The sequence below is a fragment of the Amblyomma maculatum genome, chromosome 11 (genome assembly GCF_055883805.1).
Source record: "Amblyomma maculatum isolate TAMU_Amacu chromosome 11, ASM5588380v1, whole genome shotgun sequence".
Lineage (NCBI taxonomy): Eukaryota > Metazoa > Arthropoda > Arachnida > Ixodida > Ixodidae > Amblyomma > Amblyomma maculatum.
In genome coordinates this window covers 34,654,072-34,726,160 of record NC_139354.1, presented here as the reverse complement: position 1 = coordinate 34,726,160, position 72,089 = coordinate 34,654,072, and the positions used below count along the sequence as shown (strand labels likewise).

The 72,089-nt window shown below is 47.1% G+C and overlaps 2 protein-coding genes across 2 annotated transcripts in view; both read right to left on the bottom strand.

Moving 5' to 3' along the window:
• Positions 1 to 5,638, bottom strand: part of LOC146173448 (uncharacterized) — a 9,205-nt gene extending 3,567 nt beyond the window's left edge. Inside the window, exons 1-2 of the mRNA XM_084585198.1 lie at positions 5,612 to 5,638; positions 2,447 to 2,603 (exon numbers count right to left, since the gene is read on the bottom strand). Coding sequence (XP_084441324.1) covers positions 2,447 to 2,603; positions 5,612 to 5,638 — 184 coding nt within the window. The remainder of the gene's footprint in view (positions 1 to 2,446; positions 2,604 to 5,611) is intronic.
• Positions 5,639 to 40,468: 34,830 nt separating this feature from the next.
• Positions 40,469 to 43,779, bottom strand: LOC146173447 (uncharacterized). Its single transcript, XM_084583651.1, has 3 exons — positions 43,598 to 43,779; positions 43,043 to 43,120; positions 40,469 to 41,239 (listed from the first exon to the last, which is right to left on the bottom strand). The coding sequence occupies exons 1-3, from the start codon at positions 43,751 to 43,753 to the stop codon at positions 40,469 to 40,471; spliced, it is 1,005 nt and encodes a 334-aa protein (XP_084439777.1). The 5' UTR covers positions 43,754 to 43,779.
• Between the last annotated feature and the right edge of the window lie 28,310 nt (positions 43,780 to 72,089).

Below are 72,089 nucleotides of genomic sequence, written 5' to 3'. Positions count from 1 at the left end.
TTCCAGTACAGTTACGGTTGGGAAGTAGTTCTGCAGGCCATAAAATTTCCATTCAACGTCCAGTGGAGGTCCTTAACGTCTGCTGGAGGTCAAATGATCTTACAGTGGGCGTTGGTGAGGACAAATGGAAGTTGTCTTTTAAAGAGTGATAAGGGTTTTGCAATAATAAAGATATTACTTTCAAGAAAAAGAGGGCTTTTTCAATGTAGAAATTACCCTTCATGTCATGCATCCAAGGTTACTACAGTAACATCAATGTTCTATTTTTCCTTTTTCAAATTTCCTGATTTCCGAACAAACCACAGTTCACCACCATCTCAAAACCCGAGCCACGAGCTACACGATTGCAGCGGGAGAAAGCAATTTGCAGTTTGAAATCTAAATATTTCTCACATGATAACGCCGAAAATACATCTGTTTTTAACAGGCAGGCGTCCACATTGCGGCAAAGACCAAACTCAAGAAACATTGCAAATAAAGAAAACTTTGTTGGAAGCGCTTAGATCTCTCTTGAGTGCGCTATAAGGCGAAAGCCTTTCGTACGACTCTTTGCCCTCTTTTGCTGCCTGTTCACTCACTTAGTTCTCTTCTTCCTTTTTTTTTTTTTAATCCTTTTACTGTTTTCTCTTTTGGTTGTTTTTCCTCCTCGTTTTCGCTGTTTTCACTTTTTTCCTGTTTTACTACTTTATTTTTTTTTCTTGGCTAACTATTTGCGATGTTGTAACGCAATGACGAGGTCCGACGTAAAAGCACTGCAACATTTTTTGCAGTTTTTTTTTTCCACAACGTTTACGTATTTGCACAATTTCAACGTGCGCGGCAGTTTTGACGTCTGCTCACTATATCAACATCCATGGCTATTTCGACTTCGAATTGATTTAACTTTTTTGGCTATAATAAATAACTAATTACTCCGCGTCAACAGAGGTTTGCAATTAGAGACGTTATTTCACCCTCTACCTAACGCAACCACTCGTTAACTCATTAATCACGTCACTCTTTAACAGGGACGGTTTAACTCCCTCTGCGGACGGACGCTTTCTGCGCACATGGATGAGCCTGTAAGGGCTTTCGCCTTAAAATTATTCAAGCAGTCCGCACTGTCCATCTTACCTCCTGATCTAAGAAACAGAATTAATTGCCATAACCGCCGGGGTCACACAACAAGCGTTTGAAGTTGAAGTTTGAAGTTTTATTGTACGTAAAAGGTTAACAAAACACGAATACAGAAGGAGGTCCAAAAGTCAAGGACTGTGGACGGGACTTTCTATAATGAATATTGTAAAGAAATATATATAGAGCAGTTTCAAAATTTATACAATATTTCGCATCAGTGGGATGGGGTGAACGAAACGTGAATTTATTACAGGCCCTATTGTTGTAATGAAAACGGTTACAAACCTAATCACATAATGAAAACATAAGAAACAATTCATAAAAAGATATTAAGGATAACACTGGAACAGTTTACCTTGAAAAATACAATTAGTGTGATAACAAAAACTGACGAAGAGCGGATTTAAAAGCATGAATAGTTAATGATTGTTTCATAGATACTGGCAAAGAATTCCAAAGAGTGGTACCAGAGAATCGGACTGTTTGTTTCCGCTAATTAGTGTTTGGTTCAGGCAGCTAGGAGTTATTGTTGTTGGCGAAAAGTGTCTCGGTACGACGCGGTATTTGATCAGTGGTGGTTAGTGAGAATGGAAGCAGCTCTCTAACAGATTTATACATTAAGATACATAAACTGTACCTAGTTGATTATTTTGTTCACTGAAAGAATACTGTGTGATTGAAGCAAACGAAGGGCATTTTCTGAGCAGTGACTATACAAGTAATAATGCGTATAGATTGATTTTGAGGGAAGATAAATGCGAAGGGTACGTGTTTCCCCAAGATGAAATGCAGTACTGAATGTGAGTGTGGATGAATGAGTAATATAGAGAAATGAACGTGGGAGTATCAAAATACGGCCGAACTGTAATTAGTACTCTAGTGCCATAAGCCATTTTGCGAGAAATAGATGTGGTGTGAGTCCGAAATTTTAGATGTTTCTCAAGTTCCACACCTAAAAATGACACATGATCAGAAGCAATGATAGAGTTTGAGCCGATGTTAATAGCCAATGTCGTACATGAAATAGGATGTTTTCATGTACGGATAGGAAATAGGAAGGCATCCTTCAGTTTATATTTGACTGATACTTCAAAACGGCAAAAAAGCTCCGATAGCAATTCTTGTAATAAACTTGTTTGTTACAATATACTGGCGGCTGTATTCGCCCTAAATGGTCGACGTCTTTCGTCCAGGAGCCCGCTGGACGATATTGCCGTCTACTTACTTTGCGTACCAGTATCGCATATCAGCTTCTAGCTGAGTAATGTATTTACCTACACATAAATTTATTTCTTAAAGGAATAAGGCCTCAGTGAATAACGCTGCTCACCAGTTTTATCTTCTAAAGTTCCGCTGTCGGATAGTTCGGCGCGAGAAATCTCCAAGGTGCTCGGCACAAGCCCCGCGCCAGCGAGCCACCTGGACATGGTCTCGATCATCTCTCTGTCAGACATCCCTTCAGTCTGAGGAATGAACTTCTTCAGTAACTGAAATTAATACGAATACCAATTCACATCCATTATGAAAAATAAGAAAGGTAAACTATTCCCACGAAAGTTATTGAGTACCCCAAAATAATTTGTTAGTTTAAGCTCATGTCCCCCAGTGATTGAGTTAAGTTGCGCTTTTAAGGGTACAACACAACAATAATGAACCCCATTTGCAGGCTTCTTGAAATCAGTAGTCATTTATTTCTGCTCCTATTATCCCACGGATACTCATTAGCAATCGTAAACAAATGCATTATGCAGACACCACCCAGTATAGGCACACAGTCAAAATTTATCCGAACCGTAAGAGCCTGCCAGCGTGGCTGGCCTAGGGGCTGCCAGCGTGGCCTAGGGGCTGCCTGTTTAACTTCAGGTGCAACGGCGCTGTAATGCTGGATTCCTATATCACCCACACATCGCAATGACAAATTTCGTGTAGGCAGCGCCTGCCAAATTTGCCATGTCATGTACTCTTGTGACGTCAGAAAAATCGGCAGCCATTCAAATGTGATTAACCTTTCGATGGAGGCGAAAAGCAAGGCACCCGTGTGCTGTGCGATGTCAGTGCACGTTAGAGAACCCCAGGTGTTCTACATTTCCGGAGTCCTCCACTACGGCGTCTCTCATAGCCTGAGTCGCTTTGGGATGTTAAACCCCACAAATCAACCAGAGTGCGATTAACCCGCCGGGATGGCGCCGTGGTTATGGCGTTCGACTACTGTTCCCGAGGACGCGGGATCGAATCCCGGCCTCAACGACCGCTTTACTATGGAGGCGAAAAGCAAGGCACTATGTGCGGGGCGATGTCAGTGCGCGTTAGAGAATCCCAGGTGGTCGAAGTTTCCAGAGTCCTCCACTGAGACGTCTCTCATAACCTGAGTTGCTTCAGGACATTAAACCACACAACCCAAACCAAACCATTCGGAGCACGATCATTTTACCTGCCAACTAGCACCTGGCACGTACAGCAACGTATGTGACTTTGCACTTACATTGCCGACCCAGGCAACGCCTCTACAACACCGGCTGATGCAGGATATTCTGGACAACTGGGGCTTTTCCTCTATAATATTATTACTTGATGACACCATTGCTTCTCAATCGCGTGAAATTTTATCGCCTATTTCTGCCGGTAAGTACTTGAGTGTTAAGCTTAAACACTGGCTGCCGTGTCGGTGCGTAGGCTTTAGCTGTGCTCGTCAGCGCTGTCTGTCGACGCCATTACGTCGCTTATCTATCTTTCGTTTGTGCGTGCCAACGACGTACCTTTTTCTCGACCTGAGTCATCATTTCAGACTGCTGTTTTTTCAAGCCTCTGCACCCTCTCCTTTGTTCCTGAGCTTCGATTCTTCCTGCACTTCTTCCTTCCGCACACGCACTGAACTTTGAACTCGGCTAGAATGCTAAAGAACATACCTACAACCATATGTAGAAGTACTAGGCAAACAATTTTTGTATCGCTATACTGTTAACAACACCATTCTACAGATGTCTCTGATTTCAGAGAATCTAAGGAGGCGTATCTAAAATATTATATATTAGAAAGTTGGAAACAGCAGGAATGAATATCTCTAAAGGAACAGAATCCCTAAATATATTCACTCTGTGCCATATATTGTCATATATTCACTCTGTGCATAATATATTCACTGTGTACACAGTTTGTTCACAGCGCGTGTACACTCTATCCTTATTCGCACTAGCATAAGCTGCGCCTGTTCATCCGGCATGTTTCTTTCTTATCCCTTCCTACTTTCGTTGACCCTTCTTCGGTCAATTCGCGTAGGAGGTGCGCTTCACTTCATCTGTCAATATTCTGATTTTTTTTCTTCCCTCCTTGTGGAAAGCTTTTGAGAACTGTCACCTTGCAGCTGTATCTTTATTACGACCCCTTAGATTGCCTGATTCCTTTAAAGAAAGGCGTGTCAGCATTGAACCTGTATGGACTCATCCACTCCACATTGTAGGTTTTCCTGCTGCTGCCGCTCTTTATTTTTTTTTCAGGCCATATGATCTTCGGTTACAGGCTCAGAAATATATACGGAAGAACATCTTTCACTCCTTTCCCTACTTCTTTCTCCCCTACCCTCCTCTCCCTGGCTTTCCTTCTTCGGAAACAAAAGCGTATCGAAGCCCACACAAGTAAGGATGGCGCTGCCCAGTTGAAGGCAAGTTCATTTGTCGAAACGTTGGCTCGGCTTGCGAACTGAGGCTCCTCCTCTACCCTTTTTCAGTGTTCTTTCAGACTGTATAGCCTCAATATTTCCCCCGTTCTACGCTACATCGCAAAAAAAATTCAAGTACACTTTGGCGACTATAGTGATAAAAGGCGAAAGCCTGAGTGCAGCGCCAAGTTTGCGCCTGTACTCAGGTGCAAGCATTTCGGGGAGATGACATCAGCTCATTAGCGACGAAATCGCACTCCCTGTATATTCGCAGTTGTTCTGCGTTTACACTTGTTCTGTTGATTTTACCGGGTGCGCTGAATAAATATTTAAATACTATTATTGTTTACGCAGATGTTACCAATTAGTAAATATATTTATATTTTTCATTGATTATTAATTATTTATTTATTAATGAATTATTTAAGCAGTCATTGAGTAGTAATAAGTGATCATTGATTGGCTACGTTTACTGTTGTGTGGTCGATTTTACCGGGTGCGCGGCATTAAGTAGTACTAAATAATTACTCAACTAACTCATTAGTAATTATTACATAATTATTCAGTAACTAGCATTTGTTTATTCATCCTAAATTAATTAGTCAGTATTTAGTAATTGATAATTGATTGATATAAGGCCATTTAGGGCACGCATATTCGCGCATACTGTGGTGGGGCTCTCTGATTGGTCGAGACCTCCATGACGTCATCCCGTCTCGACCAATCAGAGCCGCCGCAAAGGGTGACACTTTTGCTGACGACAACGATGAGGCACTTACATCCGCATTTCAATGCTCGCACCACAATTTTAGCCCCAATATTACGTTGAATAAGACCTACCTCCGAGTATTTGGTCCAGCGGTCCATTTTGGCTAATTGCTTCCAGACAGTACTCCCTTGATGCGCTGCGCAGCTGCCAATCAAGCACTCGCCTCTCCTCTTCAAGAGTCTTGCAATGTTCTTCAAGCCCTTTGCCTGATCTGCCAACCAGTGAAGGCAGAAGAAGCTGTAAACTCTGTCAAACTGGCCGAATTCAGAAATGAATGGCTCGACGTCACCCTCTAAGTTAAGTTCATGAAAGCTGATGCTGGGGTGAGCGGAGTGACTTCGAGCGTAATCGATCATCTCTGGAGAACAGTCGACGCCCACTAACTTGTGGCAGGGCTGGCACCGGGGCAGGAGGCCGTCACGAGTGAAATCGCCCGTGCCGCATCCGACGTCCAAGTACTGTTGGGTTGTGTCCTGCGGTACCCTGAAGGCAGGCTGGAATACATCCAACAACTTTCTGTTGTAAACGGCTTGGAGACAGTTTTTTCTGGCGTAGAGTTCAGGGTGTATCCGCAGCGGGGATGACACGCCGCTCCGAGAAAGAGATCTTGTGCGAACGATATGCTCCTTGGCAAGACGATAAATCTTAGTGGGTTGTGAACTCAGCATGGTAGCTTGCTTTTTTGGTGAACGATTTTTCAGGACCTCAGGCAATAAGCAGGTGTGGATAATCACTTTCCTGGTTTTTTTCTTGGTCCGTAGCTGCTTCTAGTTCCTTAAAAAGTGACAAGGGTGCACTTCAGTTTTCTTACGTGTCTGTATGCAAAACCATTTCGAGTTAGGTGCCAATATTTCAGTTGATTTGGTTCTGTGTTTCGTTGCTTATTACCGTACCATTACCAGTCCTTATCGCTATCTCGATGTCAGATGTCAGAATAGCCAAGGATGTCAATATAGTTTGCAGAAGTCAGAATAACCACGGACATCTCAATTTCTCAATATAGGTCAAAATGATGCAAAAAACCTGCAAAATGTTGGAATAATTTAATGTCAGCCCTCGTCATTGCCTACAACATAAAAATAGTCAGTAAAAAAAGAAAATAGTAATAAAAGAGAAGAAAGAGTAAAAACTTTAAAAATATAGAAAACAACCAATCAGAAATAAATATGAACAGCAAAAAAGAGAAAAAATAAACTAAAAAAGCATGAAACGCGTGGAAATGCGGCAATTTAGTGCAAAGAGTCGCAGGAAATGGTTTTGCCTTACTGAAGAGAGACCTAAGTACCTTGGATGAATTGCTTTACCGTCAATGATGGACTAAAGTTCCAATTAGCTGAGTTATGAGTCTTACGATATGCTTTACTATTATTATCATGGCTTCATAACTAAAACTAATTGTGTCTACACAACTTCGCTATGAATTATGTTACCATTAACGATACTCTATTGATTGCCTGTTTATCGTTAGTTATTCTCGTTCTTAATGTCGTTACCACACAGACACACACCCTATCCACATATCTTATCCATATAATCTGTCCACACATCTTGTGGATGCTGCCGACGGGCCACGAAACGCATTCGCCTTATGACTGAGGTCTGCATGAGAGTAGAAAAGTGGGTGGCGGGTTAGCCGTGCAAGTAATCATTGCTGGATAGACACATGAAGTACCTCTGGTTTAGTGGTCATTGTTAATAATGACTGCATCATACGACGACAAAACCCGGGAGTAAAACGTTCGCCGAGAAAAAAGCAATTTAAACATGAATGTCTAGCAGTGTACCATAGTAGGATTCCAATGCCTTAGATAACAGAAAGGGCGTACGCCTGGTGCAGCTGCTTCTGCATCTCCACCTACCACCAACCTTATAAACATCATGCGACGATATGTTAGCAACCTTTATCCAAACATCCGCCCAGTGTAATTATCATGCCAACTTTGCAGTCATCAGTATTTTGACTAGATGCGCTTTGTTTTTGAGAACATAGAACTAGTAGCTGCTTACACAGGCTGGAGTGATTGAGCCGCGGAAAATGTAACGTTTCTTTCCGGGCTATTCGATGCAGATACAGGCACGCTGTTCATTGGCAATTCAGGCGCATTCTTATGGCTTTTTCTATCTATGTCAGGTGGTCGCTTACGGCTGATACGTGATTAAGGTAGTAGCTTAAAGACTGTTGCGATTAAGAATTTGTTGCACATGAAGGGAAACAGTAAGGGAATTCGTAATTAAGAAAGCAGAACATATATCTACGCTAACGAAGAACCGCGGATGGAAAATATAAGCGCCTTAGGTGTCTCTCATAGTTTTCTATAATTACTAAGTTTAGGATAAGTATTTTCTCCGCAATTTATCTGCCCGTGGCCGCATAAGCAATCTATTGAAATTCCTTGTGTATTGCTTTTTGTACTTTATAAAATCCAAGAGCTGCAATTTTGAACGCTCTGTATAAAAAACGATCAGTTGCGACATTTTGCGACGGGCTTTCAGAAAAATGATGACACATCTTCTGCACTACATTTGAGACAAAAACAAGGTGCGATTTGAGTGTTTAGGAAATCGCCAATGCTGCTGCAAATAATATTGGGCAAGGCTAGACAAACTGCTCCACGGTAAAGACTCAAAACTGTCACATTTCTGCAGTTCCGAGATAAAGCACAGCAAGACCGCTAAAAACTATCTTCTTTAGGCAAACTTACCTATAACCTGGTCATAGAAGTGTCTGCAGCTTGCAGTTTCTAACAGCTCTATATGTGACCAGCCTTTATATGCGTATTAGCACATGGTGAACTGAACCACAAAACAATGATGGCCGAAGACACAGCGCGCAGCTGTTTATCATACAGCACAAAATGCATCAGACTATGACAGCTCCCAGTGACATGCGTGACAAGAAAAATGTAGCATTTTTAATGCAATACCCGCCTTCCCGCTTTGTTGCTTTCATACAGTGATCCTCCTGCATGTGCACTGATTAGCATTTTTCAATCCGCCATCCTGTTCGATCAGTGAACCAATCAGTGAGGATGAAAATAAATGCCTGGAACTAGCATCATTGTAATGCAGTCGCCTTAGAAAAACATTGATGTGGGTTCGTTGGTATATATTCAGTATGTAAATAGTGCAAGCAACAATGAACAAGACAACACTCTAAGAAAAAAGAACAGGGGTAGTGAGGTTAGTCCTTTTGGGTACAAACTGCCGGGGAATAAACATCTAGTCCCCAAAGGACGAACTGTTGGATGCTCAAAAAGAGACTAAGAGTTGATTCTCAAAAATGATACTTAGGAGAGCAAATATTACGGCTCAAGGTTAACTGTTCATTCATATGAAAGAACCTCAAAGGAGTATCCATTAAACCACAAAGATAAAATTTTTATCCACAGCCTGGTCATCCAAGCTGGCCGCGGACATACTAGCTCCGGTCGAATGCGGTTCAATCCCGCTCCATGAATGTGTGTAGGAACGTAAAACAAGAAAGTTCAATTTCAGTTTGGAAACGTTCTATTTATTTCATTTACATTCTTGGCCCAGTCCGCAATCTAGAGGAGATTGAGACTGGACATAAAGAAAAAAGAAGGAAGGGAAGGAAGAACAGGGGTACAGTACATTGCCTGTTATGAAGACAAAGGATGTTAACAATGCAGAAATCCTACAATAAAACACTAACAATAGAAAACAAAATAAAGATCACACCAGTAAGTAGCAAGCCTTTTGATGCCAGAAGCACAGGACAAGTGGAATTACGAAAAAAAAATCAATGACGCTCAGGATATAGTATACAGTCACAATCCTCAATAAAAAAAAAAAAGATCTGAAGTTGCGTATAGCTTGTAACAATATCGGCGATAAGCCGAAGTACACAATCTACCCTGCAAGACCATGTGGCTGATCTAATGAGAATCGACCTTCGTTGCACAGTACACATAGTTTTCTTTCGAAGTTCTTGACATTGTCGGGAAAGCACCAGAGTGCAGGGCAGGCAGCTGCACTTCGATGCAGTTTCAGCTATAAATGAATATATATATATATATATATATATGTAGAGGTAATCGGGAAAGTGCGATGCACTGACCACAGGATGGTGAGGTCCCGAATTAGCCTAAATCTGAGGAAGGATGCAACAGATTAGTAATAAAGAAACCCATCAACGAATAAGCGGTGAGGGGGAGGGCAGAATTCAGAATCTCACTACAGAATAGATATTCAGCTCTAACCGAGGATGGCGACATTACCCTAGAAGCAATGAACAATAATTTCAGAGATATCATTACTGAGTGTGCGGTAGAAGTAGGAGGTAGGATAATTAGAGAGGATACCGGTAAGCTGTCTAAAGAGACGAAAGATTTGATGAACAAACGGCAGAGTATGAAAGCTTCCAATCGAACAGACCAGATCAAATTGGCCGAGATATCAAAGCTAATCAATAAGCGCAAGGTGGCTGATATAAGGAAGTATAACATCGAGAAAATTGAACATGCTGTAAAGAACGGGGGAAGCCTTAAAGCGGTAAAGAAGAAATTCGGCATAGGCAAAAACCAGATGTATGCGATAAGGGACAAGGCGGGCAACGTCATCACGAATATAGACAAGATAGTCAAAGTAGCCGAGGAGTTCTATACAGATCTCTACAGCAGCCAAAGTAGCCAGGATCATTCATAAGAAAGGGGACTCTAAGGACCTTAAAAATTACAGACCAATCAGCTTACTGTCTGTTACTTATAAGGTATTTACCAAGGTAATCGCTAATAGAATCAGGGCAACCTTAGACTGCAATCAAGCAAAGGATCAAGCAGGTTTTCGGAAACGGTACTCTACTATCGATCCTATCCATACCATCAATCAGGTGATAGAAAAATGCTCGGAATATAATCAGCCTTTATACATAGCATTCATTGATTACGAAAAAGCATTTGACTCAGTTGAAACATTGGCGGTGATGCAGGCATTGCGAAATCAGGGGGTAGACGAGCCATACGTGAAAGCGCTGGAAGATATATATAGTGGCTGCACAGCAACCATAGTTCTGCATAAAGAAAGTAACAAAATTCCCATAAAGAAAGCTGTTAGGCAAGGAGACGCAATCTCCTATACTATTCACAGCTTGCTTAGAGGAGGTATTCAGAGACTTGGAATGGGAGCAGTTAGGAATAAGGTTAGATGGAGAATACCTCAGTAGTCTGCGATTTGGTGATGACATTGCCTTGATAAGCAACTCGGGGGATGAACTGTAAATAATGATTGATGACCTCGACAGGAAAAGTAGAAAGGTAGGCTTGAAAATCAATATGCAGAAGATTAAGAAAATGTTCAACAGCCTCGGGAAGGAACAGCAGTTTACATTAGGTAGCGAAATACTGGAAATAGTAGGCGAATATGTCTACTTAGGACAGGTAGTAACCGCAGATCCGGACCATGAAAAGGAAATAACAAGAAGAATAAGATTCGGATGGAGCGCATTTGGCAAGCATTCGCAGATTATGAATAGCAGCTTACCGGTATCGCTCAAGAGGAAAGTATACAACAGTTGCATGTTACCTGTACTCACCTATGGGGCTGAAACGTGGAGGCTAACCAAGAGAGTTCTACTTAAGTTGAAGACAACCCAGAGGGCTATGGAACGAAAAAGGGGGGGGGGAGGGGGGGGGCAACATTAAGAGATAGGAAGCGTGCAGAGTGGGTCAGAGAAATAACTCAAGTTACCGACATTCTAGTGGAAATTAAGAAGAAGAAATGGGCATGGGCAGGACATGTAGTGCGAAGAGAGGATAACCGATGGTCGCTTATAGTAACAAACTAGATTCCAGGAGAAGGAAAGCGTAGCAGGGGGCGGCAGAAAGTTAGGTGGGGGGATGAGGTTAAGACGTTCGCGGGCGTCAAATGGATGCAGCTAGCACAGAACCGGGTTAAGTGGAGAAATATGGGAGAGGCCTTCGCCCTGCAGTGGGTGTAGTCAGGCTGATGATGATGATATATATATATATATATATATATATATATATATATATATGCCTTTAGAAAAGGAAGTATTCCCACTATACAAACCTTATCGAGACATGACGAGAGATATACCGGTGGCGTGATAGGCGAATTTTTCAAGGTTGGAATACTGTGACAAATCAAAAACATTGGCAGCGGTTTTGCTCCGGTTAAAACTAGTTGACTTGCGAATGCAACAGCTGCATGGCTACGCTTAGGATAGCTTAAGCTACGCGCTGAGCTGCGGCCAGGCTCTCCTTCTCCATAGTTGGTCTATTCTGGCCGCGCGCTCCTAGCTACATATACACCACACACACACATCTCTTCTCTGCACAACCAACGGAGAGGGTGATGGGCAGCTGGTGCTGGCTGGGGTTATGACGTAACTTCTCCGGCAGCGGCGGAGGGCGCGGCGAAGCGCGTCCGCGACGGCCGCTCCAATACAGCAGCTGCGGCCTGTGATGTCACGCGGCTCCTCGCGCATGCGCAGCTTGGCCCACGCTGTGCCACGCGAAATAGCTCGACGGCTAGCGCAGTGTTTCTTTCGCAACATAAAAAAGCCATAAACAGGAGACCTTCCAGCGTCGCGACAAAGGTGCTAATGACAATGCGTCTTTCATGAGTGTTACGCTCTATAAACGACTATAGTCACCGAGAATAAAACGTCATATACATAGTTTTTGAACCATGCGCACAATTGGCATTGGTCGCTGCACAGAAACAGGGGAAAACATCGACGTTCTCTATTCGGCCCGAACAAATGCCAGCAAAAAGCTTCATGTAGCCATGTGGTTCACCGTTACGAGTGCACGCCAGCCCCTTCACAGATGCATGTTTCTCATATGAATGAGCGTCCGATTGAAGTAGTGCACGGCTATTGCGCTTGTATAATCTACCACGCAGCAATGCAAAGTTCTTACCAAAGATAATAAGCATGCAGTATACCTACCTCAATTAGGTAGACATGATTCGAGGGTGAAGTAGCTGCACCTCCATGACGCGCCGATATCGCTTATCCAACGCGCAAAACAAAATGGCGGGGCCACAGAAACAAGCGAACCGTCGAGTGAAAAAACACGCCAAGATCGCCAAGGAGCCGTGGCTGCAACTGCTTCGCAAACTAGACAGGAGAGCTGTCCCGAAGCGTCTCGTCGCGGTAGATGATGGGCAGGTCATAGGACTTTTCTGACCGGCAGTGACTGCATGCTGTTATGATAGGGCTTCTAGCCTTGGTTTCCGCGGCTCCTGCAGCGGTCGACGAATAGAGCCGAGTGGGTGCCGGCGAGCGCCTGATACCCCTCAACACCGGGCAAGTCTGGCTAAGCGGGCCAGAGAGCCCGACGACTCCGCCCACTCGCCAACGCCATAGAGGTGCGCTCTCCTCTCCCCATGAAACACGTGCTCTGCACCCGAAACGCACGCTGATAGAGGCGGGGAGCGCAGAAGGTCAATTGAACAGTCGTATTCCCGTTCCTCCTTACGTTAGTCATGTTCGAGTCAGGACTAAACATTAGTCCGTCAAATTTGCGCGCGGCATGCTTCTCGCCGCAGTTGCTCCTCTTGCGGTGTAACGGCCCCAAACTGTACGTGTCTCCCACCTTCAGCCGGTTCATTTCTTAGAAGGAAAGGGGACAAGAAAAAGCGCTCGTCCAGAGTCCCTTTCTTCTATCTTTTGTTATTTGCGCTTTTTATAGCAGTCGCCTTGTCTGTCGCACTGTTTTCGTACCACGGGCGAAATGCCGAGGACATGTTCTACGCAATATACCATGATCGTATCGGTATTGAGGTAAATCCCTACGCATCAACAGCCCGCATGTGTACCCAGTTATGGGTTGAACTATGGTAAACAGCTGATGAGTAGTGCACCTCCCTCATTTTCAAGCAACAGCTTTAAGACAGAAAACAGGCGTCATTGGAAGGAACTTCTGACTGATCCATGCACACAGCATGGGGGTTACTCTTGAAATAATGCGCCAGAGGGGACAGACGCTGAGTAGCCTTCTAGCCCCTACTTGCCAGCCCTAACAGACAGAGCTGTGACCCCCGACCCACGGTGCGAGAAGTCGCCACTGCGGCGGCTTCGAGCTAGAGGAGACAAACACCGAGTTATGTACTCAAACAGGCTTTATTTTTCCTGTGTACACTGCAAAATGCACCACTCAGCGCAATCGCCGTACCGAGCAAACGTTCCGCTTGCATCCGCGGGGGTGAAACGGAGCCACCGAATGGGAAGCACACGCAAGGAGGTGAGAGTAGTGTTCTGCTCAGCTGGCGTGGCTTCGCGCTCACGGTCAGCTGCGGTAAGTGCGTATGAGGACGAGGCGACTAAGGTGACGGCGCCGGTATCTCCGTCGACAAAAAACAACCGCGCGCGTGCACGATGAACCACCCAAAGACCCCAGAGAGTCGCGAGAGGCTCGCTCGTCTCGGGCTGTGGAGAGGTCTCCTGGTTATGCCGAGATGAAAGAGGGAACTTCGCGGCAGCGTCACTGCGGGGACTGGGAGGCAGATGGAGGGGAGGGGGGGGGGGGGGGTCCTCAGTAAAAGCTCGCGCATAAATTCGCGTCATAATGACACGCGGCCGTTATATGGGACAGGGAATTCATATTTTAGTTGGTTTGGTTGACATTTGGAGAGCACATGCGTAGTAGTGCATTTGGAGTTTATTCTGAACTTGAATTCGCTTTGAAGATAGCTTCCTTTGCATATATCATTGCTAGCGTACTATGTCTTGTTTTCTGACTTGATTATCTAGTCTAATTTTTTTATTCCCCAGTTCCGCTCTTTTGCTCCGTTTCTGTTTTTCAAGCGTCATTATTTTTTTCTCCGTGTGTCTTTCTGACAAGCGTTCGTGTGCGAAATAACACTGCTACAGATACTATTTGTTTAAGGGTATATACCCAACGTAAACTGTTCAACGAAGGAAGAAAACATGTTCAAACATTTTGCAATGTCACTGACCCCCCTAGTTGATTTCGTTATTTGCAGTCTACTTTTTTAGTTTCAATGCAATATTTCATTGTCTCGATCTCATTTCATGTGTCCAATGTATCGTGTGCAGGAGTTGGCCTGCATCGCCAGCTCGACAGTCCTTTTTACACATTTCTATATTTGATTGCGAGCTGTCTTCATTTCATATGCTAATTTTATTCTATTTACTAATCTGAGTAGGCCGCCCTGTGCCAAGGGGGAACAACCTGCTTAGCATCCCTAGCGACAAAGTTGGTAACCCGCAACCGAGTGATCATCCACAAGCGAATGCCTTATATAGCAGCTGTGCGAAGAGAATTCGTACGAACATATATTCCTGCAATAAAAAAATGGAGCTGTTAGATTAGTGATCAGCTTTTGGAAATTTTGTTTTAGCGGACGAGCAAGGCTTGGTGAGCCGCTTCATTAGCACCTATAGTGAACGCTGGCCTAGTGGTTCTTCTTGCCCATTTACTCATTTTCTTCCTTCATTTTATAACTCTTCAACCCCTTTTCTCGTGTGCAGGGAAGCAAACCGGTTTCTTTAGCCGGTTAAGCTCCCCACTTTTTCTTCTTCTTCTCCTTGTTTTTTTTTTCCTCCTTTTTTGTCTCACTCCTAATTGCGCCCTTCTAGGCAATCTAAGTTAATTTTTCAAGACGCAATGCTAACACGAAATTCATATTCAGTGTTTGTTCATAATCTCATTCTATCTCTTGGCAACTCTCTTTGCGTTTTCTGGAGCTTCTAATGAATTACTTGCAAGGAAATTGAACATTTGCGCTGCTTTAAGTAATACACAGGAAATTGTGATATACTGCGTTCTTCCTTCAGTTGTTGCATGAAAAATTAGTGTGCACGAAATGGTCATGTTAACCCGCGACCGCCAATCAGATTAATGAACTTTCTCTTGCTTGTTTCGTACTCATCAGGTGGGTTACGGCGATGAAGGAAACGGTCGATATAATTTCCCCGAGACATGAAGAAACCACTATTCTAAACACTTTTTAAAATTCATTATTATTTAGCTTTTGAAGCAAGCTGGATTTAGCTTGCAATGATTTTAATCAACCAAGCAGTGATAATACTCCAGTGTTCTTCACTCGCCGCGAGATCTTCCACGTCAAGTTCTTTATTCGACTGTAGAAACGAAAGAGGATAGATATCTTACTGCAGTTAAAATAAACACATTATCCTAATTGAATTATTAACTACCGTATCACCATTAAAGAGAAGAAATTTCGAAACAGAAAAATTGTTTTTCTAAACTGTTTATTACTGAGCGACAGGCGGCTAGTCGGGTTTTCAATGCATCTTCAGGTTCGGATGTATGAAACTGGACATGCTACGATCAAGACTAATACCTCTCTCTCGCGAACATAAGGACGCATCACGTATCATTAAAAAAGTGGTCAAGCGTTTGCTACTTGCCGGCACACACTGTAGTTGACAGTACCTATTAGGCAGTGCGACAAAAAACTTCGTAGGCTAGTCAGTTTACGTTTGCCTGATATCAGTCGATTATTATAGGCGCCTCATAATTTTCTTTCAGTAGAAATCTCCCGCCAAGCTGCTGGAAGAGATTAAGGAGCTGCAAATAGACACGTCATTCTATTACAGCAGTTGTTTTTTGTCTCACGTGGTGTTAATTTCGCATAACCTTAGAATTTCAACAATAGCCTACCTTCAACTGTGCGCTGGCGGCACACGTTGTTTGTTCTAGAGTGTTTTACTCAGGATGATTAGCAACGATAAAACACGTTCAGCTTAAATGTATAAAAAAAGGATAGAATATGAGCTTGTGCAGAGTGTTCCATTTGAGATTTATGATTCCTGTGCACAATAGTCACCATTAAGCTGTGTCAACCGAAACCATTTTAATGCAGAACAAAGTTTAACTTCCTTGTGGATAATGAAACCTGACAAATGCCATGCATTTCAAGGCAGAAAGCTGGTATAGTTGCTGTGTCATCATTAATAAAAAGACTAGCGCATGTAACTAAGGCACAGACGTACAAGAAGACAGGACGAGCGCTAAACATCAGCTGAGGTTTTACTTATGCAAAAGGTACATAAAAGCACTTCGGTGGTGCATGCGCACACTAGGTCAAAACCAGATAAGCAAAACTTATCAAAATATGGCAAACTGTTCTTGAGGTACACTTCTTTTTTGGGCAAGGCGATTGAAGGTGCACTGACGCATTTATCACCTTCCCTGCTAATGTGATATGCCTCGCATATCTCACGGCCTAAGCTTGTGCTTCCCCTACCAAGCATACACGTGGCATCAAACGCCGGCACGCACCCGAAACGCTTACAATGGTTGGCCAAATGGCCGCCTCCAGCCAAAGTATCCATCAACGTACGGTTCTCTCGTAGTATATATCATCTAGGTAGCGTCCACACTGCCCCACGTCCGCAGGAGGGCAGTGAGGTGTGGACGTTTTCTCCACTGCCCCCGAAATGCTGGTGCGCACGTGCAAAGCCGTCAATGAGAACAAGAAGCCGGGCTGCACAATAATACACGAACGCAATTTTGTACCTTGGACTGAATAAAGCTAAAACCATAGAGTAAACTACTATGTGCAAAAGTCATTTCTTTATTTTCAAGCCGAACCGAAGCGTAGCCATGCAGGTATCTCTCGCGTAACTCCGGGTTTAGTCTCAAGATAAACCACAGGTAATTGCTTTCATCAATCCTTTACACCTCTCAATGCCTCGTCAAAATATGACGGCCCGCGTGCTCCTGCGTAGGCTCCGGACCTTACGTGGTGGCTGGGCGCTGGGAATCCTCGCTGGACTTGCGAACCAGACACTTGGGGCAGTGATCTCTCCCCCAATACAATCGATTTGCGCTCAAGTACGTTACTCAAAATTCGCCACAAAATTCTAATCACATCCTCACCCTTCCTTCTGGCGAGCTTCTTTTTTACACTTCCTTGTTCTCTCTTCTGCACTTACTGAAAATAATAAAAAACGTCTGTATGGCCCTAACACTGCAGTTTTAAAAACGACGGCAAAGTTACAACAGAGTGAAGGTATGGGTGACCTTGGCGCCCCCCTTAAAGAAATAGAGGGTGCGGTCACTCCCTATGCTCTCCCTCTGCGCATGCCTAAGCTAGTGGCATATGCAGTAGCTGTGGTTCGCAGTATGATTGTACGACGTTTCATCATGCTTTGTCCCTCCCTCATGATAATCTAAACATTATAAAGCTGCCAAGCGCCGCTTGTACTGTAAGGTGTCTAACACTATGACACAAACTGCCACTGCAGCGTGCCCCGAGGATACGCCATATGCAACGGAGGGGAACGAGAAATGCAAAGCGCAAACGCGAAATATTTTGCGCGACACAGAAGTAGCTGGCGATTTTACCGCCCTAGATAATTTTCAGTAGATGCAGTGACTGTCATGTTGTTTAGATATGCCAACTGTTCATAACCTATAATAAGAGAGTAATTACTCATTGACATCTACCCCAGCGCAGCCATACTGATACAAAGGAAAGCTATACAGCTTCTTCAGAAACTTCCTGTTAAAGAAAAATTCGTCCTGATCCGGGAATCGAAACCGGGACCACCGCGTTTCCGGGGCAGTCACTCTGCCGACTGAGCTAACCAGGACGGTCAGCAGATCAGACGGTAGCGCGAGAGCGAGTTGATCTATAACTAAAAGAAAACCTGCTTCAGAGCAGAGAGGAAAAGAATAACCATATCCCACATCCAGGATCCAACCCAAGAATAGGGGCATGCTCATGTCTACAGTTATCAAGTACGCGAAATATCCCTTCAATTGGCTTCCGCGCTAAAGCTGTCCACTTATTTCTAAGCACAAGCCCCTCAACTCTCCTATTCAAGTGCCACTTTTACAGGTACCCAACTATAGAACAAGTATTTATGGAGCAAATTTCCGTTCTCGCATCGCGAAATGTTCACGATGCAGTAACACTTGTCATCCTGCAGACCCGCACTCGACAACATGCTACGAGATAGCTTCCGCAAGCTACACAGGAGCAGTTGCACATCATTCATTTGACATCCGAAAAGGAAAATTTGGTTCGCATGCGCCGACGATTATCTTCTGCACTGAGCTGTTCGGCGATTCCCCATTTTGAAATTCTAACTTGAAAAACTCTCAACATAAAATTTTGAAAATTGGTGCTGTGCACGAAGCACAAACGCACGCTAATCACCAATATCTTGGTATGCCTACAATCTAGCCTGCTAACAGTGTTGAGTCGCTGAAAAGAACGACCGAAAGGACGAACAGACTTTCGAGAAGTCGATCGTTCGTGCCGGACGCGGAAGTGACGCACACCTTTTCGCAAACAACAATATATAAAATTTTGAAAATTGACGCTCTGCACGAAGCACAAACGCACGCTAATCACCAATGTCTTGATACACCTACAATCCAGCCTGCTAACAGTGTTGAGTCGCCGAAAAGAACGACCGAAAGGACGGACAGACTTTCGAGAAGTCGATCGTATGTGCCGGACGCGAAAATGACGCACACCTTTTAGTAAACAAGAATAATATTGGGGTACACGCGTAAATCTTTCTTCAAAATGTCTCGCAGGGCCACCCTCGTTAACAGGCGGAACTCCATTGTTGAGTCAAAATGCCCGCGAGATTCAGTCGTAAAAACCACGCCGACCAGCAAAAGAGCGATTATTGAGGTAATAAGCACCGTTTGTGATTCGTAACTTGACATTGCTGATAGTATTAAGACCAGCGACTTCAAGTTTTGAGAACGCAGCCTGAAATATAAATGTGATTTTTCGCGCTAGGTGTATTTTTCGGAAATTGCGGTACACAACAAACAGCGTAGTTGAATTTCGCTGTATTACTGTTCTATTTTTCATAGCTAAATTCTACCTTATTTAGACTCAAGACCATTTTATGCATAGTTCGTGGGCATAACTTGTTGAATATACGACGTTTACTTGCTACAAAAGGTCATACAAAGGAAACCACTGGTTCTAGGTTTCAACTATCATTACTATACTACAAAAATACGTGGGTAGCTCAGTAAGGCTTTCAACATTTAACAAAATGGTCACTATCTACAATCGAGCTAAATTTGTTTTAATTTTGTTAATTTGACTCGCAGCTATTAACGCCTTATTTTTGCCATGTTCGCACTACTTTAGGGCACCAGTTCTAATTTCATATTCATTACAACTAAAACGCTCGGCATTTAGTAAATAGATTGATACTTAAACTAAATGCTGCAGAAGCAGTTTTCTTTTAGAAACAGTAGTTTTCTTAAAAACCTTGCCAAAAGCAAGCAAGTAGAACAAACATATTGTTTTATGCCCTTCCTTGGCTCATTGCCCTCGTAAAAATTAGAAAAGTTTCTGTTAACGCATACCCCTGGAAAGAAGATGAAATGACCTTTACATTAAACTAAACATCATTTTTCTAGCTCAAGCGAGACAGCTAAGCGCTCACGCAAACATATTGAAAAACAGACTGTGTCAAACAAATTTTGCTCCAGTTCCCTACCAGAGAGATGACGGCATAGGAATTGTAAAGCTAGGTTTTAATAGCGGAGCCGTAGTACAAGGCACTGGGTTTCTGGATTCAGAGCGTGTTTTTCTACTGCCCTACACTCTGTGACTAGGGAAGCATGTAATTTAATGCACACATCGAAGTGCAAGTGTGCAAAGGCAGCTGATGCAGGAGGCGGATAGATTCATAACATTTGCCACGCTACTGTGGAGCCATCTGAGAAAGTTCAAAATACGTAATGCGTCACGACCTTTGCAGCGCACCACAGTCTTGGAAGAGAACTAAAATAACTTGGATAAGAAAGGGGACATCGAGCACTTAAAACGTCAGTGTACAATCTTAGCGTTCAGTCCGTCAAATGACCTCTAAAACCACCGTAAAAGACCATTATTACACTGCCAAATTGGTCCATTGCATGGCAGCGAATTTTACCACACACCTTATATAGGTTTTATTGACTGCGAGAGAGAGTTTGACGTAACCCGACCATTAATGCAGGCAATGCGGAAGAAGTCAATACATCGGTAATATACGGAAATATTTTTCCAATATTTACATCCCTTCTGCAGCTATCTAAGTAATACATGAAATGTAATAAAATACTAGAAAATTCTCAAGCTACTTGCAAGCTAAATAAAAAATATATAAAAATATACGGAATTCAGAAAATACTAGAGCTATAGCATGGACAAGCAGTAGGAAACGGTGCAGCAAGTTTAATACGAAAGAAATAGAGGCATCGTATGATTGTACACGTATGCAAAAAAAAAAAAACAACAACAACAACAGAAAGACAGAATGCACATTTGAGCAACTCAACAAGTTCAAAACGGCTTGTTTGTCGCTAAGACATAGCATTACGATGCGCCTGAAAACGATTTGGTGCATGTTTCTGTAAATATAGATGATACGGTAGTTTTCCTGATGAGGTTATTGTCAATTTGAAAAAATAACACTGAAGAAAGGTTATAATGACCATCGTTCCCCTTACGTTAACTGTATACATGTATCTCTGCACCATTTGTTTAGATGTCTAGGTATACTGCTGCTATTCAGAGGCCAGTGAAGGAACAAATATTGAAGTACTTATACGGGAGGAGCACAGTAAGATTGTTTTTCATCAAAGGTGTGAATGGGGGACAGCATTTTCGACTCGGACGTATCAAACACTATGCAGAGTATTTTAAATATTAAATCTTTCGTCATGGAAAGCAGACCCTGTTTATGAGACAGGCTTCTATTTGGTGTACTTTACGCACTGGACGTCGGAAAATGAATGCTACACAGGTTTCCTGTCCCTGATATGAGATGGTGCGTGAGTTGCACAGAACATTTAGTTGTAAGCAAATATGGCTGTTTAGCGGGAGCACGAAGTTTTCATTGGGAATTGGGCTTGTTTGAGAACAATTTCAAAATAAACGAAGTTGCATACATTTGGTTGCAGTGATTTCGGCATGTTTAGAAGAAACTAACCTTTGGTTAGGGAAGTGTTTCTGAAGCCTTGGACTATATTGCATGTAGCGTGCATGTTGGAGCGATTTCAGCTCTTGAACAGTTTCTAATAATTGCTTAACCATATGGTACGTCCCATACAGGACATGGCGAAGGTCCCTGTATCAAAGCGGCTCCTTTTACTGCTGGATAAATAATAATGGGCGGTCAACCAACCCTCGCACCCATCCACCCCAATAAAAATTTTAGCCCTGTTCTAGGAGAGCCTCGGTTAACGAGCCTAGGAGTCACCGCTCCAGCTCTCACCGCTGCTTCGGGGATCTTCGCCCTCGGTGCACACAACAATGAAGCCAGGGAGTTAACATGAGCTACTGAAGCGCCTCATTATCATTGCCAGCCTATTATGACTGCGTGCAACTCTGTACGTACAGATTTTCGATAGGACCGGCTTTGGAAAAAGGCGGGGGTCTTTTTGCCATCGTTTCTGGCGGGCAACTTGCAGCACGTGCCTCTCTCTGGCGCACTGGACCAGGTGTCACTTTTAATTTACTCGCGATCAAGAGCTTAGCTCTGTTTCCTGACTTGCTGTCGCTGACTCCCGAGACAAATGCTGTTGCCCACGTGCTGTGAGCGTCGTGGATGCGGTGTGCTTTGGTGGAAATAGCGATGTTCGCGATCCGGGAGCCCATTCCTTTTACGTCTCATTAATCAGCTATTTGCCTTCTCTTGGGGCACGTGATGTCGGAACGAATACTGTGCGCGCGAGCTTGTGCAAGTGAGTCCCTCATAGTGCTCCTTGGTTTCTCCCTTCCTTCTCTGCGCTTCAGTTAAAGCAGATCTCAAAACGCTGAATTGTGCAGGAATTATCGGAATGAACTTGCCCATTCAGTGCAGGACTATGGGACACCTGTAATTTTCAAGACAGATGTGGGACATTTTGAGATATTTTACGCAAACGTTGATGAGGAAGGTGCACGCTCACGGTGGAGCAAAAGATTGCATTTTAAATTTTTTGCTTACACTGGCACCAAACAATTAACTCTCATATAGAAGACTGACGGGCTTCGGCTTAAAGTACATTGTTTAAACAGCTGTGGAACATTGTATGTAATTCTTATGAAGATATTACCAGACGGGGTCTAAGCTTGCGATGAGAACAAAAATATTGATTTCAAAAGTTTTTGTTGCGCGCTCACAAAGAGCAAAAGACAGCCTACAGAAAACAAATACGGTGCGTTGAAAAAAAAAAATCTAATAGCAAACAGCTCACAGCTTGCCCACACAAGATCTGCGTTTACAGTGATTGTTATTGAGAATGACCCAACACAAATTCGTCGGTTGGTTTCGTCACGTAACGAGACCGCATGCTGTCACAAACTTAAGAATGAGTGCCATCTAGATTGCTCATTTTAGGTGGGAGGGTAGGATTGCAAACAACTTTTTACGGCTACTGGATTGCGAGTCAAGCCCAGTTCACTTAGGCCGTAGAAGCCCACTTGTGAGGCTTGGTTAAAGCGTGCTTTGTATCTAGGTAGCTTTGTCGCTTACGGCGAGCAGCTGCATTACGTATAACTAATCCTGGCTGACAAGAATGGGGTAAATAATACGAGCAGAAAATATTGTATGGGCAGTTAGAGAGCCAACACTGTTTTAAGCGAATGAGGATCCGCAAGAGGCTCCAAGGCACATAGGGGCGTCACTAGAGTTGCTGCGTCATGTCCTTGAATTCATAGCTCATGTCGCCTGGACAACTTCGACTTTTCATCATCATCTGCATGTCTTCCCTAAACCGCAATCTATTCTCACCCTGCCGTAAATCTGAGTCTCAAAATTCCTACATTCTGTAGCGCATTCTGCCAATTCGTCTTTTTCACAAGATACGGCGTCCTCTGAAGAGTGGTCGAAAATTCGCCTGCTACTGTTGAAAAACATCCATGGGACGTCCATGCATGGAAAATGTCCGTGTGTGAAGTGAAGATATGTGTACTTGACAGCTCGCGTACACGTGTCACGCATACGAACTGCGCATGGCCCCCGAGATCAGCCCCTGCTGCGCCGATCTCAGGGGCTAAGAACAGCGCATGCGTAGCAGGGTGGGTAGTTTGTTTTCAACCAGGGGAGGGGCACGCATGCGCAGAACGACCATGTCAAAAAGGCGGATTGCCTTTCAGATGTACACCATATCTCGCTTTCAGAACTACCGGCTACTAGGAACCATCATGACCTTAATATACAACCTTTTTCTGCCCTTACTCTAACGCTTTCGAATACAGTTGCTTTCCTCGCACTGTGAAAAGTTGGAATGTATTAAATACACGGAAACATTCATTCACTACCAACTTCTGTTCACGCCACTAATTGAGTAGTAGCAACTTAATTTATTGTGTGCTGTGTTTTTTGTGTCATATGCTAAACTAAACGAAGCTTTAGCATCCATTGATCCCTTTAAGCGGTGCTGCCCACCCGCTAATGGCCACAAATGATGGAGGCTTAGGACTTCACACACTGTTAGTTACAGCAAGAATTTTATAAAAACAGCTCTTTAATTAGCCGATACGACTTGTCGGGTGCGGTATATATTGCTGTAGTGGCTTGGTACCGCAATTATACTATACACCGTCACAACCACAGCGCTCGCATACATTGTTAAAGGGGAAGCTTACTTTCCTTGCAGAAGCCAATGTCATCGGCCGTTCAGTTTTGACCTTCAAACGCAGGAGCGATGAGTGTCGCTTCTACGGTTTAAGTGCCTACTCTGTGAAACAAACCAATATATATCTGCGTGGGCTGGCAATGAAGATCAAGATTCTTGGCCGGGAAAAAGGTGGTATGACCTTCGCCCGATTACGTGTAGGTGTCCACTATCCTGCGCTGTCCGCCCAATCTATCTTTCCCAACTTTTCCAAGCTGAACACAAAAGAAAAAATATGAAACTAGACCGTGACCTGATTAGGTTTACACATCCACGTTTCCTTGGTGTCCACAATAGGGTATACTGTGCTTCCCTTTCCCTTAAATCTAACAGAAAGTGCGGGCAGAACCGAGAGCCGTCCGTGTGATGTGCGACAGCAGCGCACGTTAAACGTTCCCATGTGATCGAAATTACTCTGCAGTCCTCCACTGCGGCACCCCTTCCTCTCTCTCCGCTTTCAATCACATTTCTTTCCTTCTTTCTCTTGCGCCATTTTTCTGGAGCCCAAAGAATAAGTGACAGATACTGCGCCTTCTCTTTACCGTGCACCAATTATTACCATTAAATGCAAAATATAAAAAAAAATGGCAGTGGCTTAGCTTGCTATGCCAGGATATACGTAGCGTGAGCTTGGTTCATCTTGTCTTGTCCCGGCTTTTCCTCGGTTTCTCTTAGCTTATCTCGGCTTTTCATGGTTTATCTTGGCTTGTCAAGGCTTATCACTACCCCCTCGGCTTCTCAAGACAGACAGCACTGTATACGATGCACACAATGTTTATTTAGCGAACACCAGTGGTTGGTGGTAAAACATTTATTGTGGGAACCAGAAGGATTGAGGTGGTTCCTGGTCCCGGTTGGTGTCTGTCAGGCCGTGCCTGGCAGCGACCGCATCAGCCCAGTCAACCAGCATCTTTTGCGCTGCTGGGTCCGAGCTGGAGACCCCGATCTCCGAACCCTCTTGGTCCGTGAGGCCCCACTGAGGCGGTGGCTTGAAATCTTCGCATGGAAACGTGATTGAAGGTGGTTCTAGATGCGCCACATAGAGAGCATATGGGGTCGTACCGGCCCAGGTGTGCCAAGGCCAACCAAGATGGGGAGGGAAAGATTTTGGCTTGTAGCTGTCGCCAGATTATTTGATGGGGTTTTGAGAGACAGGTATGGTTTACGAACACTGGTCTACAAATGCCGAGCTAAGAACGCCGAACTACAGTGTCATGGGCACAGCTGCTCTCCCTTTCCCTTTCTCTCACTGGGCACACCCCCTTTCTCCTATTACACCTTCTTGACTATACTGTCATGGGCATGGTTGCTCTCCCTTTCCCTCTCTCTCGCTCTACACATCTTTTCTCATTTTCCTCCGCTGCAGTTGCGGCGGCGGCGGCAGCTGTGTCCCTGTGACGTAGTGCGGCTCTCGCGCATACGCAGCTTGGTCGGCGCAGAGGACACGCGAAAGTCCTTCCAACCCGCGTAGTGTTAGCTCACGGTAAAAAAAATTGGGAATGGGAAAGGCGGTGTTGTTGGCGTCCCTACTCAAACATTGTATGAGGCAATAACCTCACATTTGCTCACACAGTCTCACGCAGTTCACTTAAGAAATTCCATACAAGTCGCATATAATTGCCTAAGATCTCATAGTTTCTTGTACATTAACATAAATTATAGAAGATAATTAATAATAATGATGTGCACCGCATGAGAGTCTGTGATTTGTTGAGATTGCGTGAGGTTATTGCCCCGTAGAACTTTTCGTTTTACAGTAGTGCACCATGGCTACTCGGACATCTTTCGCTCGTATCACTAGGTTTAAACAATGCTTAAACCACATAGATTTGGTAAAATGGTCCAAAATTTTAAAAACGTTTGTGTGGTCAGTATATCTGACCAATTGCGGTAGTTGGGACTGCAGAGGCAGTGTAAGAGTACCATATCTACAGCGCGATAAACGGACAAGAGAACACAATAACGACAAACACAGCGCTGTGTTTGTCGTTATTGTGTTCGCTTGTCCCGTTTATCGCGCTGTAGATATGGAACATCGTCACCAACTCGCCCAACAACTGACCTAGTATAAGAGTAGCCATGATCAGAGTAGGATGTCGTCAGAAAGAAGATGGAGGCCTATTGCCTTGGAGGTCATGTTACCTTCTGAAGTTAGGAATTCTGAATGACAGAATGGGTGGAACGGCCTTCTCACTAGGGAGTGGCCCGCGTATGGGGCGCTGTACGGACGTCCCAATGGTGATCTGGAAAGCTATTCACACCCAGCACAATGTTTTTAGTAAGTTTTAACGGGTACTATGTGGCAGTCGGTTGGGCCGGTGTTTGCTGTTCAGGTGCATTGCCACTCTGCATCAAAGCGGTCACCTTTTGAGCGCCTCGTTATCTCTACTATCATGTTTGGCTTGGTTTGTGGGGTTTAACGTCCCAAAGCGACTCAGGCTATGAGAGACGCCGTAGTGGAGGACTCCGGAAATTTCGACCACCTGGGGTTCTTTAACGTGCACTGACATCGCAGAGCACACGGACGCCTTGCTTCTCGCCTCCATCGAATCTACAATCATGTATATGCTATTGAAGAGTGACTGTGTCGTTGAGTGGTGCGGCCAGAGGCAGCGCGGAATGTACCCTTAATTGCGAAACTTTAGAGGGAGGGTTTGGTTATTCCTGTGGATGAACTCTGTCGGAGTGGACATACTCTTCTCCGATTATTGACGACACGGTTTATTGGTTATTCCTGTGGATGAACTCTGTCGGAGTGGACATACTCTTCTCCGATTATTGACGACACGGTTTATTGCAGTAAATTCGGAGAGTAGTACTCTCATGTCTCCCATACTACAGTTCAGTTAAGGCAACCCTCGCACGTGGTGTTTTTATCTATGTTTTTGTCTGTTCAGAAAGCTTTCTGTATAAGGCTGTATCCTTAATTTTAGTCCTGAATAGGTTGAATTTGCTCACGTCCTCAAAATATCGGTAGCCGCCTCTGTTCTTTGAAATTGTCACCGTGAGCATACATCGCATAAAGAGTTTGTTTTATTCAAGTCCTTTTTATCCTTTAAAGGTGATTCATGATCAACATGTCTATGATTCACAAACTCTCATAATGTCTCATCGCCATCAATCAATTTTCTTCATACAGGTGTTTATTTAACGGGGCGATTGAGGAGTTAATATTGGGCAGATACTGCGCCTTTCCTAAGACTAATGCAAATTGCTTTGGCTTTCACTTGCTGGACTGCTAAAGCCTTCATTGAACGGCAAACATCTGGACTGGATTGAAAAAAAAAAAGCATATGGGCGCTTTGTGGATGATGGGCTTTTAGACTTTGCTAGGTGTCCGTCAGTCGATGCTGGTAGGGACTCATTACGCTATGACCATAGTCTCGAGTACAGTTTTCACATGTTCAGATTATTGGATATTCCGGGAAGTACCAGTATAAGCGATCTACAGTTGCTCGGCAGCCGCACTCTACCGCTCCCGGGGTAAATCTATCCGGACCTATACGTGGCTAAGTACAACCGGGTTTGGTAAGCTTTTAGTTCGGAGGGGTCTCATACAAGGCTTTGAACAGTAGTAATTTTTTTATCGTGCCGGCCTACCACAACCAACCAAATCTATTGAGGTCGAGGTGAGGCTTTCATTGAACCCGCCACCGTTTCGGGGGCGGACGTTGGTTGTTGCGACGCGCGTCGTTCTATCTCCGTCTTCTTCTTTTTCTTTGTTCTCTGTTCTCTCATTTTTCCGCATAACGCAGCAGAGGTGGCGGAAGGGTGGCAGTTCCTGGCCCTACGGTATGGTGGCTAGATGGGATACCTACGGGACCGGGACGGTAGGTCAACACCGCTTGCGGCGGGGGCTAGCCAGCCACCGAATTTTTATGTTGTAGGCCGTCATTGCACCCGCCACCGCTTAGGTAGTGGACGACGGCTGTTGTTGCGGCGCGCGTCTTTCGCTCCCTCTTCTTTTTCTTCCTTCTGTATTTTCTCTTCTGTCCGCACGAGGCAGCGGAGGTGGTTCAGCTACAGAGCCAGTAGCAGGGCCGTGCATTTTCTTTTCGTTATTGCTACAGTCGCAAAAACCACAACAAAAAATCTGTTGAGGTGTTCTCTCAGTGAAGTAGCTCCTGTGCGTTTTATGAATTGATATTTTTATTAACAATTTTTTTACTATGGTCAGTGGCGACAAGTAAGAACGATTTTGTGGGGTAATGAACGACACGTGAGGAATGCGTTCAGGGTGGCGTGTATGCGAAAACATTAGGATTAGGTCTTAAATATATCAGTGTTTGTGCGTACCCCATCGCAGTTTTTTGAACATGGCCGTAGGCACGTTTGTGGAGTCCAACTCCAGCGGTGGTACTCCCGTTAAAGTTAGAAATTCGTTCAGCTCCTACGCGACCTTTACACAGGCCTCAGCAGCAAACTATTACTGAATGGCCAAATTGACGGCAGCTTCCTGATTACGCGAGGAGTGCGTCAGGGGTGCCAGCTCTCGCCGGTACTCGTAACACTTTCGCTCGACCCGCTGCTGTGTAACGTAGCGGCGGACAGACGTATTCGAGGTTTTCCATCAGTAGGGCAGGAAACGGTCGCTTTTCACTTTTCACTTTTCACTTTTTTCACTTTTCGTACGTGACAACGACAGTTTCGTTGTTTTTTGAAGATCTTTTCAGAATACGCGGCTGTATCTGGAGCGTAGCTCCACACGAAGAAATGTAACGCACTCCACTCCGGTCAGTTCAGGAGTCATTTAGCCGCGGCCGGACAGTTTGTGGATGCAGTGCAGTGCGTGTACCTGGCCTACTTTTTGAGCCAAGCGGGGTCTCTCCCCGCATCTGGGGCGTATTTCCCTCGCAAGCAACGCACGCCCTTTCAGACGCAGCGCTTTTCAACCTCACGCTCAGTGCTAAAGTCAGTGTCATGAAGACACGAGCTTGCGCTTTCACCCTTTATGTGGTGCGTATCGCGACAATCCCGCGCCGTGTGGCGAACTGACTCGCGTCCCTTATAGAGAATTTTGTTTGGGGTGGCACGACAGCGCTAGTCGCCCGTCACATCCTACACCTTCCGACGAGCAGGCGAGGCCTTGGCCTGCCGTGCATCCCGACAGTGGCTCGAGTACTCGCGTTAAGGCTGGTAGAAAGGCTATTCGCTGACAAGTCTTACCCTGTTCACTCGCTTATCCTGTACTGGATGAGCACGGCGCGTCGTGTGCTTACATCCGAACATTATCTCGGTCCACAGGCGGACAGATCTCTGCCTTTTTGCCGTGAGGTTGCCGAGACAATGTCCCCTCTTGATGCAGACCTGTCAGATGTTAATGTAGTAGACCTACCAGCCATACGCATCAGCCAACTAGTTGCCGTCAGCAGGCTTTCAGCTAATGAGCAACAAGAGACCGCTGTCCCCAAATAGCGAGCGTCGGTAGCTTGTCGGCTGCCAACTGAAGTCCGAGATGTTGACTGGCTTAGGCGCTGGGGTTTCCTGCCCATGAGACAGCGCCTTGCAAGATGAGGTATTGTACCCAATGACCAGTGTGTCAACGGCGGTGCTCCTGAGAGACTATCTCGCATGTTTTTTTTTTCTTAGTGTGTACTTGCGAGATCAATGTGGCGGCTCGAAAATAGGATATTTAACTTTCGTATGAGCCCAAGAGTCAGGCGCCGGCGCAACCCTTTCGAAAAACTTGTGTTCACTGTTGTCTGTTTCTGGTGTGGAGTCGCAGGTGCCTCGCTGAGGCGCGCCGCACTCCCGCCCGCGCAATGTACCCAGCCTTGCAGAGACTGCGCCTGGTCATATGGAAGTATCTGTCTGGCCAGTTAGAAGCGGACGTCGAGGCGTGGAATCTGCGGCGCTGGCACACACGCTTCCACGTTGTACGGGGAAGCAGACTTGAGATGCCGGTCGTACTTTATTAGAACCCCCTCCCCCTTCTATTGTTTTCCCCTCTCTAGTGAATGATGTATTTGAGTTTATTATGTATAAGTACCCTATAGTGTTTGTATAGTGCGGTTCGTTTGCGAGTAATGTGCGTTTTTGTATGTATGTATGTACGCAATAAATTTTCTTTGAGCCAATTGGGACATCATCGGGGATGTAGCATACCGTGGTAAAGCACTTATTGAGTATCTGATGGGGACCTCTCGCCGTCCATTTGGAATGGCGGCGAGCACGGACCTGTAGGCTGAGAGAACCACAATGTTATACATCTACACTTTGAAATCGCTGAACGTGCTGCAGAACACATTAGAACAGCTTTTGTTTCATGTACATGAACGCTTCACGTACGTGAACGTGAGACGTCTACGTACCCGACGCACATGTCTTTTGAAACCCTTATAGTTACACGTTCGGGATGCACGCTGCACGTCGTTCCTAGCGCCTTCTCTTAACAAATATAGACACTGTTGCAGCCACTCTAATACAAGACGAGTCAAAAGCAAGCCATTGATCCAGCCTCAGTATAGCAATTCGAATACAAGATGAGTCCAAGCCAAGCCAGTCTCGCGAGTCTGTTGCTATGGCAACGGCAAACGCTACTTCGTCAGGCTTAACAGCTGCGAAATCGCCCTTTTATCTGGAAAACAAAAGGGATTTATCTCTTGAACCTTTATGTGAGTGTAAGAGTGGGAAAAGTGAAGGCGAATACAACAGTGTAGAACATCATATCGCGTCCAGGGATTAGCGAAGAAGCTAATGTCGCTGTGAAACGGGCGCTCTGGGCGCCGCCAAGTTGTCAACGCTAAGATTACGCCAGCAACGCGAGGATCTCAACGTGGAAATCCGAATCTCACGTACGTCAGCGAAACTCACACGTAGTAGGTAGGACCGGTGTTTGCTGTTCAGGTGCATCGCCACCCTGCGTCAAGGCGGTCACTCTTTGAGCGCCTCATTATTTCCACTATCGTGCATATGCTATAGAAGAGTCATTAAGTCGTGGAGTGGCGCGGTCAGAGACAGAGCATAATGTACCCTTTAACGTCAAACTTGAGACGGGTGATTTTGATGTTCCTGAGGAAGAACTGGCTGTCGGAGTGGACACATTGTTTCTCTGATTATTGACGACACGGTTCATCGCAGTAAATGAGGAGAGTAGTGCTCTCACGTCTCTCATGCTAGAGATTAGTTAAGGTAATCCCCGTACGTGGTGTTTTAATGTACGTTTTTGTCTTTTGTTAAAGCTTTGTGTATAAGGCTGTACTCGTGATTTAAGTCCTGACTAGGTTCAAACACTAGCAGTGAGCAATTTGTGTTAAATTTGCTCGCGTCTTCAAAATGTTGGTCCTTAATTCCTTAATCCCTTCCTGTTCTTGAAAACTGTCACCGTGTGCATATATCGCATAAAGCGTTTGATATCTTCAAACCGTTTTCAACCTTTTTACGTGCTTTATGATCAACTTGTCTGCGATTCGCTGACTGTCACAATGTTTCCATCGTCATCAATAAATTCTCTTCATACGTGCTGTTTTTTCACTGGATGATTGAGGAGTTAACAATGGGCAGATACTGCGTCTTTCCTAAAAATTATTCAAATATTTTTGCTTCCGCTTGCAGTATTGCTGAAGCCTTCATTGAACGACAAGCATCTGGACTGAATTAAAAAAAAAAAACTTATCGGCGTTTTGTGGATGGTGAACTTGTATACTTTGCTAGGTGACCGTCAGTCAGTGCTGGCGGGAATCGTTCCGCTATTACCAGGGTCTCGAGTTTAGATTAGGGGATCGGCCGGGCCGTACCAGAATAAGCTATCTACGGTGGCTCTGCCATCGCATTTTCCAGTTCCCGGGTTGAATAAATCCGCCCTACATGGCTAAGTACAACTGGGGTTTGTAGGCTTTTAGTTCGGAGGTGTCTCCATACAAGCACTTGCACTGTAGTGCTTTTGTATAGTGCCTGCCTTCCACTCACAAGGAGAAGGCGGATAAACATTTATTATTTGAGAAAGTCAGGCAGGCAGGAGCTTCTGGGCTAAATGGCCAGGAGCCCTTGAACTCTGGCGACCTGGGTTGCACGCTCGATGGCCCGCAGATAGATTACCGGGTCCGAGCTGTGCATAGCGGCCTCCCACTGCTCGCAGGTGTAGAACTGCAGATCCCGCGGAGGGAGGTCTCGTGGGCATGCCCATAGTACGTGGTGTAAGTTGGCCCTCCGGGGGCATAAGTTACGCAAACCTGTTGAGGTGGAGGTGAGGTCGACGTTCCACCCGCCCCCGCTTGGGTAGCGACCGACGGCTGTTTCGACGAGCGTCTTTCTCAGTCCCCCTTTTTCTTTTTCCTTCTTTCTTCAAAATTTTTGCCTCTGTCCCCACGAGGCAGCGTTGGTGGCTCAGCTACAAAGCCAGTAGCAGTCATATGCATTTTCTTTTTCTTCTTTTTACCATCGACAAAACAACAACAAATCTGTTGAGGTGTTCTCTCAGTCAAGTAACTGCAGTGTGTTTAATGTATTGATATTTATTTTTACAATTTTTTAGCTATGGTCAGTGACGCCAAGTAAGAAAGACTTCGGGGGGTAAAGAATGACACGTGAGGAATAACCTCAGGGTTGCGTGTATGCTAAAACACTAGGATCAGGTCTAAAATATATCAAAGTTTATGCGCACCCCTACGCAGTTTTTTGGAAATGGCTGCATGCAGGTTTGCGAGGATCCACTCGACTCCAGCACTGGTGTTCCGGATAGTCTATTCACGGGAAAGTGCAAAACATTGTCGACATACCAGGGCTCGTATTTCAAGTTTTTGCCATAATCGAAACTGTCGTTATCCTCATTTCTTCGAGACCTCTGATTATGGCAACACTGAAACCAGATCAGAACGAAAACTACGCAAAAATCAATACGGATACGGCACAAGGCCCGCTTGCACTTTGTGGTCTAGTCAGTTTTACATACTAAAACGCTGAATTTATGACAAAGATGTCAGCTTCGTGCATGCGGGCCTTGCATTTAACTAAAAAATTAGGGCAATGTCTGGCGTCCGCCTTAGCTTGTTCTCATAGTGGAGACAGATAATGAGGTGCAATTCCTTGCGTTAGCTATCGAACCATAACTGAATGCCGAAGCAGCGGGCTTCATACGTCACAAAGGCTGGCTGGTTCATGCTTGTTCAGCATTTGCTTAGCACGGCAGTGGCGTACAATTAATGAAGCCTTTATTTCAATGAAAGGATGTCTCTTGGCCGCTGTTTGAGTAATTAGGGAGTTATGAAAAGTGGGAGTGTAGCTCCTTCACGGTTCTTCAAGCTGTTTCTCGTTGCTCGCCATTCTGCCGATGTGCGCTGTAAGTCGACCTCTCTCTTACTACTTGAAGCAGGCCGCTGTCAGTGATATGGGTGGTAATGGAATGTTGTATTGCGGTGCTTCATAGAGTCTGATCTCCTAGGGTGGGCATATCGTCGTGTGGAACATGCGTAATTTTGTTTCTTCCTCGTGAAAACAATGCGCAATGGCATATAAGATGTTTTAGGTCTGCTGTACACTGTTCCTGACAGTGGGTGCATATTTTGTGTTTGAGTTTTTTGTGTCTGCCGAGAAACCAATTAACAAGTACGTGTGGTGCGAAGGCTGTATTTGTTATTACTTTGTCGAGAATTATCTCTTGTGGTCCAGTGAGCCCTTTCGTGTAGTCAGACACCGGCGTTGGTGTTGTTTCATATACCCTAAGCCTGCTGTCGTGTTTTATTTTGTTGCGTACATAGTGAACCATCGCTCTGCCAGGGGAGCCTTGAGTGAGCATTATTTGGTGGGGATTTAAGCCTATCGGTTAGGTATGGTTTTGGGGTGTGGGGCGGTGTACCTGTCAGCAAGCCCACCCGCTTGCTCGGCGGCCGTGTGCGCGGCTGCGTTTCCCCCGTTCGTGCCAGTATGGCCTGGTGAGCATATAATTTTAATTGATTTTCTAACTTCCCGTATTCGCTTCCGCCTCTTCCTGATGTCGTTGGCCACTGCACGTTCTGTAGTTAGTGCCTTCAGCTCTGCAATCACTGCGTATGAGTCGGTTAAAATTCGATATTCATTGAAATTATCTCTTGTGGCTGCGGCTGTCGTAATGGTGTTTGTGGCTCCCCATATGGCAAGCAACTCGGCGTTCTGTTCTTCTACTGTTCCTCCACTGTTCCAATTGTTCCTCCAGGTAAGTGGCATGTGTGCTGTCCATTGTTTTGGGGCATTGGCACACAAACCCATGCCACATTCACCCTTTCATTTTTAATTGCAGCGTCAGAGTAGATGTTTACTGTGTTCAGCGGTCTTGTGAGGGCCTTTGTCTGCTGTAAAATGTTCCTATAGCCACCACGTTCCGCCTACTAATAGGTCGCTGTGGCCTTAGTGCGATTACCGGTGCCTCCCGCGGCCTCAGAGCAGTGTTGATTCAGTTGTCCTATGCCATGGATCAGCTTTCCTTGCGTCGTGTTTTCTAGTCGGGATCGCATTCGTATTTTTGATTCTCTGATAATATCTCATATGGGTGGTATGCTGACAAGCGTAAGCAGCTTTTCATTCTTCGTGTGCTTAGGAAGCCCGGTAATTGTGCGAAGAGTGGCCCTGTGTAGTTTTCGATTTTTTTCCGTTCATGATCAGAAAACTCATACACGGGTTTACCGTACAGAATAATGCCGAGAGCAACCGCTTTAGACAGTGTTTGGCACGATGTTTGCCCGGCTCTTCCGGACGTAGTTTGGTGAGAGCTCTGTGTAGATCCTCCTGCAGTTCTTCAGGAATGCGACCCATGTGAATGGCGCGTATAGCCTGTATTGAATCAGTGTATATGGTATATACTGAAGGGGTAGGGGCTGCTTGTGCGAGGTCTTGAATACTGGCGAGTATTGACAGTCTCGAGAATCTTTGTATTAGGAGGATCTATGTAAGAACCGAGGGTATGCATCAATACATCACTGCAGTTCTCATTCAGTGAGCAGCCGCTGCGACGTTAGTTTCGTGATGCATCTGTGTAGACGATCTTAGAATCAGTAGGATGAACATGATTAGAATCGAGAGCGGAACGTTTGCCTGGGTTAGTATCCGATGCCACGTGTTTCGGAATAGTGGCTAATCTGAGGTTATCTGGGAGCGGAAAAGGAGGTGTAACGATAGTGAGATCGATATGTTTGAGTGCAACTTGCCGAAGTATCCAATGACCTTGTTTGGTGCTAGAAGGACGTGCCATTTGCCAGTCTCAATGTTGCTGAATGTGGTCTCCGAGGAGAAAAAACAGCCTCGTAGAGTATAGGCTCTCCGTGGATGTGTGTACAGGGACATTATGGGCAGCCTTGTACAATATATGAAGCGCCACCTCCTCTGATATCTTGGCGACAGTTTAGAGTAAGGCTTGGAATTGTATATAGAATTTGCTGAGTGCTAATGCGTGGACAAGATTCCCACTTTCACCCTCGCGTCGCCCGGCGTGCTTATGACAATGCGGCAAAAGAGATGCGTAAGCTGATTGCACGCTTTAACGGTTGTAGAAACATTGGCCTGATTAGTTGACTCATGGATATGAAGTCCTAGGATACGGCAGGACGATACGCGAGGGATGGGGTGACCTGCCGTTGTGAGATTGATTAGTATGTTATGCTCGCGTTGATTGAGAGTTTTTTCAATCAGCAGCAATTGGGATTTTTTAGGTGCGGGAAATAGCCCTACTTTGTCAAGATAACTAGAAACTGCATCGATACCTTGCATTAGGATGTCCTCTACTGCTACAGGAGACTCTGAATTGCACCAAAGAGGAAGGTAGCCTGCATAAAATGTATTCCGAGCTCTATATTTAATAAACCTTTTCACGTGATTTACATTGCAAGGACTCTTCCGTTTGATACCCTTCTGCCTTCTCCAAACTGCTGCCCATAATTTACCAAACTATTAGAAGCAGAGAACATTACCTTCATGTCGCACTTGTCACCCCAATATATTAAAGCGATGAGATAAAGCGTGTACATATGGCACGACAGCAATACTTTTTGTTCAGTTTCTTTACTTTATGCTGAACATTTCAATTTGCGCAGAACGTGGTCCAGCCTAGCCACAAGCACGGAGTTAGGGAAACCGGCTTTCTTGCATCTATTTGCTTGGGCTATAAGGGTACTGAGCATTTTACGACCATAGGCGCTGCTAAGTTTGGCAGTGCGTCCACATTTGCGTGTATAAGTTAACTTCCATTCTTCTAATAAAACCAGTCCTACTCCAGCATCGTGTTCGTCTCTTTACTCTTTGTCCGGTTGTCTAGCGCTGTTCAGATTACCTCTTGGCATGGTCATTTACGGCGACAACTTTTCGGCCGTGCGATCTCTATACTGTTCGCATAAAACCATACTAAATCATTCTAAAAGCTGATTTCACATGTCTTAATCAGTTTAAATGTAGTTAAACCCCGTCTCTAGTATTTTGTGCTCGCGAAGTTTAGAAGTTATCAGATACTGCGCATTTTTGGCTGCTTTACTCGGACGTCTCAGCCTGTGTCGTAAGTGGATATGCGGCGGCGCTGGCGATAGAGTGACATACATTGTTTTTGGGGTTATTTAACAATATTCCGGCAAGCTGCGGTGCGGTAGGCTGCGCCGCGAGGCAGCAGAAAAATAAAAAGCTTCTGTTTTCAGAAATACTTTGCGGACTGATTGAGATTAAATCCAATGGCAGCGGCATGAAGCGCGACAGTAGACCCTAGGTACGGCGACGGATCGCTTTCTCAGTTAACGTGCGCGCACTTCTACATTATAACTTCAGCTAGTTTTTTCCTTTTAATCTTCGTGGTCACTTTTCGGTTGCACAACGAATAGCACAAGAATAAGCTCCTGCAGGCCGTGTACGTTTTGTTGTAAACGAAGTTTAGACGCGATATTTCGTCACATGCAGGGAAGCCGCGCTGTCAGACCATTCACCTGTACTATTGCCCGAGCATCTCTTCGTACAGAGAAGGTTATAAAACCGGCATCTTGGTTTTAGCGCTCACACGAAATCACTAAGCGTGATATTTGTTCTCGAAACAGCGGCGGACATGAAGCAGCACGCTCTTCTATTTTCACTTTTGCAAGTTTAAACAAGTGACTTTTATCAGATTAACTTAATTTTCTTTTCATCGTCGTTTGGACCCTGACGAGCATGCAAAATGTCCGTGTGTCACGCACACTGATTAAGCAGGATAATTATATGATATGTATGGTTTACTGAGTTTAATCTATCAACAAGAAATCGACTGAGAGGGATGCAAATAAGCAGAATAGGACGAAGCGTCTTGGAGGGAAAATATTTCAAAATGAAAATGGCTCAGCAGAGTGTACTTTTCGCTCCAATCTCGTCGGAAACATTTGCATTTGCGCTCATGCATCTCTCCTATAAAGCCAAGGGAGCAAAATGAGAGCCGTCTTAAGGACCTACATATGATACATTAATCTGCAAATGGCCTTGAATAGTCACGGAATCGCCCATTTAATCCCGAGACAAGAAAAAAAAACAACGTTCGAAGAGCCATAGGTGAAGCTACAAAGAACTAAAATATCGAGTTCATATTCGAAGAAACTCTATTACTCAGGATGCCGATTTCTAGGTTGAAAGTGCTTGGAAAAGTAGAAAGCTTATCAAAAGGTTCGTCACATGTAAAATATGCTTCCAGTCGATCATGAGGTAGCCCGCCGGGGTGGCGCAGTGGTTACTGCGCTCGACTACTGTTCCCAAGAACGCGGGATCGAATCCCGGCCTCGGCGGCCGCTTTTCAATGGAGGCGAAAAGCAAGGCGCCCGTGTACTGCGCGATGTCAGTACACGTTACAGAACCGCAGGTGGTCGAAATTTCCGGAGTCCTCCACTACGGCGTCTCTCATAGCCCGAGTCGCTTTGGGACGTTAAACCTTACAAAACAAACCAAACCAAACCGATCATGAGGTCGTCCTCCATCTAGCATGCTTTAGATGGAGGTAATACCCTGAACTTGACGAGTGTAGCCGAATAGTATTTCTATACCTCGCGCTTTCTCGTTTAAATTAAATTTAATCAGCCACTTTTACAGTGGCCCAGCGGAGCCGCGCTTTTGTTGCCACGGGAAATAAAGCTCAGCACTCTAAGTGGTTATTACACCTGGCGAAGAGCACTAACAATTGCAGAACTACTTTCCAGGTATAAATATAAACATTTTTTTACACATGAGACAAGTACGCTTCGAAATATTCGCACGCGTGAGATAGTTTCGAAGGCGGCGTGGCTTGGCGCAGTGCATGCACGCAGCGTTTTTATTGCGATAGCTATCAGCCAGGTTTCGAACCGTCTCGTGGTCCCGGCGGAGGCCACGCTTGACCTTGAACAGACGAGGAGGAGCAGAAGCTGAAAAAGAAGAAGACCAGTAAATTACGCTCTCGCGTCATACTCCTGAAGGATGAGCTTAGTTTGGTCTGGCTTATAGGGCTCAACGTCCCAAAGCGACTCAGGCTATGAGAGACGCCGTAGTGGAGGAATCCAGAAATTTCGACCACCTGAGGTTCTTTAAAGGATTAGCTTAACGAATAATGTAGCACGTTACATTGATAGGGCGTGATAGGGGAATAATGTAGCTGGCAAAAGAAGCTTCTGCCGTCGCTGTCGCAATTCAACTAGGGTTAACCAGAGTTAAACCACAACTAATTTTGCCTACACCCCCGTTGCCCCGCCGGGGTGGCGCAGTGGTAAGACGCCCGACTACTGTGCCGGAGCACCCGGGTTCAAACCCGACCTCAGCGGCTGCGTTTCGATGGAGGCGAAACGAAGTGGCGTCCGTGTGCTGTGCGATGTCAGCGCACGTTAAAGATCCCCAGGTGGTCGAAATTACTCCGTAGCCCTCCACTACGGCTCCCCTTTCTCTCTTTCCACTTTCACTCCCACCTTCCCCCCTTCCCTTACGGCGCGGTTCAGGTGTCCACAGAGCAAGTGTGACAGATACTGCGCCTTTCCCTTCCTGTGAACCAACCAACCAACCTACACCCCCGTCGCTGCCGATCGCTGCGCCATCTTTGTTTACATACTTCACGTTTGTTAATAGGAACGTAAATGTTGAACTTCAATCACGCATATCAGTGGACACCTGAAACGCACCGTGAAAGAAAGAAGGCCGGAGTTAAGGGAAAAGATAGGAAGAGTTGCAATGGTGCCGGGCGGGGCTGTAATTAACTGGGGATCTTTAACGTTCGGACTGGGGCTGGGACAGGTAGGTCCCCGCCCGCATGCGGCGGGGGCTTGCTTGCCATCGAATGTTTATCTGTTGTAGGCCGTCATTGCACCCGCCACCACTTCGGTGGTGGACGACCGCTGTTGTTGCGGCGCGCGTCTTTCTCAACCTCTTCCTTTTCTTTCTTCTCTATTTTCTCTTCTGTCTGCACGAGGCAGCGGAGGTGGCTCAGCTACAAAGCCAGTAGCAGGGAGCAGGCCCGTGCATTTTCTTGTCCTTCTTCCTCCAGCCACAACAACTGCTACATCTTTAATGTTCACAGCTCACGGATGCCTGTCCGTTTCGCCTCCATCGAAACGTAGCCGCTGGTGGTCGGGTTCGAACAAGGATATGCAGTAGCTGAGAGACAACTATGAGCCACCTGGTGATCTTTAACGTGCGCTGACATCGGACAGCGCACGGGCGAAACGAAGTGGCGTCCTTATGCTGTGCGATATCAGCGAACATAAAAGATCCTCAGGTGGTCGAAATTACTCCGTAGCCCTACACTACTGCTTCCGTTTCTATATTTCTACTTTACCTCCCACCTTCCTCCCTTCCCTTCCCTTGAAAGGGTGGCTGTTCCTGGCCCTACGGGGCTGGGACTGGTAGGTCAATGCCCCCTGCGGCGGGGGCGAGCCTGCCACACATGTTTATCAGTTGTAGGCCGTTATTGCACCCGCCACCGTTTAGGTGGTGGACGGCGGCTGTTCGGGCCAGAGCCACCTAGAATTATTCAAGGCCTGCGCGCTCCATCCGTGACGTCACGTACCTTGCCCGACCCCGCCGGAGTGCGCCTGCTTGCTTCCGCCCGTCGGCTTTTGAGCCGAAGTGAAATAGGCGCTCCCAAGAATTTCAATGTGCGCCCAGTATTTAGCGTCAATTTCTTTCTCATGGCAACATGATGCCCTATCTTAGTCTGCGGTTAAAACCCTTATTTAACTGTATCATGCTGTCATGCAAGCAACAACAGAGTGGGCGACAGTAGCATGAAGAAAAACGTTTATTTCTCAACACTAGCATTCATTAAAAAAAGAACACTGAACAATACACTGACAAATTTACTTGAAATACACATTGAATTATGACGAGTTGTCATACACATTACAATACACTCACTACCAACAATACAAACAAAACCCTTCAACCAACTTCCCTGCATTATGAAAGTGTTTTGAGCTTTCTTTGCTTTTTCTTATTTGACAGTTCATTGTTTAAGAGGTCAGTCTTCATTTGAACATAATTTTTAAGTAATGTGTTCGCTGCTGCCCACAGTATATTGTGATAGACAACATCAGGATGATGACCTTCAGAACAGATATCGAATCCTTCATCGTCTATCACTTCTGCTGTCAAACTAATCAGCAGTTCCCTCTGATGTCTGGAAGCATGAAATTGCACAACATTTTCTGCTGTAGTCAATTTCTCCAGAACAAGTTGCATACGCAGCACAGCATCTATGACCACAGGCCTCGGGAACTTCAAACCACCCCTGGTGAGGTTCTCAATTATTATGTGGTGATCCAGTTCCATATCTCTTTCTTGGGCAGTAAGATTTTCTGCGCAAGCTGTGCAAGGAACCTTTTTTAGAGCTGAATGTGCACAAAATCCAGCTATGTATGTAATAGCTGGCAAGCTCGACTCCTTGCTTTTCATGTCTTCTTCTGTTATTTTTATCTTATAGTCTTCTATGAGGCGGCTGGCATCTAATGTCTTGCTGCTAGATTTCCACATATCTTTCATTTCAGGGAAGATAAGTGAGTCTTGCAGCCTTAGCTTCGCTTCCCCCTCATATATTTGCTGGATAGAGACATGGTAGTTTGTTCCACAAAGGCGACGGTATCTTCCAAACCTTTCTTCGAGGCTGTCAGTTTGAAATTTGCCGAGCAAGACATACTCCAAGTGAAGCTCGTCAAAGCAATAGCGGCAGATCTCAATAAGCGAATAAGTTGTAAGCCTGAGTGCAGCATGCGTATCAGTTGTGAGCGCGCCGGTATCCATTCTTACCTCTTTCCATACATCTAACCAGCTGACAAAAGAACTTAGGAACTGCACTTGCACACCAGACAAGCTCGTCACTGGTTCTTGATAAGGATCTCTTAGCCGACGGCCTTTCTTAGGCGTTTTTACGTTTACAATGTGCCACCACTTGAGTATCACATTGATAAAGTCTGCCGTTCCTTCAGCATAGGACAATCCGAGTTTTGCTCCAAGGGACCTCAGGGCTTCAATAACGAATGGACTGAAAACTTTCAGTGCAAGTTTTACGTTCTGTCTTTCTATGTTAGATGGGTGGAGAGCTTTGTATGTGAGCCCATAGCCAAACTTTGACAGACTTTTTTTTTCAAATTCATGTATGTCGCGCAGTGCCTTAAAAGAAGCGCCATTAATTCGAACTAATGATGATGCACTTGAAAACTCCGGATAGAAAATACATGTTCCAGGATTTTTCTCATTAAGCCAATTGTTCCTCACACATTTTAGTAGATGAACAGGATCCACCACATAAAATAGGGGCCTAGATTTGTCAGCTGGGTGAGGGTATACAATACCCAATCTGTTATTTGGTGAAAACATGGACATCACTTTTCTGTTTATCGCATTGTTGTCTGTGATGACAGCAATAACTGTGAGTCCTGCCTTCTCAAGCTCTAAGATCACTTTTTTGAGGACATCGTGCAACTGCCTTGCTTCAATGCTAAAGACAGGCAAGATATGCGCAACATCTTTGTGCCCTGATAGCAAACTCTGAATCATAAATACATGAGCAGTTTTTGCTGCATCAGAACAGTTTGCTGCTGTGCCGGTCAATGAGCCACCTTTGTAATCAAAGTACTGCGTCAGATGAATTTCGTCCATCATGAGAATGACCACTTTTTCATGTTTCTTTAGATGATTTGTCCTTCTTTTGATATAGCTTAAGAAATGTTCATCTGCCTGTTCATGCGCTGGACTGGCACGATACTCGCCACAAATCCTCATAACTGTACAAGGGTGTGGCAAAGTTACTTTGCTAGTACTGCGGACGAACCTATAGGCATGTGGGGAAATGGTATAAAGGATGCTTGAAAATATCATAAGCTCTGCTGGATACCTCAATGCACTTTTATCTTTAAGGAGCAAGTGCAACTGTTCAGTTAAAAATTTAGCTGTTTCCAACTTTTCTTGAGGCAAAAGATCCTCGCTCGTAATGTCATCAAGAAGTGAGCACACTAGCTGAAAAGACGCCTTCACTTTTTCATCTGTGTGACATACAGATGGTGCTTTGAACATTTTTACGTTTTCCAAGAGAGACTCAAGAGAGCGCATATCATCCAGCTTGCTAGGCATAGTTACAACATCAGAAGAAAGTTTTACCTTCCTCCAGAAGGCCGTAACCTCCATAAGGTCACTCACTACAATAGAGCGTTCCACCTCTGGTTCTCCTGAATCACCCGCAATGTGCACAAAAAACACAGCGTTTTGAACAGCCTTCACCATCCAAAAATCGCACACCTGAATATCTGGAAGCCGTGAAAGCAGATCACCATATGACGCCAGCTTGTTTTTACGCTCTTCTTCAGCATGTGCTGCCAGTGACAACTGCACGGCTTCGTCCATATGGGATGCGTCAAGTCGCCTTCGTTTTTCTTCTGGTGCATCACGCACTGGAGCAAAGTGTGATAGGTAGGCAGGGCTATTGGGGAAAATGGTTGGCACAGCCTCTTGTGTCAGACGTGTAAGTCCCATTGCTGCTTCTACTGTCCTCCCGTCAGATGCTGTATAGCTAGAAGTGGACCGGAGATACTCTGGCTTGAAGTGCAGCTCGCAAACCTTCACAGCAAAAGAAAAGATCAATTATTAAGATTTGGGTTCGTTTACCATCTCCACTGGTATTTTTGTTTTCATATATAACACGCAGTATAGATCCTTCAGCAAATAGTAATCAAGCAGGGCCGTGTCAAGTGCAAGATAAGAGGCTCGACATCAAGAAACGCAATCGACACAGTACTCCAGACGAGTACAAAAGGCATAAGTGGCTCGCCAAAACTTCAAAATTCGAAATCCCAATATTTCTACCGGAAATGCAGAGAAGCCAACTCTATTTCATTAATATGCGACTAGCTCTACTCGATTTTAGCACGAAGCTAGCAGGCAGCACTGGAACCGAAGGAAATCATTTTCACCATTTTTAAACAGTAAACAAAAAGTCCCCTTCAAAAAAAAAAACACATTGGTTCAAGAAACGACATTGTTTTAAACCTTGGCGCCTACGGAAGAGAACATGCGGAAGTATGTATGTATACATACCTTGGGATCGCGTAAGGTGCAGATGTCGACATCGTCCCGACGGATGGCTCTCACCCATTGCTTTCTTCGGGAAACGTCACCCGGCAACGAAAACAGTCTGACTTTAGGACCGTTATCGTAATTTCCGCGGCAGTTGGGTACGCAGCAGCGACCCATCGCAGCTCTCGATGCACGCAGAAACCTCGCAGATCGTCGTCCCACACCGCAGGCACAGGCCTAACGCACTGATTTCGCCTAGTCGTCGATTTTACGACCAGTTTCAACCTTGTTCGGAAACACCTCGACACCACCACTTCACTTCAAAGACTATTCGTGCAGTCTGCACGCCGTGGGCTGGATTATAATCACGAAACAGTTCAAGAAATACTACATCCAAGCGCAAGCGTGCGCGCACCCGCCGGTCAACAAAGGTATAGAAAAAAAACGTATTTGACCGTCAACGCCAGCCCCGCCGGGGTGGCGCAGTGGTAAGACGCCCGACTACTGTGCCGGAGTTCCCGGGTTCGAACGCGGCCTCGGCGGCTGCGTTTCGATGGTGGCGAAACGAAGTGGCGTCCGTGTGCTGTGCGATGTCAGCGCACGTTAAAGATCCCCAGGTGGTCGAAATTACTCCGTAGCCCTCCACTACGGCTCCCCTTTCTCTCCACTTTCACTACCACCTTCCTCCCTTCCCTTACGGCGCGGTTCAGGTGTCCACAGAGCAAGTGTGACAGATACTGCGCCTTTCCCTTCCTGTGAACCAACCAAACCAAACCGTCAACGCCACCTATCGGAACGCCGAGAAACCTAGGTCCCCTTCGGCTAGGGCAAGGTGTTGTGACGTCAGACCTACGAAAGACTGGAGTGCGGAGGCCTTGAAAAAATTCTAGATGGCGCTGTTCGGGCGCGTGTCTTTCTCTCCCTCTTCTTTTTCTTTCTTCTCTAATTTCTCTCTTCTGTCCGCACGATGCAGCGAAGATGACTCAGCTGTTGTTGTTATGACTGTAGGAAGAAAGAAAAGAAGATGCATTGCCTGCCACTGGCTCTGTAGCTGAGCCACCTCCGCCACTGATTTATTTGTAGGAAGGGAAAGGCGCAGTAACTGTGTCTCATTTGTTTTCTGTGGACACCGCAACTGCGTTGTAAGGGAAGGGAGGAACGTGGGAGTGAAAGTGGAGAGAGAGAAAGAGGAGCCATAGTGGAGGGCTGCGGAGTAATTTCGACCACCTGGGGATCTTTAACGTGCGCTGACATCGCACAGCACACGACGCCTCTTCGTTTCGCCTCCATCGAAACGCAGCCGCCGAGGTCGGGTTCGAACCCGAGAACTCCAGTAGTCGGGCGTCTTACCACTGCACCACCCCGGCGGGGCCCACCTCCGCTGCCTCATGCGGGCAGAAGAAAGTAGAGAAGGAAAGAAAAAATGACGACGATTACGGTACTTTCTAATGCGAAATTTGAACGCAGCTCGTCAGCTGTTTCAGCTTTTCTATAGATTTAGGCAATTCGAGCAAGACATATATGTACAATTACAGACAACTGGTTACGAGGGACAATGGCGACGCGAAAACCAGGAACAGGCGCCAAAGAGCTTAATGCTGGAACGATGCCATTCGAGACATATTTTGAAAAACGAAGTTTTTTTTTTACCGTGGTGAACTAGGTGTATATAAGCAAGCTACATCAAAATATGATGCTTTTCTCTGTGAGTGTGTGAATTCTCGGTTACTGCACATGTTACCCTGCAGTTCGGTGTGGGCACTCGCATTATTCATGAATTATCTTTGCAGTGTGCACCATTTGTGGTCGCGTCTTCCACTTGAGCTGTGAAGCGTGCCTTTCATAATTGTTTCACACGAATGTAAAGGCGAAGTGTTGGTCACTTGTTTCTGTGGACACCTGAATCGCGACGGAAGGGGAGGAAGGAAGGTGAGAGTGAAAGTCCACTTGAGCTCTGAAGCGTGCCTTTCAAAGTTGGTTCACATGAATGGAAAGGCGCAGTATCTGTCACACTTGTTTCTGTGGACACCTGAATCGCGCCGTAAGGGGAGGAAGGAAGGTAAGAGTGAAAGTCCACTTGAGCTGTGAAGCGTGCCTTTCATAATTGGTTCACATGAATGGAAAGGCGCAGTATCTGTCTCACTCGTTTTCTGTGGACACAGCAACCGCGCCGTAAGGGAAGGAAGGATGGTCGGAGTGAAAGTGGAGCTGGTTACGAGGGACAACGCCGACGCCGCCGCGAAACCCAGGAACGGGCGCCAAAGTGCTGCGCTCTAAAAGAAAAGGGAGAGAAAGACGCGCGCCGCAACAGCCGTGGTCCACCACCTAAGCTGTGGCGGGTGCAATGACGGCCTACAAGAAATCGAAATTCTTTGGCAGGCTAGCCCCCACCGCAAGCGGCGTTTACCTACCTCTCCCAGCCCCATCAGGGCCAACCAGCCACGCTCCTTCCCGTGGCTCAGCTACAGAGCCAGTAGCAGGGGCCGTGCTCAGCTACATAGCCAGTTGCAGGCCCGTGTATTTTCGTTTATGTCTTCCTACAGCCACAACGGCACAACGCGCTTCTCTTACGGCGCCGTGTAGGTGTCCACAGAGCGAGTGTGAAAGATACTGCGCCTTTCGCTTCCTGTGAAGCAATTATTATTATAGCCACCGTGGCGGGGTTACTGCGCCTTTACTCTGAATCATGCGCTTGGCAGCTCTTGTACGATTGCTGCAGTCTTCATTCTCGCAGCGTTAAACCGCATTTCACTTCCACAAGTCTCGGTTCAGGCATTCCCCCAATTAGCGAGACCAGGGCGTCTTACTTTATGGTGTTTTATAAAATAAGTGATTTTGAGAAAGAAGACTTTCGTAGGGCAACAAATAACACATAACAAATTAGTTGCGCACATCGGGCTTAAAGTTTTGAATGTTACCAAAAAAAAAATATTTCAAAATTGGTGCTCACATTCGTGCAGGTTTTTGGACGTGGCATGAAGGCATAATAACGTGCGTCATTCGGCTCCGATGGAGGTTATACGATACTACGTTTGAATTAATCATCTGTCATTAAGTCTATGTGATTGTTGCTATTTAGGGAATTCGTTGCACCTTTCGTTGTCCTCCCATGTATGTACTACAGTGCGTGTGTGTGTATATACAAGTACCTATGTGTGTGGAAGACAAAAAATTCCCTCTGCTACTACGCCCGAACCATACCTCGGTCGACAGACGGACAGACCTTTGCCTTTTTACCGCGAGGTTGCCGAGATAGGCCCTGGGGGGGGGGGGGGACTTGCAGGAGGAGTTGAATGAATGATGATGGGCTGATGAGTTATGTGTGACTCTGGGGCACGGCACTTCCGGGTGTTAGTCCCCCTCCCCATCTGACAACGGTAAGTTGACAGGAATTGCTCCTCTGCTCAAGAGAAAATTGAATCGAGGGCAGAGAGTGTGAGGAGGTCTAGGGCCCACTCGCGGTTCGGGCCACTATCACGCGGTCCCTACTGTTCTCGGTGCTGACCTATGTCGCCTGCGTAACACCTCTGTCGGCGCGGATGAAGCTCCGCATCCTTTTCCGTTTCTTGTGGAGTGGAGCTCCGTACAAGGTCAAAAGACTTGTGGTGAAGCTGCCTAGGGACAGGGGAGGCCTTGGCATCTCCGACCTGGGCATCGTAGCCTCAGCTTTGCACGTCAGGTGGCCCCAACTGACATTGAACTCGGACATGCCTCTAACTCGAAGCCTGTCTGTTTTTTCTGAGTACTCGACTCCGCCTTTTCACCCTGAACACGTATTCTCATTGTCTGCCACGGTCTGGCTCTCCATCCTCTTTTTATGCTCAGGCAGCTACCTGCCTTGAGCGTCTCCGTAAGGCGGAGGCGGACATTGATGTGGTTTCGGTTCCTCTAAAGGGATTAGACTTCTGACTCCCAGTCTCCCTCATCACCTCCGCCAGTACGACCGTGTCAATGTTAGGCCCAGCTGGCGGTATACTGCAGCGGATTTTTTGAAAGCAAGCAGAGCGTCCTTTATGTACTGCTTCGCCAAGGGAGTCCTCCCCAACAAGGCTCCAGCATTTACACGGACCAGCTTGCGACCAAATTGTCCGACTTATGGTGGTAGAGGGGACACTGCGCACATATTCTCGCGGTGTCTTCTTCCTGAAGCGCTTCTCCGTGGTGTAGCTAATCTCTTCCAGCTTCTGGGTATACCGTACCAGACTGCAATACCTGAATCCGTTGCCAGGCGTATCCGTTAAACAGTTCGTCCTCCTGCTCATGGAGTGTGCGTACCAAGTATGGCTGGCATGCCGCGTGGCCGCATACAGCAGCAGAGTTCCGGGCCTCCATGAAGTAACTGCAAAGGTACGGAAGGAGGTCTGGTTCTGCCTGCAGCGGTAACGTCGCACTCTTGGCGAGCGGAGGTTCTCGGAGATTTGGTGCGGGCCGATCTGTGATCTTCTCGGTTAAGGGTGGAACACTCTCTGTGTCGCTATGACTCTATTACAGGGAATAGTCGTCCTTAATGGCACTCGTTTCGTTGCCCTGAAGGTCCGCCTCGTTGGTTCAAAGCCGCAGTCGAAAGCCTTCGCCGGGTCCAAGGCAACGAGAGCTCCACTGATCCGTTTGGCACAGGCCTACTAGAGCACGTTCCTCGTCAGTGTCAGCGATATGTCCCCAGGCTGCCAGAATATTGAAAAATTATGGACACCCCGAACAAGACAAATGCCTTGTCTGGACACCGGGACATCAAGGCATGGAAGGGAAAGAGTGCGCCCATGCCACTGCCCGAGCTCTCCTCCCCCGGGACTCGACCCCTCCATCCTCCACACCGCCCTATCCCGGCCCTCTGGCGACGTATGCGGAGAGGTTACAGCACTGCAGACTCTCTCGCAGAAAATATCCACCCCCAGCCAAGGGGCTCTTAAAAGCGGAGGAAGTTAGATGGCGACGCCTACAGACAGGTACATATAACACACCAGCCCGTTTAAACACAATACACCCCGGGTTCTGCGACCCCAAATGCAAATATTGCGGGGAAAAGGCAGGCCTGCACCACATGGTGTGGACCTGCCCACACAACCCTCCAGATGATCCGAATGCAGTGCCAACGATTGAGGGGTGGGAGGCTGCCCTATCCAGCTCTGGACTAGAGGCCCAACGGGCCCTCGTGACACGTACGCGGGTAGCAGCGGCAGCCGCTGGAGTCCCGGACTAGGGACCCCACCTACACATCCCCCTCCCTTAAATATACTTAATAAAGTTTTTCACTCACTCAAGGGGACACCGAACGTCCAGGTACCGCACACGATTGGTATGGCCTAACCAAATCCTGCAGGTGGGTTCGCACCCTACGGGCCAGCAATGTGGCTAAGAGTTTATAGCCGGTGTTAAGTAGGGTAATTAGTAGCCACGATGGTGGACTCGACAGCGTCATGCCCTCCTTTCGAATTAGAACGAGAGGCCGACGCTGAACGAGGGTGGCTTGGGCCGCTCTCTAGGAAACAATTTACAAGCCTAAGTAAAGAAGGACCGGGGATGTCGAAAAAAGTGGAATAAAAATACCGGCTACTAGTCCATCAGGACTGGGCGCGGTCGATTGGTGCTTGGCGCCTTAGAGCAAAACACACCTCCTGCAAAGTTGCTGTCTCCTTAAGTACCGAGCAAGCGCCTTCTGGAATTTGAGGAATAGGCCCACTAAAGGAGCCGACAGCTACCTGAAAATCCTCCAAGTGGTCGAGGCCTTGCGATGAGAAGAGGGCGCCGAAATGCCCACTAAACAAGTTGTGGATATCCGCTAAACAAGTCGTGGATGTCCGCGGGTTCCGAAGAAGTGGTGCCTTCCGCAAGCATGACTCTCTCCACACGTGTTCGTCTGTTAGTGCGCTGGACAATGGCTCGAGCGTATTCGAGGTCCACGGTATCCTCAAGCGGCCCGTGGGATGGTCCCGTGGAGAGTGATGCGCATGAACTGTCTTCGAGGATGCGGTGATAACGCTAGCGCAACGCCTGGAGATATTCGCGCATCGCGAACGTAAGCGTTCCGCCATCACGTAGAATGACCATACGGCGCAAGGCTTTGTTCAGCGCTGTCGTAATGCGGACACGCTGCACCTTCCCCTCACACAGAAGAACATCCTGCCAGCGTGTTTTTAGCGCGTCCATGCCTCCAGGTAGTAAGAGTTATGTCACGAACCGCGGCCACAGAGAAGCACAGCTCTCCGCGTATATCAGCAAGGCACAGTTCGTCGTGGAGCACCGCTGCATCCATGCACCACATCAGGGGCTGTTTGCATGGCCGGGGCTACCCACAGAATAACCATAACCTGGAAGTGATCACTTAGTTTAAGGTCTGATGAGAAAGGCAATACCGCACACTGTAGCAAGTCGGGTGCCATGCAGGAGCGGTTGTAATCTCAGTCTATTCGGCTCATGGTCTGGCCCCATAATCGGGTTGCCTCGAAGTGGTCTCCGTGAAATATGTCCCACGAGTTATCTAAGCGAAATGATCTCACTAACTTCTCAAAGTTATTTCGCGTGGTAATGAGAGGCTCCCTGTCTAGGCCCCTGATGTCTCGCATTGTGTTTAAAGACGTTTGAAATATCCGATGATATGATCAGAGGAGCGGGAGCTATATAGGGACTTCACCGCTAGGCGTTGAGGAAGACAGAAGACGGCAGGAGTTGTTAGGAGAAGAGTAAACTGAAGATTTTTTTATATATTTACAAAACACAAACGTGCAAGCGCGTGAATGGGAGTGAGGTAGCCCTTAATGAACTGAGAGCACTGGGGAGTCACAAAGAAGCAGCCCTCGGAGGCTGCTTAAACGACTTTCCAGTACAACTGTGGAACCCGCAGCTTCCCAAACGTCCAATGGGCGCTGAGCCGCTTCTTTTGGCTCCACCCATGGCTTCTTTGGCTCCGCCCAATTGTTCCACCAGCACCTCACGCACAAACGTGCACACCTACATACACCTCCTCGCACTTGTACAGAGAATACTGTATACTACTGCACAACAGCCAGGCCGTCCCCGTTGTTCTCTCTGAAGCGGCGATGTCCCATATGGTTTCAGCCACCTTTAATGGCGGCGGTCAGGCGATGGTGAACACATCCTCAGCAGAACAAAGCCTTGTTCAAGCCAATACGTCTTAATGGCCTTCGAGCGGCGCGTGCAGCAGCTCCTTTGAGTTCACCGCTGCCTCCCTGAGAGCAACTAAGGAAGCAAGCTTCCACAGTGAAATCACAAAACGACGAGTGCAGCTGCTTCGTTTCGCCCTGCTGACCCGGCCCATTGTCCACAAGTTTCCAGACACAAAACGTAGTCTTTCTGCAACGGCGCCGGCCATGCGATAGGGCACCCATCTAACTAAGCCTGCGGGAACTACACCCTGGTCTAAGCCAGTATGTCTTAATGATCCCGTGTTGACACAGCAGCATCTTTGAGTCAACAGTTGAACGGCTAAGGAAGCCATTTCCCGCTGCTGGGTCACAACACGACGCGTGCCGCGGCTCCTGGTTCGCGCCACCGCCGTGGTCCATTGTTCAGAGGAGGGGGGTCGGATATCAAAGGACGCCCGTTCCGGTTGCCGACAAAATCGCTTGACTTCAATTTACTTGTAGAAGAAGCGCCTTTCTATCAGGGGGTTTACGTGAGACTGACAAAGTCGGGTCGGGGAGGCCTGTCGGGCTGAAAACCGGCTATCGGGCTCATGTATACGCTAGGGGGTCGAGCTAGACGACTGTCGGGTCGGGTCCCGCCAGCCCGACTGCAGGGGGTGGTTTGGCTCGACCCTACGGGATGGGCGAGGGGCATGTATACACTGACGCGTCAGGCAGGCGTCTCCTCTCTTGCCTCCTTGCTGGTCGGGGATGGGACCGTGAGCTGTTCGTCTGAGCATTCCTCCTGTGCCTCCTCTCCCGCCTGCGCCTGGTTCACTTGCTCGACGCACGGTGTAGCAGCGATCTTTGCCCGACAGAAACGAGCTCATGTAAACCCGGACGGGTCGAGCTGGCTGAGCTCGACAACAGGCTCCCCCTTACCCGACCCGCTTGCGTCGGGCTCATGTATACAAGGCTTATGTCGGGAAGATAAGAATCCGTGCTCCTTTGTACTGACGTCCCCCATCAACACGCCTCGGCCCGCTGTAGCATTCTCGAACAACCACATCCGGCTTTCCAGCGGCACTCTCCGAATGCGCGGATTCTCCGGGACGATTTATGGCCGATGGCTCGGACATAACACCCAGCAAGCGGGGCACATCACCATGAAAGTATGTCGTGATAGGCCGAAAGAACGCGTTTGTCAGACTACGCGTGACTGATTGATTGATTTATAGGAAGGGAAAGGCTCGGTAACTGTCTCACTTGTTTTCTGTGGACACCTCAACCGCGCCGTAAGGGAAGGGACAAAGGTGGAAGTGAAAGTGGAAAGAGAAAAAGAGGAGCCGTAGTGGAGGGCTGCGGAGTAATTTCGACCACCTGGGGATGTTCAACGTGCGCTGACATCGCACAGCACACGGACGCCTCGTCGTTTCGCCTCAATCGAAACGCAGCCGCCAAGGTCGGGTTCGAACCCGGGTACTCCGGCACAGTTGTCGGGCGTCTTACCACTGCACCACCCCGGCGGGGCACGCGTGACTGGCGCGTGCACGTTGAATTTGTTGTAGTGGCTGTAGGAAGAAGGAAATAAAAAGGCACGGGCCTGCTACTGGCTCTGTATCTGAGCCACCTCCACTGCCTCGTGCGGAATGATGAGAAAATAGAAAAGAAAGGAAAAATAAAAGGACGAGGAAGACGCGCGCAGCAACAACAGCCATCGTCCACCACCGAAGCAGTGGCGGGTGTAATGACGGTATACAACAGACAAAATTCGGGGGCTGGCTAGCCACCGCCGCAAGCGGCGCTGACCAACCGTCCCAGCCCGTAGGGTTAGGAACTGCCACCCTTCACCACCTCCTACCTCCCGTACACGTTGAAAAAATAACGAGACCTGAAGGCCTTCTAGAAGAACGATGACTATCACGCACCCATATATGCCATATGTACAATGAGCACATGCCCTGTATGCTTGTGAGAGGATCACGCCAACACCACTACACCGAGAGTAAGCCTCGTAAGATAATTTTATTTTCCATACTAATCTACGAACTCAAGTACATTTCTCTGGGGCACTTATTGGTCTGACAAGCACTGAGTCATGCACATACACGTCTTTCACGCTTTTTGCAAAATTAGAAGGTCTCTTAGATGTCTCTTAAGAGCAGAATGGCGAAATACTATCCTTCCTTCCCTATCGTTTGCCTGATATTTTGCGTTTTATCAGCATTCGTTGCAGTGTTACATGCAAATATAATTTGTTTACAGGAAAAGAAAAGCGCAGTATCTGTCACAGTTTCTCTGACAAGTGTGCGTTTGCACGGTTCACCATCGCTCCTGTAGCGTGGCGTTCCTTGGCGCGCGTACAAGTGTGGGATTGCAGATGGCAGGAACGCTAGAAAAGATGAGACTTCTTTTACTGGCGTTCATTGCAGTGGTATATATATATAATTATAAGTGGTTTGCAGGAAAGGAAAAGTGCAGTATCTGTCGCATTTTCTCCGACACACGTCATCGCTCCTTTCGCGTGGCGTTCCTCGGCGCACGTTCAAGTGTTGCCTTGCAGATGGCAGGGGCCCGTCTCGGATAACGAGAACGTCGCAAAAGCGGGACACACTTTGGCTACGAGAGCATGAGCCATTAAAGGCTTTTGCCTTAATAATACTTGTGTAGCTTTACTCTATGGAATCGGACATCATGCCATCAAAACCACGTGCCTACCTTCCTAGTAGGGAAGGGTGTGTGCGGTCACACTGCCGTTCTCAATAAGCATAAAGAGATGCTGCCGAATAATGCTAATCTTGAGGACAGCCTTTCAAATAATTAGTGGTGTGAAGTCAAGTCAAATACTCCACATATCAGCACAGCTACATTTCAGGATGCTCTCCATGTAAAGCATGACAATGCGTTCGTACATAACCAGATTCATCTCTGTGGCTGTAGGAAGAAGGAAAAGAAAATGCACGGGCCTGCCACTGGCTCTGTAGCTGAGCCACCTCCGCTGCCTCGTGCAGATAGAAGAGAAAATAGAGAAGAAAGAAAAGGAAGAGGGAAAGATGCGCGCCGCAGCAACAGCCGTCGTCCACCACCGAAGCGGTGGCGGGTGCAATGACGACCTACAAGAGATAAAAAAAATTACCGACGATTACGTTACTTCCTAATGCGAGATTTGAGCGCAGCAAATAAGCTGTTTCACCTTTTCGATAGATTGAGGCAAAGAAATCGAGCAACACATGTATGCGCTATCACAGAATTTTTTTTTAATTTTTCACACGTATTCCTTTAACAAAGACTCCCTTCTCGGCGGCGGCGATGAGCTTCTGCTTCAGCCTCGCTTACACCTGGTTGCTCTCGACGGTGGCGATGAGCCTCCGCTTCGGCGGTGCGAACGGCAGGGTCTTCTCGACGGCGGCGATGAGCTTCTGCTTCAGCCTCGCTTACTGCTCTGGATTCTGGCGGCGATGGCGTTGGGCCTCTGCTCTGGCAGCTCGTTTAGCAGCAGCAGCAGCTGCAGACGGAGGACTTCCACCGGTCGTCTCGCTCATGGCTCAGAAAGAACTGGCAGATAATTTCGCAGTGGCGAACGGCAGCGGCAATTTCGGCTCGGGCAGTGCACATATACAGATCCGCCGCCACCGATCTGGCTCTCTGATTGCCACCGCACAGGGGTTGCATTGGAGGAGGAGCGAAGAAAGGAATTAAGTTCGAGCCGGCGCTTTGACAACCGGAGACTCGCAGGAAGAGGGGGGAGGGGGGCGGCGTGTACACCCAGCGGCAAACGATGGGGGCAGAAGCGCGCGCAGCAAGCGGACAACGCGATAAAGGGAGGAGGGAAGAGATAGCAGCGACTGACTGATGCTGCTGACGCCGATAGTGAGTCAACCCCAGTGCGGAGTTGGTTTCAGGGACAACGCCGCCGATGCCGACGCAAACAATATGATACCCTCGCTTCCGCAGCGCCAAGAACCAGGTCTAGCCGTGGGAAGGTGGTCACGTATTCGTCGACGTGCCGGGGCCTACGTGAAATAACCGGCGCGTCGGCAACTGAAGCGCACCCTATCCGCCACACAGGAACAGGGGGGGGGGGACCCTGCCCTCCTCTTTCTGCATGGCGGTGACGGTGTTCTATGCAGTCACGTTATCTTGACTCTCTAGCGGCGTCAGCGGCATCCAGCGGTATCAGTCGGTCGCTGCTAGCGCTGGGGGGATGAAAGGGGGCGGAGGTGGTTACGAGGCCAACGACGCCGACGCGAAACCCAGGAACGGACGCCAAAGAGCTGCGCTCTAAAATTCGGTAACAGGCTAGCCCCCGCCGCGAGCGGCGCTGGCCTACCTGCCCCAGCCCCATCAGGGGAAACCCTTGCCACACTCCGTGCACACCTGACCCGCGAAGTAATAGTAGGGAAAAAAGTGGGAATGAAAACAGAAAAAAAATTAGGCGGGGCTCCGTTTTGGTTAAGCCTGGTAGGTTGTAAAAGCAATGCGGCGACCTGGCGCAATCTTTTTTAGAGCGCAGCTCTTTGGCGCCCGTTCCTGTGTTTCGCGGCGGCGTCGGCGTTGTCCCTCGTAACCAGCTCCACTTTCACTCCCACCTTCCTTCCTTCCCTTACGGCGCGGTTGCTGTGTCCACAGAAAACGAGTGAGACAGATACTGCGCCTTTCCATTCATGTGAACAAATTATGAAAGGCACGCTTCACAGCTCAAGTGGACTTTCACTCTCACCTTCCTTCCTCCCCTTACGGTGCGATTCAGGTGTCCACAGAAACAAGTGTAACAGATACTGCGCCTTTCCATTGATGTGAACCAACTTTGAAAGGCACGCTTCTGAGCTCAAGCGGACTTTCACTGTCACCTTCCTTCCTCCCCTTCCGGCGCGATTCAGGTGTCCACAGAAACAAGTGACCAACACTTCGCCTTTACATTCGTGTGAAACAATTATGAAAGGCACGCTTCACAGCTCAAGTGGAAGACGCGACCACAAATGGTGCACACTGCTAAGATAATTCATGAATAATGCGAGCGCCCACACCGAACTGCAGGGTAACATGTGCAGTAACCGAGAATTCACACACTCACAGAGAAAAGCATCATATTTTGATGTAGCTTGCTTATATACACCTAGTTCAAAATATCTCGAATGGCATCGTTCCAGCATTAAGCACGGCGCCTCTTTCGCGTCGTCGTCGCTGTCGCCATTGTCCCTCGTAACCAGTTGTCTGTAATTGTACATATATGCCTTGCTCGAATTAGTTGCCTAAATCTATAGAGAAGCTGAAACAGCTGACGAGCTGCGCTCAAATTTCGCATTAGAAAGTACCGTAATCGTCGTCATTTTTTTGTCGATAACGTCTGTCTAAGGTTGTTATTGCTGTGGCTGCAGGAAGAAGGAATTAAAAATCTGCGGGCCCGCTACTGGTTTTGTAGCTGAGATGCCTCCGCTGCATCGTGCGGACAGAAGAGAAAATAGAGAAGAAAGAAAAAAATCACAGTGACTTAGCTGTAGTTAAGCTTAGGGGATTGCGAAAGCAAGAGAGGATAAGCGCCTCCAATGGAAGACGACACCTGTTAGGGTGCCTCGCGCCCTCGGGGGGGGGGGGGGGGGGGGGGGGGCGCATCGAAGCACCCTACCACTTGTTATACCACAGAGCACCTAGTGGGAAAAGCGCGAAACACACAGCGTGGATACGAGCCACCCTACGCTGAAGTGCCGACATGGTATACCAGCTCTCGCGCTGATATGAAGTCAGTAGTCACGTGGTGTAAAGCGTAACTACCGGACGACGCTACGCTGAAGGCTCGAAACCTGGGGCGGTATTACAGAACTGGGTTCAGTTAGCTTTCAGTTGGGAACGCTCTCTGTTTGATAGGAAGCACTTCCGCTCAAAAGTTTCCCTGCCGTGAAGTAAAAGCGTTCAATTAAGCGGAAGTACTTCTAACCAATCACAGAGCGTTCCGAAACTGAACGGGAACAGAACGCAGTTCTGTAATACTGCTCCTGACGTAGTTGTTTTGGCTGTAAGAAGACGGAAAAGAAAATGCACGGGCCTGCTACAGGCTTTTTAGCTGAGCCACCTTGAATGCCGCACTTGAACACGCGCCAAGAAACGCCACCCGACAGGAGCGATAGTGTACCGTTTGGATGCCTCGATGCGCGTGCCCTCGCGCCCTCGAAGGGTGGAGACAACACTTACATATTTTGGCCCACTCATAGCTCTTCACGAGCATTCCTCTTATCTGCAATCCCAACCATGAACGCGCGCCAAGGAACGCCACCCGACAGGAGCAATTGCGTACCATCCAAACGCACACTTCTCGGAGAAAGGATGACAGATACTGCGCCTTTCCTCCAGAGGTATCATCTTGTGTAGTGTTCCTGCCATCTGCAATAGCAAAATTGAATGCGCGCCAAGGAATGCCACGCGACAGCCGCCGCAAAAGCGGGACACACTTGCGTGGGCTCAAATATGGAGGCGTAGAGGCGGAACTGACCCTTTCAAAGAATGTCCTCACCATCCGGAGCAGCGGAGGGGCGTGCGACTAGCGCTGTCCTGACATCCCAAACAAAGGACCCTATAAGAGACGCGAGTCTGTTCACCACACGGCGCGGTATTGTCGCGATACGCGCCACAAAAACAGTGAAAGCGCACACTCGTGTGCCCCGCCGGGGTGGTGCAGTGGTAAGACGCCCGACTACTGTGCCGGATTTCCCGGGATCGAATCCCGGCCTCGGCGGCTGCGTTTCGATGGAGGCGAAACGAAGTGGCGTCCGTGTGCTGTGCGATGTCAGCGCACGTTAAAGATCCCCAGGTGGTCGAAATTACTCCGTAGCCCTCCACTACGGCCCCCCTTTCTCTCTATCCACTTTCACTCCCACCCTCATCCCTTCCCTTACGGCGCGGTTCAGGTGTCCACAGAGCAAGTGTGACAGATACTGCGCCTTTCCCTTCCTATGAACCAACCAACCAACCAACACACTCGTGTCCTGAGGAAATTGACTTTAGCATTGAGCGTGAGGTTGAAATGCGCTGCGTCAGAAAGGGCCTGCGTGGCTCGCGAGAGAACTACGTCCCATGTCCGGCGGGAGACCCTGCTTGGCTCAAGCAGCACGCCAAGTACAGGCACTGCGTCCACAAACGATACGGCGGCAGCGAAAGGGCCCCTGAACTGACCAAAGCGGAGTGCGTTGCTTTTTTTCAGGTTCAGCTGCGCTCCAGATACAGCTGCGTATTCTGAAAAGATGTTCAAAAAAACGAATGAAGCTGTCATTGTCACGCAAGAAGAGGGAAATGTCGTCCGCATATGCAGATACAACGGCAGTCTCCTGTCCTACTGATGGAAATCCTCGAATATGCCTGTCCGCGGCGACCCTACGCAGCAGCGGGTCGAGCGAAAGTATAAAAAGTACCAGCGAGAGCGGGCTCCCCTGACGCACTCCCTGCGTAATCGGAAAGCTGCCGGCAATTTGGCCTTTCAGTACTAGTTCACTGCTAAGATCTGTGTAAAGGCCGCGTTGGAGCTGAACAAATTCGGCAGGATAACCAAATGAGTGGAGCATGGTGAACAAGTAACCATGTTCTACGCAGTTGAAGGTCTTTGCGTGGTCCAAATAAACAAAAGCTCCAGTGATCCGTTTGGCACAGGCATTATCGAAGAGGTCTCTCGTCAGTGTCAGCGAAGCGAACGCCGATCGTCCAGGTACCAAACAGGATTGATATGTGCTAACCAAATCCTGAAGGTAGATTCCCACCCTACGGACCAGCAATGTGGCTACAAGTTTATAGTCGGTGTCAAGGACTCGACGCCACGATGTGGGAATCGGTCGCCACGATGTGGGACTCGACGGCGTCATGCCCTCCTTGCCTTGTCAGATGGTAGGAAGGGGCGGTCCTCCTGTGAGGGTACAGACCTCAACCTGCGACCATCATCATCCTACGGCTACCCCAGGCAAGGCCTCCCGCACCATAAGGTTTAGGGTTTTTTTTTGTTTCGGGGAGCGGGCTTTTCCCAGCCAAGGGGCTCATGCAATCCGGCCTGTTTCCACCGGGGCGGGGTCGCAGTGCATATGCACCACGTCCGCACCACCCCGGTGGGTCAAAGCCTGACGCGAGCATGTCTTCTAATATCTCACTTCTAGTTTTCCGTTTTCTTCTTTGAAGATCACCATGAGGTGTCCCCATTCTTCAAAAAACTTATTTTCCCCCAAGTTGCGTCTCTCTCTCTAGGTGGAACCATAGGTCTTTTCTGATTTTGGCCTTCACTTCATGGAGGCTCGGAGTCTTGTTCGAGTAAGCCGCTTTGCAGCGGGGCAACCACACCTGATAGTTCACCTCTGCCAGTGTCAAGACAAACTGCTTGCGCCCTTCCTTTGGAAGTGGGTTCAAGTAGCGCACGGTGGTGTATGGGATCCAAGGGAGGCCAAACATATCTCTCAGATGCTCTAGGATTGCTGCGGGAATTAGGGAGTTCAGAAAGATGTGTTCCGCTGTCTCCCGGGACAAGCAGAAGGGACACAGGTCAATATTTCCCGACGTCGCAGGGACGAAGGCGCGCTGATTGGTAAGATGCCTCTTGCGAACCTCCGCATCAGAGAGGCTCGGCGTGCCTCGAGAAAGTGGGCGGTTATGTACGGAAAACTGGGTCTTTCTGCGCGTAGCATGTAGCTTGTTAGGCGGGCAGGGAGCGGAGGGGTGATCACATTGATAACATCGTTCAGGGGCATGGTTCCTGGGTCAACGTCAGACGAGTTTTCCTTCAGGTACGCTAAGTCCATGGCTGCGGTTCGGTAAAATGATAGGGGTGACCCTGCATGCGGGGTGTTGTGCTGTAGGGCCTTCTTAGTGAATGTTCGCAGCAGTGTCGACAGATAGTACGAAGCCATCATTTTTGTTAGCAGCATGTCGCATTCGACGGCTTGAATGTCCATTTAATGTGCAGAGCCCTTACGAGAATATCCACATCGGGCAGCCCCAGGCTACTTTTGAATCTGGGCAGGCAGACAATGGCTCGCTTTATCATATCGGGGGGCTCCCTGCCACTAAAAGCGGTATATATATTTCTGGACCCCTTCATGGATCACTGCCTTGTCGTGGCGGAGGGGCTTGCGAAACTCGATGAAGTCGTGAGCTCTGCTGTGTAGGGCCACCCAAGATAGACAGGTCACGGCAGAGAGTTCTGACAAAATGTGATTCACTGGAGAAGGTAATGGCAACCCACTCCAGTATTTCCTGCCAAGAAAACCCTATGGCCAGTCACAATACCATTAATGATATGGCGCCGGAAGATGAGCCCCCCAGGTTGGAAGGCGTCCCACATGTTACTGGGGATGAACAAAGGGCGATTCCTAGTAGCTCCAGGATGAATGAAGCGGCTGGGCTAAAGCCAAAAGGACGCTCAGTTGTGGATGTGTCGGGAAGCGACCGGAAAGTCCGATGTTGCAAGGAGATGTATCACATAGCAACATGGAATGTAAGATCTATGACGCAAGGTAAACTGGATATCGTCAAGCGAGAAATGGACAGATTGAACATTGATATCTTGGGTGTCAGCGAGCTCAAGTGGACCGGAATGGGAGAGTTTAACTCCGGCGACCATTATGTCTTTTATTGTGGGCACGAATCCAAGAGAAGAAATGGGGTCGCTCTCATAGTAAACAGAAGAATGGGCAAAGCAGTGCTAGGGTACAACCCCAAAAACGACCGAATGATTTCACTTCGGATCCAAGGTCACCCTTTCAACATAACAGTTATCCAAGTCTATGCACCGACCACTACTGCCGAAGAAGCTGACATTGAGAGATTTTATGCGGACCTACAATGCCTTTTAGACCGCACCCCATCATCAGACGTCGTTTTTCTCATAGGAGATTGGAATGCTAAGGTAGGGAGTGAAGAAATATCCGGAATTACAGGCAAGTTCGGTCTTGGTGAGCCAAATGAAGCTGGGCAGAGGCTAGTAGAGTTTTGTCAAGAAAACAACCTGACCATAGCGAATACTCATTTTCAACAGCACAAGAGGCGCCTGTACACATGGACTTCACCGGACGGTCTGTACAGGAATCAGATCGATTATATTATTTGCCGGCAGAGATGGAGAAGCGCTATACAAGCAGTAAAAACAAGGCCTGGAGCCGATTGTGGCACCGATCATCAGCTTCTTGTTGCCAAGATTAAGCTTCGATTGAGGAAAACGCAGAAAACTAGAAGGCCTTTCAGGTATAATCTGGATCAAGTTCCATTAGAATATGCTGTGGAAGTGAGGAATCGATTTCAAGAATTAGATCTAGAAGACAAAGAGCCCGAAGAGATGTGGTCTGATGTTCGTGATATAATACAAGAAGTTGCTACTAAGGTAGTTCCAAAGCAAAAGAAATGCAAGAAAGCAAACTGGTTATCTGAAGAGGCTTTGCAAATAGCTGAGGAAAGGAGGATGGCAAAAGTTATGGGGGAAAGAGAAAGATACAAGGTTCTCAATGCGGATTTTCAGAAAATAGCAAGGAGAGATAAGAATGCCTTCCTGAACATACAGTGCCAAGCAGTTGAGGACAACAGCCAAATAAGGAACACAAGAGCTCTGTATAAGACAATCAAAGATATCAAAGGAAGCTTCTGTGCTAAGATGGGCGTGATAAAGGACAAACGAGGCAAGGACCTCACTGAAGCCGCAGAGATAAAGAAGTGGTGGCAGGAATACACAGAAGAACTGTACAAGAAGGACCCGAATGTGCAAACCCAACATAAGACGGTTGTGATAACTGATCTCGAGCCGGGCATCCTGAAGAGTGAAGTTGAATGGGCCTTAGCCAGCCTTGCTAAGAACAAAGCTAGCGGAATTGATAGCATTCCAGCTGAGTTGCTTCAAAACCTCAACCATGACGCTGTTAACATTCTGCATACAATATGTCAGAAGATTTGGACAACCCTGCAGTGGCCACAGGATTGGAGGAGGTCAGTTTACATCCCCATTCCAAAGAAAGGCAGAGCCAAGGATTGTTCCACCTACCGCACGATCGCGCTTATTTAGCATGCTAGCAAGGTGATGTTGAAAATCTTCCAAGGTAGGCTGCAGCAGTATGTGGATCGGGAGCTTCCGGCCGTGCAAGCTGGGTTTCGCAAGGGCAGAGGAACTAGAGACCAAGTTGCCAACCTTCGCTGGATCATGGAAAAAGCAAGAGAGTTCCAGAAACCCATCTACTTCTGCTTTATTGATTATGCGAAAGCGTTTGACTGCGTAGATCACAGCAGATTGCGGCAAGCTCTCCAAGAGATGGGAGTTCCAATTCACCTCATCTGTCTCCTCAGGAACCTGTATGAAGGGCAAGAGGCCACAGTCAGAACTGGGCATGGTCTTACTGATTGGTTTCCGATTGAGAAAGGAGTGAGGCAAGGCTGCATACTGTCGCCCTGCCTATTTAACCTATATGCAGAGTGCATCATGAGGAAGGCCGGTCTGGACGAGTCTTCAGCTGGAGTGAAGATTGCTGGAAAACGTATCAGCAACCTTAGATATGCGGATGATACCACTTTAATTGCAGAAAGTGAAGCGGAACTCAAGAGACTTCTGATGCGCGTACAAGAAGAGAGTGAGAAGTTTGGGCTTAAACTGAACATTAAAAAGACAAAGATCATGGCGTCTTGCCCCATCAAGTCCTGGAGCATCAAGGGACAAGAAGTGGAAGCTGTGACAGATTTTCTCTTCTTGGGCTCCAAGATTACCTCGGAAGGAGACTGCAGCCATGAAATTAGGAGACGCCTGCTTCTGGGAAAGAGAGCAATGGTTAGCCTTGACCGCCTAGTAAAGAGCAGAGACATTAGTCTGCCAACCAAGATCCGTATAACTCGGGCTATGGTCTTTCCAGTTGTGATGTATGGATGCGAGAGTTGGACTGTGAAAAAGGCTGAGCGCCGAAGAATTGACGCGTTTGAATTGTGGTGCTGGCGAAGACTCTTGAGAGTTCTTTGGACTGCCAGAAGATCAAATCAGTCAATATTGTCGACCATAAACCCTGACTGCTCATTGGAGGGTCAAATTCTAAAGTTAAAGCTCAGCTACTTTGGTCATCTGATGAGAAGAGAGGAGTCGCTGGAGAAAGATTTGATGTTGGGAAAGGTTGAGGGTTGCCGGAGAAGGGGTAGGCAGCGAACGCGATGGTTAGATGGCATCCTCGAGGCACTGCATATGAAGTTATGTGATGTTAGGAAGATAGTGAGAGACCGGAAAGCGTGGCGTGACATGGTCCATAGGGTCACGAAGAGTCGGACACGACTGAACGACTGAACTGAACTGAACTGATGTTTCTGGAGCTGCTTTTTCTTGACTGGGGGGATATCAAGGATGCTGGCCACAAAACTGAGGGTAGAAATCAGCATTGTCGTGATGATGGTGGCCGGCGCAGGCAGGGCACATATTAGAGCACCAAGATTGTGGGTTTTGATGATTAGTTGCTCTTCAGGTCTATTCCAATTTCTGCGCTCTTATCCAGCGGAATCGAAGAAATATCCGATGATTCGTAAACAGTGGACTTCGTGTGATTGAGGCGAGCCCGACTCGCTTGGCAGTACTCCGCAGTTAATTCAAGTAGTCTCTCCACTGATGTTGTGTCTGTACTACCACAGAAACGTCATCCGCGTAGGCGAACACTGGAGTGCAGGGAGGGCCCGCTGGCAATGGTGTTTTGCGATGCCGCCATCTGTAACAATCTTTTGCAGGAGAAGTTCAATTGCTATGGCATAGAGCGACGGGGAGAGTGGACAACACTGTCGGACACCGCTTTCCACGGGGAAAGGCATTGAGATGCGCCCCTGTGCAATGGCTACTGCTTGTGGTGCCGCATAGAGCGCCTTGTACATATTTATGTATTGTACGGGAATGCGCTCAAGCTCAAGTGTCCTGAACAGGTACTCGTGACTAAGGCGGTCGAATGCCTTCTCTTGGCCCAGGGAGCAAATAAAGCCACTGAGGAAGCGCGATTCCATCCATGTAAAAAGTTCTCTCAGAGCCATGCCATGGAGTTCTACCGAGCGGCCTGGGACACAGCAAGCCTGGTGCGGGCCTACTATTGACGATAGAGCAGGCGGCTGGCGCAATGAGAGACATTTGGCATTTGCCTTGTGGTTCGTAGTTAGAAGTGTTATTGGCCTCCAAGCTTTCGGTATTAGAACGATATGGCCAACTCTGAGGGTGGCTTAATGCCGCCAATTCGCGTCAATTGATAACTGAGAGACGCAGAATCGGAACATTTGCTGATGTGTACAGATATTATACCACAAGACCGGAACGTTTTAGCAGGGAAATGGTTTGAAAAATGTTTAAAATATTCTGTCGACATGCGCAGTTCCATAGTGTGTTGCGATGTCAACATGCCGTTCGCTATTGCGTAAGAATCTATTATTATGTGATGGGATTTCTTTTTTTCTTTGGTAATATGAATAAAAAAATTAAAACCTTCAGCAGAATAATATACTTAGCAACGAAATCCTTTCATTTCCCAGCAACAACATTTTGTTTGGAAGTGCACTTCAGGTCTAAGATACATAAGACGCGACCAACTAACTATGGGCCGTCCAGCAGGCCTGGGGTGCGCTCGAAAAGCACTAGCCTCACAAGCCACTACAAACGGGCCAAATGAGGTAGTGCAGAGTAGGGCATAACCCCGCGTCGACGCTCGGCCAGCGTCACGACGCTTTAACTCGTCGTTTGCCAGCTCCTTAATAAAGTATACATACATACATACATACATACATACATACATACATACATACATACATACATACATACATACATACATACATACATACATACATACATACATACATACATACATACATACATACATACATACATACATACATACATACATACATACATACATACATACATACATACATACATACATACATACATACATACATACATACATACATACATACATACATACATACATACATACATACATACATACATACATACAACCCGCCGGGGTGGTGCAGGGGTAAGACGCCCGACTACTGTGCCGGAGTACCCGGGTTCGAACCCGACCTCGGCGGCTGAGTTTCGATGGAGGCGAAGCGAAGAGGCGTCCGTGTGCTGTGCGATGTCAGCGCACGTTAAAGATCCCCAGGCGGTCGAAATTTCCGGATTCCTCCACTACGGCGTCTCTCATAGCCTCAGTCGCTTTGGGACGTTAAACCCCACAAACCAAACCAAACCAAACCAAACCATACATACATACATACATACATACATACATACATACATACATACATACATACATACATACATACATACATACATACATACATACATACATACATACATACATACATACATACATACATACATACATACATACATACATACATACATACATACATACATACATACATACATACATACATACATACATACATACATACATACATACATACATACATACATACATACATACATACATACATACATACAGTAACTGTTCAACAGCGCTATTATTTCATCAACCGACTTTGCTTTGGTGCTCAGTTCTGGTCAAAAATTTGTCACACAACACAAGAAATTCAGTTTTCTCTGCACGCGTAATTAAAAAATTTCTACACATAACCGGGCGCTGATTTCGTTTCAAAAGCTAACGCGTGAGACATACGATGCGAAATGTCCAAGCATCCCAATACAGGACTGACATGGAAGCACGTCCACTGGAACCTGAGTTGCGGGGATATGTGGGAATGCGTGCATTAGAGCGAGAGGCTGGTTCTCGTTAACGCGGCACCCTCTCTGAACTTGGACGCTGTTGCTTGCTTGTCATGACGATGCATTTATTTATTTAAAAACGTACTGGCAGCCTGAGTGTGAGGCTTGAGGCACGAGTATATGCGTACATTGCATACATATACGATCACAAAGAGAGAGATAATGAAATGTATTGAAATGTAACTAATAATTAAAAAAAACAGATTTAAGCCTGCTTAATTAGATTGATACAACGAAGAAATTATACACAGAAACGTATTGCACACGCATTTTAAATGCAATCCGACTTGACGCTACGATCTGGATCGGAATCGTGAGATAACAAGCGTGATGGAACTTGGCTGCGGAATCACAAAATATAGCCAGACGATAAATTTGGAGTGCTGGTCTAACAAAACTAATTTCATCTTCATGCACTGAGCTACACACGAAAAAGCAAACGAGTGGTCCATGGCTGCTTTCATCAGCAGTGGATGTTCGGAGACAAGCGTCTGATTGTTCCCATTGATCGCCTAGGTTGGTGACACAGTGAGTACTCGTGAGCAACGCGGGATAGCATCAGAATCACTTGCACTTTGCGCTTCATCTTCAAGCTTTGGCGTATGTGGAGCGACTGCGATATACAAAATGTAATCACCATTGTATGCGGTATTTCGCTCTTTACAGCGTATGTTTTTATACCATACAATTTTGAGCGACTTGCGGTGTATGGGCACAGTGTCTAGACCAGCAGTTCCGTTTTCAAACGGGCGCCTCTTCGTTTTCTCCTCCATCGAAACGCAGCCGTCGATTCCGACCGCGGTGGCTGCGTTTCGAAGGAGGCGAAACGAAGAGGCGTCCGTGTGCTGTGCGATGTCGGCGCACGTTAAAGATCCCCAGGTGGTCGAAATTACTCCGCAGCCTTCCACTACGGCTCATCCTTCTCCCTTTTCACTTTCACTCTCACCTTCCTCCCTTCCCTTACGGCGCAGGTAAGGTGTCCACAGAAACAAGTGAGACAGTTTCCACGCCTTTCCCTTCTAGTGCTTTAAACAAAATGATAATCGGCACAGTGTCGAGAACACTAAGCAAAGAACATTTTACAATCAGCAACGCACTGTCAGAGTTCTCTGGTCTATGAGGCTGTGGCATCGGATTAGCTACATTCCCTACGTCAGCAAGTCGAATATTGTTGCTCAATACAAAGCTCCAACCCTCACTTGCACTATAGAAGTGAGATATAACGATGCGTGAAAACTACGACGCTATGCCAGTATGCTGCTTAAACCCATAACCTATTTCGCTATGCGGGAGTACTCTTCCTACAGGTGCCGAAACAAAACACTGACCAACAGCAAAATAAGCCACAGCCCGAGTCCGAGTCGCAGCCATCGGATGAGAGTGCAATATCAAATGCATTTAGGACGGACATCGTTGACTTCTGTTTATATTGCAGCAGCAACTAACAGGAAACGCATCCACCACGCACCGACCACAAGAAAAGTGAAGACCTAAATAGGAAGCCCTGTTCTCAAGCTGGCTTTGCATTACGCGCACTGAATATTTCAGAGATGTGCAAGCCGCCGGGCCGTATTTCCTGAGCCATGTTGTCCCTTTATCTCGGGCGGTGGCGTTTCACTTGCGAGCAAGCATAAGGCCAGAGCTGGCCTGTCATGAATCTTGCATATAGACTGCTCTCTTCCGGCTTCGCTGGGGTTGCGTCGTCGCCCGCTAGGAAAGTTGTCGCTGTTACCTTTCCTGGCCACGACCATTGTCAAGTTGTTTCAATCTGCTTTCGCAACCACCGCAGTCTGTAGTTTCCTTGCACTCTCATATTGTTTTCCTATACTCTTCCTTCGTTTATTGAGGCCATGAAACGGTATTGAAACCAGAGAAAGGCCAATCTGTTTTAAACTAGCCTGCTACCTGCTGGTCTAAGAAGGATGCTCTCATATATTTTGAGACGTAAGCAGGCTCTCTTTGCCGACGTTTCTGTTCACGGAAGAGGTTGCGGCACAAATTTAGGTGGGTGGATGAGGTTATGAATTTCGCAGGGGTCAAGTGGATGCAGTGGAAGGATGATTGAAGAAAAATGGAAGAGGCCTTCGCTCTCGAGTGGGTATAGTCCCGCGGATGATCACGATCATGATGGTTCATGGAACACTCCAGAGAGTCTTGAAGCTGGGAGGAGCATAACTTAAAAGAATTTCACACAGAGGCTGTAACAACAATAGGATGCGATCCCAAGGCTTGAAATTCAAATCGGAATAGTGCAGCGAACTACGAAAAAAAAGATGGCTGAGGATAATCTTAAGTCACAGTTGAGTAGACGTGCAATAATATGAAAGCAAGTTAAAGCTATGTTAGGTTAAATCAAGTTGAGGAGCTAGGCAGTTGGAAGGCGTTGTGCTGTGAAGGATAGATGCGTACCGGTCCATAGAATAGAGAAATTTAATCTCAAGAAATATTAGTATGGTTGCAGAAGACTCAGTTCAGTGGGCTGGTGAGAGCAGGTGGCAGAGTCTGGCACTAGACAACGAGTAACTGACCACGGGGTGCTCCCTGGACGGCTGTTTTGATTTTCATTTCCTTTGCTTTCTTTGTACCTTTGCCGTTTGCGCATATTTAGGCTGGCACATATATAGCGCATATATAGGAGCTGCGAATGACTAAACAAATTATTTTGCTTTTGTTGTATGGTTGTCCCTTTCTCCATTTTTTCTTTGCACTCGTTAACCACTGATGACCCTGAATCGTATGTTTTCAATGACTATATATCATATGTGTATCCTATTGTATTTTCCCCTTGACGGTAGCTGGTAAAGGTTTATAGCATAGATGATGCAACGTTTTGACGGGGGTTCGGAGAAGGAACCACTTGAAAGCTGAGGGGATCAAGGGACGATGGGTGGCAGGGAATCGCTGTTCGAAACTTGTTGGTGTTTTTGCCAAGGCATCATTCGCACGAACGTGCCTGAACACTTAGGTGTAGCCCATGCCTGACTCGACATACAAGAGTATTGGAAGGTTGACGCATTTTTCACATTCGCAACCTCAAAATGAGAAACTCGATTTGGAAGCTCCTCCCAACTTCCTGATGTCGTGTGGCCTCATCAAGTTGCTGAAATCATCGAAGAATTTGTGCCTGGCCGGGCCAGCTGCCAGCTATCACTTGCCATTGATTTTTCCTGTAAAGCGCCGACTATGGATTTAATGAGTAACGGGATCGTCAATGCAATCGCGTTAATAATATGGGATCTCCATCTGCGGGACTGCCCCTTAATTTCCATGCTGCTCTGCTTGGCCCCTGGGGCCGAACGCCTGCCACTCTGTCTGCAACAGCCGGGTCTTGGTCCCATGCTTCGGACAGGAGCTGGTCGTGCGCTGGCCTCTGATGGGGGCCTGTAATTTGTTTACTGAGAGCCTTTATGAGGCGTATAATGTAGGCCAGAAAAAACACCACGAAGACCTTCGATGCAGCTCCTTTCACTTAGAAATCAGGCCGGTAAAAGAACAACTTGTTCAGTAGATAATGACACTGGTTTATCTACAATCTTTGTCAAACGTTTAGATCCAAGGCTGTCTGTTTCTAATCCATGCGGTGACACTCTTTAGGCACTCGTTTCGTAGCAAAACTTACACTGCGGTAGGATTTCAAGACCTCGAGTGTCCGCAGCTACGTCGTGAAAAGGCGTAGCTACGGTCTAGTCATAAAAACGTTAGCCTGCCATGACATTTCAATTCACGTTACCCCTATGCAACGGGCAGGAGCTGTCAATTCGGGTCACTCTTTTCATATTGGAGGGTGATTTCAGAATCATCCGGCCAGAACCGGTTGCATTCTCGTTACCCCTACAACACGCAGGCACGTCCCTACGGACGTCCCTACGGCACGTCCATACTTATTCTACGCACACACATCAAGCGGTCTTGTTAAAGCGAGGCTTTATAGCTATGTAGGGTGGTCTTCTATATAATGTGCTAGCTCAAGGACTGCTTTCTAATGAGTATGTGTTAGGCAGAGACAAAGACTAAGTGAACCGTGATTAAGCTAACAGCAAAGTGCACGAACGGGAAGGGCATCCACAAGCGGAGCCGCAGTTGGGAGCCATTAACACTCCCACTCATACATTAAAGGGAGAGACTACTTTATCCTGATTTATTTTGCTGCTTGAAGAAACCAATTTCGCCAACCTTCAGATGACTCGCAAAAATATGTCTCAAATCAGGCGAGCTGAATACAGAGTGAGTGACATTAATCTTTCAAAGAGATGTCATAGCAAAAAATGTCACTCCTTGCCGCGCGTATCCGTAGCTGTAAAACAAGTTATACTTAAAGGATCTTTAGTCATGGCTATTACTGTCCCCACAGCAAATGTGACAGAAACAATAAGTGAAAGAATGTACTGTCTTTTGTTAGGAGTGAAGGCGAAAAATGTTAATACCTTCCAGTGCTCTATATTTTCCTCGCGACTTATCGCATCCCCTATGTGCGCGCACGCAAGCTTCCAGAAGCATGCTGGGCACCAATGAAGCTAACGCGAGCGCGTCTGTCTCCCAATCACAGTTGCCCACGTACGTTAACAGCCGAACGCTTGTCACGTAGTCTGATAAACCAACTAGCGTTTTCTGAGCAACGGCCATACAACTTTCCAGTGGTCTTTTGGCTCCCATGAATGCTCTTGCTAGGATTCGTAGCCCTGTAGTCGATAAAACCGACGGCGGCTGTCAGAGTTCACGCGAACCTCACAAACGATACTGAAGCCTAATCGACTTTTCTCTTTATGCAAGCATCGTTGAATCGGCGCTGCTGTCTGTATTTAATCCGGAAGAATATACCTGATTGGCTGGCTGGACGGTCTGTGCCGAAAGCAAAGCATTAGACTAATTGCGCTTTCTATGATCAGCGGCCGTCATCCCACTCAATCGTTATCGATCGTCAACCCACTCGATCGTATACACACCGCCTTTTCATTCTACGAATACTTGTATAATTTTTTTTAATGGCGCTTGGGGAAACGAAGACCAGTATCTGACTTTACAATGGAGACGTGCTCTTGTAAGAGGTGCGTGCGTCATATGTTTTACTAGCCTACAACTTTCTGCAAACTAGCTTACAACATGACTAGCAGATGGATGCTAATTGGAGTGATGATGTTGATCGTGTGTTCGAGAGCGCGTGTTGCTCGTGGAGAGTCTTGGAGAGTCGTGGAGAGTCGCGGAGAGTCGTGGAGAGGCACGGAGAGTACTGCGTTAGGTCATGCCCGGGTACTGTGACGGCTCAGGTGCGGCGGTCAGGCGCGATGGTACAGTCGCGCTGCCTCCGGCAGTTGTCCACAAGATGGATCGCGAAGCGCTGTGCGGCACCAACCCCCGGACCTAGTGCCCGGCGGGTGCTGGCGAGCCGGCCTTTGGCGCCAGGCCCAGAATGATGAGTTTAACCGCCAGCGACGCTTAGGACCGTCCGTCCCGTTATCCTGCCCCGAACAAACTCACGCGCACTGGCTTGCCCCGCACGTGGTCGCACTTCCTCTCCACGAGCATCCCGCTCACGCGAACACACAGTCAACATCATCACAATTGGGAAACCAAATGGCAAGGTAAGGGAGTGCATACAGAGCAGTAGTTTTAGTTCTTTGTTGCAGGCTGGATTCTTTCTTAAAGCAACTTTGAATTGATCAAATAAATACTTTTCTGTTAGCTGGGCCCGTATTCCGAGTTTGCGTCGGTATAGTAAAACTTGGTATATTGCACTTTTGGGAGTAGTTTATTGTCAATGCAGAGTGCGAATTTTTCGGTCTATAATGGCAAGAAACAAGAAAATGAAAAGGGAAGCTGACTGTGTTTGAGAGTAAAACTTTACAAATATGCCATTGATGTCTGCGCACAGGAATGAATTTTGACCTAACGATCAAAGCAAATAGGTAAACGTAAAGATGGATCACTGCCTTGTCGTGGCGGAGGGGCTTGCGAAACTCGATGAAGTCGTGAGCTCTGCTGTGTAGGGCCACCCAAGATAGAAAGGTCACGGCAGAGAGTTCTGACAAAATGTGATTCACTGGAGAAGGTAATGGCAACCCACTCCAGTATTTCCTGCCAAGAAAACCCTATGGCCAGTCACAATACCATTAATGATATGGCGCCGAAAGATGAGCCCCCCAGGTTGGAAGGCGTCCCGCATGTTACTGGGGATGAACAAAGGGCGATTCCTAGTAGCTCCAGGACGAATGAAGCGGCTGGGCTAAAGCCAAAAGGACGCTCAGTTGTGGATGTGTCGGGAAGCGACCGAAAAGTCCGATGTTGCAAGGAGATATATCACATATCAACATGGAATGTAAGATCTATGACGCAAGGTAAACAGGATATCGTCAAGCGAGAAATGGACAAAGTCCGATGTTGCAAGGAGATATATCACATATCAACATGGAATGTAAGATCTATGACGCAAGGTAAACTGGATATCGTCAAGCGAGAAATGGACAGATTGAACATTGATATCTTGGGTATCAGCGAGCTCAAGTGGACCGGAATGCAGAATTTAACTCCGGCGACCATTATGTCTTTTATTGTGGGCACGAATCCAAGAAAGGAATGGGGTCGCTCTCATAGTAAACAGAAGAATGGGCAAAGCAGTGCTAGGGTACAACCCCAAAAACGACCGAATGATTTCACTTCGGATCCAAGGTCACCCTTTCAACATAACAGTTATCCA

Excerpts from the sequence above, each read along its gene's own strand:
- LOC146173447 (XM_084583651.1), bottom strand. The coding sequence starts at position 43,753 with ATGGGTCGCTGCTGCGTACCCAACTGCCGCGGAAATTACGATAACGGT. Across the intron at positions 43,121-43,597 it reads GCACCTTACGCGATCCCAAG|GTTTGCGAGCTGCACTTCAA; the intron begins GTATGTATACAT and ends TTTGCTGTGAAG. Across the intron at positions 41,240-43,042 it reads CTGACGGGAGGACAGTAGAA|ATCTGCCGCTATTGCTTTGA; the intron begins GCAGCAATGGGA and ends TCGCTTATTGAG.